Here is a 72,089-nt window from a genome sequence, read left to right as displayed (position 1 = left end):
GTTCGTGACTTCACTTTATCCTGGGGAGCCCACCCCAGTACACGGCTTACAATTTGGCATAGTCGGCAGGATACAGCGACCATTATGGACAGGAACATGGCGGGATGACAGATAACAACCCGTTAGCACATCTGGAGAATCCCAAGCTCGGTGCGCTTGAGCAGAGGTGGTTGGCTCACCTTTCTAAGTACCAATACCGCATCAAGTTCGGGTCAGGTAGTGAGAACGGCAATGCCGACGCACTCTCTCGAGTCCCTGTGGGGTTGTTGGCTCAGAGTGCCGATGAGGAGCTAGAGGACACTGAAACTCCTGACCTTGGTTGATTACCCATGTTCCAGGATGTGGAACATTCAAGTGGGGTGGCGTCCGGAATGCCAATGGTGCTGGGAAAGATGTTGGCTGATTGGGAGAGGGTCCAGAATGGCTGCCTGGACCTGTGGAAAGTGAAAGAATGGGTACAGACCAAGAACTGGCCTCGGCCATAAGAGCAGGCCCGTCTAACTTCAGAGGGCCAAAAGTTGTTGAGGCAGTGGAATAAGCTGACTGTTACCCAGGGCCTCCTGTGTCGGACCACATACTTGCAATCAGAGTTGCAGTACAGGCGACAGATTGTCATCTCCATGTCATTAGGACCGGAGGCTGCCCGGAAGCCCATGAGAGGGGTGCCCATTTTGGGAGCGATAAAACATTCAAGTGGCTCCAACGGCTGGTATACTGTCAAGATTTGGCAGACATGGTGGCCGAGGCATGTCTTAAGTAACATGTCTTAAGTCTTTGGCCCTCTGAAGTCAGACGGGCCTGCTCTTATGGCCGAGGCCAGTAAGAGTACTGAACAGCGAGCTTCTGTCCAGGCCATCCGGACCTCAGCACCCCTAGAGCTCCTTATGATCCATTACGTACAGATTGGGTACTCAGAACTCAGGTACTATACACCACACCCAGTACATTTCTTCATTACACAGCACACAATAGAGCAATAGTAAAATCTTACATCTATATCTCCTAGGAAACAAAACAAACAAGTCAGTTTATATTATTAGATTTGAATCTATAAACTTCACATTACACAGAAATAACTCCTTGTTTTCTATTATTAGTCACATACCTCAGTCCATATCACTAACTTTCATCTATCTCATGGTTTCATAACCTGCTAGAGAACAAAACCCTGAAGATTTGCTCTCTTCCCTCTTTACACTTTCCATTTTCCATCTGTTAATCCTAAAACCAACACCACATATCCATGCCTCTGTAAGCCGTGTACCGGGGTGGGCTCCCCAGGATACAGTGAAGTCATGAACGGGGAAAGCAACCCCAACACCAGCTTTTGCCAAAACAGAATTTTACTTAAATGTGGCAATAAACACAACCACAAATGCTGAGAACATACAATAAATTTACATACACCCAGCCCGAAGGCTGAGACCCTTGTGCTGCACAGCACGGCGCCCTCCGATGGGTGCAGGAGGAAAGAGCAGTAATTTACCTACTGGCGGGCACAACTAAACTGCCACACCTTACCTGTTATTACCCTAAAAGAACAAGAATCACTGTATGGGGGTGTGGTTTGGGCTAGCCTACGGTGCAGCACAACAGCTTACAATCTTACACAGATCTACAGTATTCACCATCCCTTAACTGGTCCTGTAGCATGTGCCTGAGTATTCCTCCTGAGCAAGAAAACGCCAGCCTAGCTTGAGTTCGTGAAAATTTTATCAGCTTCCCAATGTGAAATGTCGCTTTAAGTTATGAAGTCCTTGAAATGAACAGAAGTAACACTTGTGGCCTGACACAAACAGAAACCCTAACTAACTAACTAACTAACTAACTAACTACAGGCCTGGTCTCAGTCTCTAGGTGCCAACACTGTGATGAGGGGCGTCCACAATCAGGGCCAGTGCAAGGATTTTTGCCGCCCTAGGCAAGATAAAAATTGCCTGTGTGATTCCCTGTGTGAGATGGCAATTTTGGCAAAAAGAGGGAGAAGGCGCTCATAGGGTAGTAAGTCTTAGGTATCAGTTTTTAGAAGTATGCGGTGTCAATTGTTATGCTCACCTTCTGGTGTTGTGCATACATGGGCACAACACTCGTAAGTGTGAAGGTGTCGGTGCTGCCGGTATCTTCTCAGTCCTTGTTGGTGGAGTTGCCAGGTCTCCAAAGGAGTGATATGAAGTGCAATAGGATACTGTGTACTGAGATCGTACACAATGTGATACCTCTTGGTGCAAGACCAAGACCGTGATAGGGTGACTCTTTTTAAATAATAACCGTTTTAAAAAGAGTCACCCTATCACGGTCGTGGTCTTGCGCCAAGAGGTATCACATTGTGTATGATCTCAGTACACAGTATCCTATTGTACTGTGTGAGATGGGGAAACAGCTCTGCTTGCCTGAACACTGTTTGTGTGATTAAATTAAATGTTCTGGACTGACATTCTGCTGTTTGGCCAGAAGATGCCACTGTTTCCTAACACAACTACAGATTGCACATATATCTCCATATCTATGAGAGAGGTAAGGTTTTACACAAGGTCTGGAGAGGAAGAGAAAGGACAGAGCGGCCATCTTAGAGGGAGGTGAAGCTAAGGAGCTGTGTAAGCAGAGAGTCTGATTGCATCCAGGTATGAGAGCAACCCTCAGATATCAGAGCTGCAGCTGAGTGAAGCTGATCGTGTCCAAGACCTTGATCCTGTCCAGAGGAAGGAAGATTGCGGCCAGGAACGCTGATGAGAGCAGAGGAACAAAGCTACATATACTGTGGTACCACATGCTTGTTGGAGAGACGTTTGTTCTGTTCAGAGTCAACAGTGGATTCAAAGCAGACTCGGGTCGGTAAGATCGTGCATGCCCCTCATGACAGTGTTGGCGCCTAGAGACTGTTACCAGGCCTGTAGTTAGTTAGTTAGGGTTTCTGCTTGTGTCAGGCCACAAGTGTTACTCCTGTTCATTTCAAGGACTTCCTAACTTTAAGCGACATTTCACATTGGGAAGCTGATAAAATTTTCACGAACTCAAGCCAGGCTGGAGTTTTCTTGCTCAGGAGGAATACTCAGGCACATGCTACAGGACCAGTTATGGGAGGGGGAATACTGTAGATCTGTGTAAGATTGTAAGCTGTTGTGCTGCACCGCAGGCTAGCCCAAACCACACACCCATACAGTGATTCTTGTTCTTTTAGGGTAATAACAGGAAAGGTGTGGCCGATTTAGTTGTGCCCGCCAGTAGGTAAATTACTGCTCTTTCCTCCTGCATTCATCGGAGGGCGCCGTGCTGTATAGCATAAGGATCTCAGCCTTCAGGCTGGGCGTATGTAAATTTATTGTATGTTCTCAGCATTTGTGGTTGTGTTTATTGCCACATTTAAGTAAAATTCTGTTTTGGCAAAGGTGGTGTTGGGGTTGCTTTCCTCGTTCGTGACTTCACTTTATCCTGGGGAGCCCACCCCAGTACACGGCTTACAATTTGGCATAGTCGGCAGGATACAGCGACCATTATGGACAGGAACATGGCGGGATGACAGATAACAACCCGTTAGCACATCTGGAGAATCCCAAGCTCGGTGCGCTTGAGCAGAGGTGGTTGGCTCACCTTTCTAAGTACCAATACCGCATCAAGTTCGGGTCAGGTAGTGAGAACGGCAATGCCGACGCACTCTCTCGAGTCCCTGTGGGGTTGTTGGCTCAGAGTGCCGATGAGGAGCTAGAGGACACTGAAACTCCTGACCTTGGTTGATTACCCATGTTCCAGGATGTGGAACATTCAAGTGGGGTGGCGTCCGGAATGCCAATGGTGCTGGGAAAGATGTTGGCTGATTGGGAGAGGGTCCAGAATGGCTGCCTGGACCTGTGGAAAGTGAAAGAATGGGTACAGACCAAGAACTGGCCTCGGCCATAAGAGCAGGCCCGTCTAACTTCAGAGGGCCAAAAGTTGTTGAGGCAGTGGAATAAGCTGACTGTTACCCAGGGCCTCCTGTGTCGGACCACATACTTGCAATCAGAGTTGCAGTACAGGCGACAGATTGTCATCTCCATGTCATTAGGACCGGAGGCTGCCCGGAAGCCCATGAGAGGGGTGCCCATTTTGGGAGCGATAAAACATTCAAGTGGCTCCAACGGCTGGTATACTGTCAAGATTTGGCAGACATGGTGGCCGAGGCATGTCTTAAGTAACATGTCTTAAGTCTTTGGCCCTCTGAAGTCAGACGGGCCTGCTCTTATGGCCGAGGCCAGTAAGAGTACTGAACAGCGAGCTTCTGTCCAGGCCATCCGGACCTCAGCACCCCTAGAGCTCCTTATGATCCATTACGTACAGATTGGGTACTCAGAACTCAGGTACTATACACCACACCCAGTACATTTCTTCATTACACAGCACACAATAGAGCAATAGTAAAATCTTACATCTATATCTCCTAGGAAACAAAACAAACAAGTCAGTTTATATTATTAGATTTGAATCTATAAACTTCACATTACACAGAAATAACTCCTTGTTTTCTATTATTAGTCACATACCTCAGTCCATATCACTAACTTTCATCTATCTCATGGTTTCATAACCTGCTAGAGAACAAAACCCTGAAGATTTGCTCTCTTCCCTCTTTACACTTTCCATTTTCCATCTGTTAATCCTAAAACCAACACCACATATCCATGCCTCTGTAAGCCGTGTACCGGGGTGGGCTCCCCAGGATACAGTGAAGTCATGAACGGGGAAAGCAACCCCAACACCAGCTTTTGCCAAAACAGAATTTTACTTAAATGTGGCAATAAACACAACCACAAATGCTGAGAACATACAATAAATTTACATACACCCAGCCCGAAGGCTGAGACCCTTGTGCTGCACAGCACGGCGCCCTCCGATGGGTGCAGGAGGAAAGAGCAGTAATTTACCTACTGGCGGGCACAACTAAACTGCCACACCTTACCTGTTATTACCCTAAAAGAACAAGAATCACTGTATGGGGGTGTGGTTTGGGCTAGCCTACGGTGCAGCACAACAGCTTACAATCTTACACAGATCTACAGTATTCACCATCCCTTAACTGGTCCTGTAGCATGTGCCTGAGTATTCCTCCTGAGCAAGAAAACGCCAGCCTAGCTTGAGTTCGTGAAAATTTTATCAGCTTCCCAATGTGAAATGTCGCTTTAAGTTATGAAGTCCTTGAAATGAACAGAAGTAACACTTGTGGCCTGACACAAACAGAAACCCTAACTAACTAACTAACTAACTAACTAACTAACTACAGGCCTGGTCTCAGTCTCTAGGTGCCAACACTGTGATGAGGGGCGTCCACAATCAGGGCCAGTGCAAGGATTTTTGCCGCCCTAGGCAAGATAAAAATTGCCTGTGTGATTCCCTGTGTGAGATGGCAATTTTGGCAAAAAGAGGGAGAAGGTGCTCATAGGGTAGTAAGTCTTAGGTATCAGTTTTTAGAAGTATGCAGTGTCAATTGTTATGCTCACCTTCTGGTGTTGTGCATACATGGGCACAACACTCGTAAGTGCGAACGGTCGGTGCTGCCGGTATCTTCTCAGTCCTTGTTGGTGGAGTTGCCAGGTCTCCAAAGGAGTGATATTAAGTGCAATAGGATGCTATGTACTGAAATCGTACACAATGTGATACCTCTTGGTGCAAGACCAAGACTGTGATAGGGTGACTCTTTTTAAAACGGTTATTATTTAAAAAGAGTCACCCTATCACGGTCGTGGTCTTGCGCCAAGAGGTATCACATTGTGTATGATCTCAGTACACAGTATCCTATTGTACTGTGTGAGATGGGGAAACAGCTCTGCTTGCCTGAACACTGTTTGTGTGATTAAATTAAATGTTCTGGACTGACATTCTGCTGTTTGGCCAGAAGATGCCACTGTTTCCTAACACAGCTACAGACTGCACATATATCTCCATATCTATGAGAGAGGTAAGGTTTTACACAAGGTCTGGAGAGGAAGAGAAAGGACAGAGCGGCCATCTTAGAGGGAGGTGAAGCTAAGGAGCTGTGTAAGCAGAGAGTCTGATGGCATCCAGGTATGAGAGCAACCCTCAGATATCAGAGCTGCAGCTGAGTGAAGCTGATCGTGTCCAAGACCTTGATCCTGTCCAGAGGAAGGAAGACTGCTTGTTGGAGAGACGTTTGTTCTGTTCAGAGTCAACAGTGGATGCAAAGCAGACTCGGGTCGGTAAGATCGTGCATGCCCCTCATGACAGTGTTGGCGCCTAGAGACTGTTACCAGGCCTGTAGTTAGTTAGTTAGGGTTTCTGCTTGTGTCAGGCCACAAGTGTTACTCCTGTTCATTTCAAGGACTTCATAACTTAAAGCGACATTTCACATTGGGAAGCTGATAAAATTTTCACGAACTTAAGCCAGGCTGGAGTTTTCTCGCTCAGGAGGAATTCTCTGGCACATGCTACAGGACCAGTTATGGGAGGGGGAATACTGTAGATCTGTGTAAGATTGTAAGCTGTTGTGCTGCACCGCAGGCTAGCCCAAACCACACACCCATACAGTGATTCTTGTTCTTATAGGGTAATAACAGGAAAGGTGTGGCCGATTTAGTTGTGCCCGCCAGTAGGTAAATTACTGCTCTTTCCTCCTGCATTCATCGGAGGGCGCCGTGCTGTACAGCATAAGGATCTCAGCCTTCAGGCTGGGTGTATGTAAATTTATTGTATGTTCTCAGCATTTGTGGTTGTGTTTATTGCCACATTTAAGTAAAATTCTGTTTTGGCAAAAGCTGGTGTTGGGGTTGCTTTCCTCATTCGCGACTTCACTGTATCCTGGGGAGCCCACCCCGGTACATGGCTTACAACTTGGCATAGTCGGCAGGATACAGCGACCATTATGGACAGGATCATGGCGGGATGATGGATAACAACCCGTTAGCACATCTGGAGAATCCCAAGCTCGGTGCGCTTGAGCAGAGGTGGTTGGCTCGCCTTTCTAAGTACCAATACCACATCAAGTTCCGGTCAGGTAGGGAGAACGGCAACGCCGACGCACTCTCTCGAGTCCCTGTGGGGTTGTTGGCTCAGAGTGCCGATGAGGAGCTAGAGGACACTGAAACTCCTGACCTTGGTTGATTACCCATGTTCCAGGACGTGGAACATTCAAGTGGGGTGGCGTCCGGAATGCCAATGGTGCTGGGAAAGATGTTGGCTGATTGGGAGAGGGTCCAGAATGGCTGCCTGGACCTGTGGAAAGTGAAAGAATGGGTACAGACCAAGAACTGGCCTCGGCCATAAGAGCAGGCCCGTCTGACTTCAGAGGGCCAAAAGTTGTTGAGGCAGTGGGATAAGCTGACTGTTACCCAGGGCCTCCTGTGTCGGACCACATACTTGCAATCAGAGTTGCAGTACAGGCGACAGATTGTCATCTCCATGTCATTAGGACCGGAGGCTGCCCGGAAGCCCATGAGAGGGGTGCCCATTTTGGGAGCGATAAAGCGTTCAAGTGGCTCCAACGGCTGGTATACTGTCAAGATTTGGCAGACATGGTGGCCGAGGCATGTCTTAAGTATCGGCCCTGTGGGCTGAGTAAGAGTACTGAACAGCGAGCTTCTGTCCAGGCCATCCGGACCTCAGCACCCCTAGAGCTCCTTATGATCCATTACGTACAGATTGGGTACTCAGAACTCAGGTACTATACACCACGCCCAGTACATTTCTTCATTACACAGCACACAATAGAGCAATAGTAAAATCTTACATCTATATCTCCTAAGAAACAAAACAAACAAGTCAGTTTATATTATTAGATTCGAATCTATAAACTTCACATTACACAGAAATAACTCCTTGTTTTCTATTACTAGTCACATAACTCAGTCCATATCACTAATTTTCATCTATCTCATGGTTTCATAACCTAATCTGGTATAACTACTGTGAGGGGGCACATATTTGGGCATAACTATTGTAAGGGGGCACATATATGGGCATAACTACTATGAGGGGGCACATAATCTGGCATAACTACTGTAAAGAGGCACATAACGGGCATAACTACTGTATGGGAGCACATAACTGGGCATAACTACTGTGAGGGGGCACATATATGGCCATAACCACTGTGAGGGGGCACATATTTGGCCATAACTACTGTGAGGGGGCACATATCTGGGCATTACTACTGTAAAGAGGCACATATCTGGGCATTACTACTGTGAGGGGGCACATATCTGGCCATAACCACTGTGATGGGGCACATATCTGGCCATAACTACTGTGAGGGGGCACATATCTGGCCATAACCACTGTGAGGGGCACATATCTGGCATATCCACTGTGAGGGGCACATATCTGGCATATCCACTGTGAGGGGGCACATATCTGGCCATACCTACTGTGAGGGGGCACATATCTGGGCATTACTACTGTGAGGGGGCACATATCTGGGCATTACTACTGTGAGGGGGCACATATATGACCATAACTACTGTGAGGTGGCACATATCTGGCCATAACTACTGTGAGGGGGCACATATCTAGGCATATCTACTGTGAGAGAGGCACATATCTGGTCATAACTACTGTGAGGGGGGAACATATCTTGTATAACTACTGTGAGGGGACACATATCTGGGCAAAACTACAGTGAGGGGGCACAAAAGTGGGCATAACTACTGTGACAGGAACAAAGGTGGGCATAACTGCTGTGAGGGGCCACAAGGAGGATACAACTATTGTGAGGGGGCCACAAGGTGGGCTTCATTACTATGAGTGGCCACAATGTGGGCATTAGTACTGTGTGGTAGCACTTAGGGGAAATGTCCTAGATTACCCTGCTATAAATTGGCATGGCTCTGTCTTACAGGCCAGCACAGCGCCTCCTGCTGGTAATTTCACAGGGGCAGTCACCATCCCTTCCTTATGTGATTATTCTTTTTTTTTCTCTTTCACCACATGTGTTCTTGATCACGTCAACGCCAGCGACACCCTGGATGAGGTAGGACCAGCTTTTATTAGTTAGGACTGGGTGAGTGTAGCCATGCATTGGGCTTAGTGTAAAAACAAATTTCCGCCTCTGTGTATAAATTGGGGGGGAGGGGGCCCAATCCAAAGTTTGCACCGGGGCCCATAACACTCTAGTTACGCCACTGTATCTGAGGGTTGCTCTCACACCTGGATGCCGTCAGACTCTCTGCTCACACTGCTCCTTAGCTTCACCTCCCTCTAAGATGGCCGCTCTGTCCTTTCTCTTCCTCTCCAGACCTTGTGTAAAACCCCACCTCTATCATGAATATGGAGATATATGTGCCGTCTGTAGCTATGTTAGGAAACAGCGGCATCTTGTGGCCAAACAGCAGAATGTCAGTCCAGAACATTTAATTTAATCACAAAAACAGTGTTCAGACAGGGAGAGCGGTTTCCCTATCTCACAGACCACCCCACTAGAGGTTGTAATTTTAGCAACCCTCCCCATACAAACTCATCCTGGGCATAACGCTGTGGGGGCACACCAGCATTGGGCCTCGTTCACCTTTGTAGAGTGACAGGCTCAGAAGCACTGGGGACGCCAGGCACATTTAATGGGAGAGGAGCTGTTGACCGCTCAACACTTTCCCTGGGTGGAAAACTTGCCACGGCTGGAGCCTCTGCGGGTACCAGGGCAGGGACAACCCACCATTCCTCCTCCACCTCCTCTAAGGGAATTTCTTCTGTACTCTGAGCAGGAGGAGGCATCTCTCTCCATCCCCAACGCCTCCCCCCACACCACAGTCCAACCTCTATCTTAATCAGTTTTTCAGCCATTCTGCCCACATACTCTCAAACCTCCACCTTCTATTTTATATGTCTTTTGTGCACCCTCTATTGTTTTTATTAGTTCGGTCTGTCTTGTTATGTGGCATCACTCTACACACCGAACTCAAACTAAAGCCCACTTTCAATCCCATTTACATAAACACATTTTTTCCCTCGTTTCTAAAGACGTCAGAACTATCAACAAAAACACCAGCACCAAACCGAACCTTACTAAAAAAGAAAAAAACGCTCTGAAAGAACTAAGCAGTAACGATAACATTACAATAAGGAGTGCGGACAAAGGAGGCGGGATCGTACTCCAAAAGAAATCTGACTATATCAAAGAAGCACACAGGATCCTGGAAGATACTTCCTACTACAAACCCCTCACCTATAACCCTCTCACCGAGGACATAAAAGAACTCGGAATACTATTAAAACAGGCTGAAGACAACCATGTACTAACCAAAAAAGATAAAGAATTCATCACCATTGATCATCCAACTACAGCAATATTTTATTACTTACCAAAAGTCCACAAAAGCATCGAAAACCCGCCAGGAAGACCCATCATATCAGGGATCAACTCCCTGACTAGTAACCTCTCACATTACGTCGACCTTTTTTTTACAGAAACATGTTACTAATCTCCGTTCTCACCTTAGAGATTCCGCCCAACTTATTTCCTTACTAAAGGACATCAAATGGAACTCCACGTACCGCTGGATGACACTAGACGTAGCATCCCTATACTCAAACATTCCACACAAAGCAGGTATCACCACATCTCAATATTATTTAGATATGGATAACCAACTCTCTCCGGAACACAAGACATTCATCACAGATGCCATCCGGTTTATCCTAACTCACAATATATTCAACTTTGAAAACTGTCTGTATAGACAGCAGAAGGGAACCGCTATGGGGACGCCTTTTCGCGCCGAGTTACGCAAACCTCTACATGGGACGCTTTGAAGAGCAATTAATCTACAACAATCACAACTGGAACGATATGATCATATTTTACAAACGATATATTGACAACCTTATCATAATCTGGGGAGGAAGCAATAAAGAGGCAGAAGCATTTATTTCACACCTCAACACTAACACCTGGAACCTCACCTTTACAGCCAACATCTCAACCACTTCAATAGAATATCTGGATCTACTCCTATTTCCCTGTAATGAAAATATCCAAACAAAAACCTTTTTCAAAAAAGTAGACGGAAACAACTATCTCGACTTCAGGAGCGTGCATTACAGAAAATGGAAGAACAACATACCATACAGCCAATTTAAACGCATAAGGAGAAACTGCTCTACCAAAGAGGACTTCATTACTCAAAGTAAGATCTTACGGAATAGATTCATGAACAAAGGATACCCGAGTAAGATCGTCGAGAATGCCTTCTCCCGGGCGAATACCTTAAGTCAAGACGAATGCCTGGCGACCAAAACTAAACCAAGAGAAACAGATACTCCTAATCCATACAAAACATCACTGATCACCACCTACAACACTAACCACGAAACCTTGAGGAAGATCCTGATGAAGCACTGGCACATATTAACTAACGATCCATACCTCAAACCCAATATACCACAGAGGCCACAGATCACATTCAGGAAAGCAAAGTCGCTGAAGAACATCCTGGCCCCAAGTAAACTAAAAAAGAAAAAAACAGCCTTGATCGGTACTATCAGTGGGACCCCTGCCCCTGTTGGCAGCTTCAGGTGCGGCCACACCCTATGCAAATGCTGTACCAACATTTCCAATAAAACCCGAACCTTTAGGAGCAACACTACTGGCGAGGACTTCCAAATCAAGAATTTCATTAATTGTGCAACATTGTATGTGATATACCTATTGGAGTGCGAATGCGGTTTACAGTACGTCGGCAGGACAATCCAGGCCCTAAGGGAACGTATTAATTAACACAGATCCAACATCACCAAGGGATACCTAAAACATAGCGTCTGCAGACACTACCTGGCCACCCACAACCAGGACCCCTCTAAATTATCAATCACCCCTATAGACCACATTGAAGCCCATTGTCCGGACAGATACAGGACCCTCCAAAGACGTGAAATGTTTTGGATATTCAAACTCCACACACTTGAACCCAATGGACTAAACGAAAGCATGGAGAACCAGTGTTTTTAAAATACTCACGCTCATACATTCCACCTCGCCCTTTCTCCAGGTCCACACTCTCCCACCTCTTCCAGAACACACCTGGATACCCAGTCTGATACCACGATCTACCTTCTCGATGGCATTCGGCCCCATATCCAGTATTTTCCCATCGGGACCCTCTATCCGGACATCCAGTCCACCTTGCACACTGCCACCATACACCAACCACACCTAACCATATGGTCTGCGTCCCTTTTCTGCCCCCCCACCCTTAATTATTATCAATCCATTTCCAGCTACTCCTGCAATTTCAGTTCCTCCCCCAATTCCATCACCATTCACTCCATCCACAGCCACACATTCCCCCCCCCCTCATTTATGTCCCCCACATCCCCAGACTCCCTTTCCAAACTCTGCAGTACAACCCCCAGCCACTCATCACTACATCTCCCCATTCCAATACTCAGAACTTTCTTACTATGATAGCTCTCATTGCCTTCATCTGCCAGCTCTCATTGCCATTTCACCTACGGCACAAACATCACAACACCAGTCACGGCTGCATCCGCTGTCCACTTACTATCACTAGCTACACAGCAGCGTATCCAACCATCGGGACGGCCCCTCCGCCACGCCCCTCTCGCCGCCCAGCTGCCCACGCTCCCCACGCTCCCACCCCTACCTACTAAACACATGTCGCACCGGCGAGCTGTGGGGACCGCCCCGTCCCTACAGGCCACAGACACACTTCAGCCGCGATACCTACCCCGTCCCCAGCACGGCACCCCAACCATCCATCCAATAGTCCGGACACCCCGGCCGCGCCCTCAGCAACACCCCTCGCTCCGCCCACGGCCCACATTCCAGCTCGCACCACCGGCAACAGAGACGCCCCAGCCACGCCTCCTTCATCCCATCACTGCACCGCAACCACATACCTATTCATTTAGGATTGGCCCTCCACCACGCCCCTTACTACACCCACTGCGCACAGTCCCGCCCCCAGCACCGGCACACACAGCCTCATCCACCAGCAGACATAACCGCCCACCCCTTTGACCGGGCCGCAGACACGCCCCGGCCACGCCCCCTTCCCCCGCCCTCATAACCCCTGGATTGAGCGCTCTTCTGCACACCGCGGGCTGCTCGTGCAGAAGCGCTACCACAGGAGGACACTCATCGGCCGCATCATTAAGGTAATTACTACCATCCCTACATGCCATATTATTCATCCTAGACATACAATCATTGCCTATTGCCACATGCCCGGATTTATGCTCAACACTACTTACTATTACATTCTCCACAAGAATCACTCAATTATGCCTTACTCAATTATGCCCCCCAGCAAACAGCACCCACCAGAATTACCAAATCCACTATCGGGCCCAGTTCAACCAGTGGACTAATATCCACCCATTAACCATTGAACATATACTGACTTACTAAACCTCATGCTGATGTTTTTTTTATAAAACGTCACCCAACTTAACATCACTTCATCATCATCTACCACAGCAGTGCGGACCGCCATACCCCCTAAAAGGGATCTCCAACAAGAGTGACCCCCATTAAGCCTACGGTGACAAGGATACAGGTACCAACAATGCACCACCCGTCTAAGTTACCTGTACACAGTATCTCTTGACGACTGATAGTTACTGTCTGTATATCCAAGGGATGACAGCACCCTCTGATAAAACTGTACATGCACATACTTATTCATTTTTTATTTACCTATCTTTATCATTATTATCCCTAATACTTTATATATATATATATATATTGTGGGGGGTTAGCTCTTCTCCGGGGGTGATTCACACAAATATCGTCGCCAGACACCAAGTTTCTGGTCCAAACATCACTTTATTTGGCTCCTCAGCAATCCAAACATAAAAGGTACAAAATAAACACCTGCCCGGCTGGGTTCTAACTAAACATATAATATCCTGACTCACCTAAAGTCACAGTTCACACCCTGTGAACACATGCGGCTTTGTCAGCCAATGTCCCACAGCCTCCTGGCTGTACAGAGCACAGTACGCCCACTGTCTCCAGTTCAGTATTTCTTGTGGGGGATTGGGGCTCAGTAGTCTGCCTGACTATGGCCCTGCGACCCTCCCAGGCGTCGCTGCGTCCCCCAACTCCAGGCTATCTCCCAGCCTTGTGGTCCCTCAGCCTTGCCCAGCTGAGACCACACAGACAGAGCCTCCAGGCCTCTGTCCACAGGTAACACACTACCCCCTTTCTGACACTCTGGGAGGTGCCTTATGCCAGGCTGATTACCTCCAGCTTGTCTCACCTGAGGTGGAACAGGGGTGTGGACCACATTATCCACCCCTTCCATGCCTCTAACCTGAGTGAGACCTGTCACTGTCTCACAATATATATATATTTTTATTATTATTATTTATTTTTTCTATGTATTTATCGGGTCAATCCCTGGCCTAATCCAGACCGAACAACCAAATTGAACTACGTATAACTACCTACTATCATGTACACATATACCTGCTCACACTTGTGAAATCTCTCACAACCCACACTCTTCCAATAGATAAAACATTTATACTCACTTTCTCATACACACAGACTTTCCACAATGACCATTACCATATATTTATTTATTATTATTATTATATACGTTCTATTTTATATACGCATATATACACTGCTCAAAAAAATAAAGGGAACACAAAAATAACACATCCTAGATCTGAATTAATTAAATATTCTTCTGAAATACTTTGTTCTTTACATAGTTGAATGTGCTGACAACAAAATCACACAAAAATAAAAAAATGGAAATCAAATTTTTCAACCCATAGAGGTCTGGATTTGGAGTCACACTCAAAATTAAAGTGGAAAAACACACTACAGGCTGATCCAACTTTGATGTAATGTCCTTAAAACAAGTCAAAATGAGGCTCAGTAGAGTGTGTGGCCTCTACGTGCCTGTATGACCTCCCTACAACGCCTGTGCATGCTCCTGATGAGGTGGCGGACGGTCTCCTGAGGGATCTCCTCCCAGACCTGGACTAAAGCATGTGCCAACTCCTGGACAGTCTGTGGTGCAACGTGACGTTGGTGGATAGAGCGAGACATGATGTCCCAGATGTGCTCAATTGGATTCAGGTCTGGGGAACGGGCGGGCCAGTCCATAGCATCAATGCTTTCGTCTTGCAGGAACTGCTGACACACTCCAGCCACATGAGGTTTAGCATTGTCTTGCATTAGGAGGAACCCAGGGCCAACCGCACCAGCATATGGTCTGAGGATCTCATCTCGGTACCTAATGGCAGTCAGGCTACCTCTGGCGAGCACATGGAGGGCTGTGCGGCCCTCCAAAGAAATGTCACCCCACACCATTACTGACCCAATGCCAAACTGGTCATGCTGGAGGATGTTGCAGGCAGCAGAACGTTCTCTACGGCGTCTCAAGACACTGTCACGTCTGTCACATGTGCTCAGTGTGAACCTGCTTTCATCTGTGAAGAGCACAGGGCGCCAGTGGCGAATTTGCCAATCTTGGTGTTCTCTGGCAAATGCCAAACATCCTGCACGGTGTTGGGCTGTAAGCACAACCCCCACCTGTGGACGTCGGGCCCTCATATCACCCTCATGGAGTCTGTTTCTGACCGTTTTAGCAGACACATGCACATTTGTGGCCTGCTGGAGGTCATTTTGCAGGGCTCTGGCAGTGCTCCTCCTGTTCCTCCTTGCACAAAGGCGGTCCTGCTGCTGGGTTGTTGCCCTCCTACGGCCTCCTCCACGTCTCCTGATCAGTGGCGTCGCCAGGGGGGGCCAGAGGGGGCCACGGCCCCCCCTACATCATGCTGTGCCCCCCATGTGCCCCCCCAACTAAAATGCCCCCCCCAAGGGAGCCGCCACCGCCGGGCACAGGGAGATAAGCGCTTCCATTGCGCTCATCTCCATAGTCATCTGCCTGTGCCAGCGGAGGTGCAGGGGAGGGAGAGGAGTGTCCCTTCCCCTTCCTCTGATAGGCTGCAGGCACTAGGCCGGCAGCCTATCAGAGGCCGGCGCAGGCGGGGCGATGACGTCATCGCGCCGCCTGAGCCTTACAGCGCGGGACACAGGAAGAGTCTGCATCGCATCGCTGACACTGAGGTAAGTATAATAAGTGTTTTTTTTTTTTTTTACAATAGTGTTACTGGCAACAGTGTTACTGTTATTACAATGGGGGGGCTTATTACAATGGGGGGGGGCTTATTACAATGAGGGGGGCTTATTACAATGGGGGGGCTTATTACAATGGGGGGGCTTAATACTGGCACATGATAATGGGGGACTTAATACTGGCACATGATGATGGGGGGACTTAATACTGGCACATGATGGGGGGGACTTAATATTGGCACATGATGGGGGGGACTTAATACTGGCACATGATGGGGGGAACTTAATACTGGCACATGATGATGGGGGGACTTAATACTGGCACATGATGGGGGGGCTTAATACTGGCAAGTGATGGGGGGCTTAATACTGGCAAGTGATGGGGGGGCTTAATACTGGCAAGTGATGGGGGGCTTAATACTGGCACGTAATGGGGGGCTTATTACTGGCACGTGATGGGGGGCTTATTACTGGCACATTGGGGGGCTTATTACTGGCACGTGATGGGGGCTCTTGTTACTGGCACGTGATGGGGGCTTATTACTGGCACATTGGGGGGCTCTTGTTACTGGCAGTAGCACATTATTGAGGGCACTTACTACTGGCACATTATTGGTGGGCACTATAGGGGCATCTACTGAGGCCACAAAGAAGAGGTGTTTTATATGGGGGGCTCTGTACAGTAGCATTTTATACTGGGACACATTATGGTGGGTACTATGGAGAAGGGGAGACAGAAGTACTATGGAGTCATCTACGGGGGGCACTAAGAAGGGGTATTTTATACTTGCAAATTATGGGGGACACTGAGGGCATCTACTGGGGCACGATATATGGGGCATTTTATACTGGTACATTATGGGGGGCACTAGCAGGGAGGGGGGAGAGGAGCACTATGGAGGCATTTACTAGGGCACTATATAGGGGTATTTTATACTGGCACATTATGGGGGACATTAGCTCAACTGGGGGCATAATGGGGTATGTTTTGCACATTATAAGGAGAATTATTTCTACTGGGGGGCATTATGGTGGGTTTTATTACTCCCCCATGGTATGACCCCCTAGTAGCAGCACCAGCCTCTCTCTGCTCTACTATCCCTCTGCCCCTTCTCCAAATCCTTATTATGAAATCATTCTCATTAGGATAAAACACAACATCAGCTCCGCCGAGCCCCCGGCCAAGTGTTGAAGTGGCGTCCGAGATCCCCAAGGGCCAAGCCAAGTAACTGTAAGTGTTCATGTGAAATATGTTTATTTTATATATGTACACTCCTGTGAGAGGCGGGGAGGGAGATCTGTGGATGACACTGTTATAGGGAGGGAGATCTGTGGATGACACTGTTATAGGGAGGGAGATCTGTGGATGACACTGTTATAGGGAGGGAGATCTGTGGATGACACTGTTATGGAGGGGGAAATGGGGATGACACTGTCATGGGGTGGATCTGTGGATGACACATATAGCATAAGATCCCCCCCATAGCAGTGTCATCCACAGATCCCCCTCTCTATAAAAGTGTCATCCACAGACAGCTGGACTTTTCTTCCCTGTTGCGGTTTTAGGTATTGGGTAAAGTATTGTAGCATTTCTAAGCGTACTTGTGTAAATGTATCATTGTTATAGCTGCCCCCCCTACTTTTGCCCTGGTCCCCAGTGTGCCCCCCCAAAATTTGAAAGCTAGAGACGCCACTGCTCCTGATGTACTGGCCTGTCTCCTGGTAGCGCCTCCATGCTCTGGACACTACGCTGACAGACACAGCAAACTTGCCACAGCTCGCATTGATGTGCCATCCTGGATAAGCTGCACTACCTGAGCCACTTGTGTGGGTTGTAGACTCCGTCTCATGCTACCACTAGAGTGAAAGCACCGCCAGCATTCAAAAGTGACCAAAACATAAGCATAGGAACTGAGAAGTGGTCTGTGGTCACCACATGCAGAACCACTCCTTTATTGGGGGTGTCTTGCTAATTGCCTATAATTTCCACCTGTTGTCTATCCCATTTGCACAACAGCATGTGAAATTGATTGTCATTCAGTGTTGCTTCCTAAGTGGACAGTTTGATTTCACAGAAGTGTGATTGACTTGGAGTTACATTGTGTTGTTTAAGTGTTCCCTTTATTTTTTTGAGCAGTGTATATACGTATGCATATATTTATTGTTTTAACCTAAACTTTTTACCCATGGATTCGTCCATTTGTACATATATTATATTATCGAATTTTGTGTTGTTCTTTTAGACTTGATAAAGGGGTCTGCGTACCCCGAAACGCGTCGTCTTTGCTAAACAAAAAATAAAAAATACTTTGTATCCTCAACTGGGTTGTGAATTGCGCCTTGTGTCCATCCGCTCACCGCATGAACCAAGTGCAGACGAGCTCCCCCTCATATACCACAATACGCACCAAAGCGGCGGCTTGGCTCCCGCCCATGGTCAACTTGGACGATATTCGGCTGCACCAACCCAGATCACCCCTACGATTTTAATTCTACCAGAATTGCACTACATTAAGTGCAACCAAACCAAGGTGAGTAGTAATCACTCACCCTCGCCAGGAGCAGATAACAACATATCTTGTCCACCACCACCTATGAGCGCCTTCTCCCCTTTTTCTTTGGCCATTGAATCATTGTTATGTGGCAGGCCTTACAAATTTTAGAGGGAAAGAAACCTAAAAATCACTTCAAAGTAATAATGACATTATCATCCGCCCGGCAGACAAGGGCGGGGGCCTTGTCATATTAGATTATTCACAATATTTTAATGAATCTATGAAACTCTTAGGGGACAAAAAAAAACTATCAACCACTTAAATTTAATCCTATTCTACAATACAAACAAGAATTGAACAAATTAACACAAAAAGGGAAGAAATCAGTGTGGTTTACTATAAGTACAGTGACTAAGTCACACCACACAAAAACAAAAGTTTTAGATTTTAGAAAAACTGACTTTTCTAAAATTAGATTGGTGGTATATGAGTCCCTATCAGATTGGAACAGTTTCAATGGAGGAAATGGGACTACTTAAAAGTGGCACTATTGAAGGCAACAGATAATTGCATTAGGCTAGTCAGTAAAAGCAAAAAAGGAAGAGACCACTGTGGTACTCAGCAGAAGTGGCCAAAATCATTAAAAACAAAAAGATAGTATTTAGTAATTATAAAAAAAAAAAAAATTAGGATGACAGGCAAATTTATAAGATTAGGCAGAGAGAGGCCAAACAAGTTATAAGAGCTTCTACAGCACAGGCAGAAGAGAAATTAGCTCAGTCAGTGAAAAAAGGCGATATGACATTCTTCAGATACATAAATGAAAAAAGGAAACTAAAACAAGGAATTAAATCAAAAACAAAAGAAGGAAGGTATATGGAAGAAGATAAAGAACTAGCTGACTGCCTCAATGAATAGTTTTGTTCAGTTTTTACAAAGGAAAATGAAGGAAAAGGACCTCAGTTAGGAAGGAAGACTAATGAATCTTTTGATGCATGTGTCTTTACAGAGGAAGAGGTTCTAAGTCAGCTGTCTAAAATTAATACAAATAAGTCACAGGGGCCTGATGGGATACACCCAAAGCTATTAAAAGAGCTTAGCGGTGAACTAGCAAAACCATTAACAGATTTATTTAACCAATCACTGGTAACAGGAGTCGTCCCAGAAGATTGGAAATGAGCAAATGTTGCGCCCATTCACAAGAAAGGTAGTAGGGAGGAATCGGGCAACTATAGGCCAGAAAGCCTGACATCAATAGTAGGGAAATTTATGGAAACCATACTTAAGGAGAGGATTGGTCTTATTACCAGTGGAGTACCTCAGGGATCTGTTCTGGGACCCATATTGTTTAATATCTTTATCTGCGAAATTGCAGGCCTTGATGGTAAGGTGTGTCTTTTTGCTGATGACACAAAGATTTTTAACAGGGTTGATGCTCCTGGAGGGATACACCAAATGGAAAAGGATTTAGGAAAACTAGAGGAATGGTCAAAAATCTGGCAACTAAAATTTAATGTTGATAAGTGCAAGATAATGCAGCTGGGGTGCAAAAACCCAAAAGCAGAATATAAAATCAGTAATATAACCTCAGTATCTGAGGAAAGGGATTTAGGGGTCATTATTTCAGAAGACTTAAAGGTAGGCAGACAATATCATAGAGCAGCAGGAAATGCTAGCAGAATGCTTGGGTGTACAGGGAGAGGCATTAACAGTAGAAAGAGGGAGGTGCTCATGCCGCTCTACAGAGCACTAGTGAGACCTCATTTGGAGTATTGTGCGCAGTACTGGAGACCATATCTCCAGAAGGATATTGATACTTTGGAGAGAGTTCAGAGAAGAGCTACTAAACTGGTACATGGATTGCAGGATAAAAGTTACCAGGAAAGATTAAAGGACCTTAACATGTATAGCTTGGAAGAAAGACGAGACAGGGGGGATATGATAGAAACTTTTAAATACATAAAGGGAGTCAACAAGGTAAAAGAGGAGAGAATATTTAAAAGAAGAAAAAATGCTACAAGAGGACATAGTTTTAAATTAGAGGGGCAAAGGTTTAAAAGTAATATCAGGAAGTATTACTTTACTGAGAAAGTAGTGGATGCATGGAATAGCCTTCCTGCAGAAGTGGTAGCTGCAAATACAGTGAAGGAGTTTAAGCATGCATGGGATAGGCATAAGGCCATCCTTCATATAAGATAGGGCCATGGGCTATTCATAGTATTTAGTATATTGGGCAGACTAGATGGGCCAAATGGTTCTTATCTGCCGACACATTCTATGTTTCTATGTTTCTAGATAGGCCAAATGGTTCTTATCTGCCGACACATTCTATGTTTCTATGTTAAACGGTGACTACTGTTAACCTGATGAAGGGGACACTTTGAGCCCCGAAACGCGTTGTTCTATTTTATTTTATTTATGCAATTAAAAAAGATTCACCTATAAGAGACGGATTGGATCCTATGTGTTTTGCGCCTGATCAGAAACCTTGTTCTCTATGTTAAACGAGGCATTATTACCAAGGAGGAAGCAGAGTTCATTAACATTCAATCTCCCCGTATAGCCATCTTTTACTACTTGCCTAAATAAATAAAAGTACCACTGACCCACCAGGAAGGCCTATAATATCAGGTATAGGTATAGGTAGTTTGACATCTAACTTATCCAAATATGTTGATGTAATCTTACAGAAGTATGTTCAAAAACTTCCAGCTTACTTAAAGGACACACAGCACATCTTGGAAATTTTGGAAAGTAGAGAATGGAAACCAGGATACATCCTGGGCACTCTGGATGTTTCCTCCCTCTATACTATAATTGAGAATGAAGAGGGGAAGGCAGCGACTGAATATTTTTTAAAGAAGGATAGTACATTACCATTGGGACAAATTGAGTTAATCGGGGAGTGCATCTTATTTATTTTAAATCATAATTATTTTAAATTTGAGGACTCATTTTTCCTGCAGACGTGGGGTACCGCTATGGGGACCAGATTCGCACTGAGTTTTGCTAATTTGTATATGGGGAGGTGGGAGGAGCTTACCATCTTTCCCAATGGCCGGCTCGGTGCGAATCTGGTCCTCTGGCATCGTTTTATTGATGATATCATTTTTATTTGGGAAGATGGGATAGGTTTACTTAAAAAGTTTTTGCAAGAAATGAATAAAAATGAATTTTATTTACAATTTACTCCAGTTTTCAGCACAGATACATTTTTTAGATTTAACTATTATCATTTAGAATAATCAAATCCTTACTCAGACTTATTCCAAACCTACGGACAGTAATAGCTACATCTCATTGGAGAGCTGCCATCTACCAATCTGGCTGACTAATGTTCCGCGTAGCCAATTTATCAGACTGAGACGTAATTGACATCACAAGATTAGTTTGATAAAGAGGCAAATATGCTACAGAACAAATTTGAGGAAAAAGGATACAGGACAAGTGAATTGGAGAAAATAAAATCAGAAACAGCACTAATCGACAGGAAGTCTCTTATACACAAAAAAAAGGATAACAAAAAAGACCCACTAGAGAAGGAAAATGATTCCGCCTTTAAAATTTCCATAACGCAATATAGCGAGAGAGAGACCCTTTTTTTTAAAATTGTCACTGGGATACCCTGAAACAAGATAAGATAATAGGGGGAAAATACCACAATGTCCTTGCTTTACATTTAAGAAGGCAAAAAATCTGGGGAATATAATAGCCCCTTCTGTCAAAACAACAACAAAAAAGAGTAATAAACAAACAATACATAACACCAAGAATAATAGACCAACAATATACAACATCAAGTCTGGTTTCTTTCCCTGTAAAATTTGTAAGGCCTGCCACATAACAAGACAGACCGAACCAATAAAAACAATAGAGGGTGCACAAAAGACATATAAAATAGAAGGTCATCTCACTTGCCACACTAGCGGTGTGATTTATTTTATAAAATGTCCCTGTGCTAAATTATATGTAGGCAGAACAAAAAGAACCTTACAGACCAGAATAAGGGAACATATGGGTAATATCAATAAAAATAAAAAAAATCGACGGCCATCCACTCTCTCGCCATTTTGCAGACAAACATAGAGGGAACTTTGGGGGGGTCAATATTCGGAGCATTAGAACATATCAGACCTGACCAAAGAGGTGGAGACTACATTAGATTAATGTCAAGGAATGAAACAAAATAGATCTTTAACCTGGACAGTCTTGCACCAGGGGGACTTAATCAAGAAATTGAATTATTTGCTTTCTCCTAGTATTTATTATCAGAAAAACTATATAATAATCAACAAATTAACAAAATAAAAAATAAAAATCCATTAAGATATAAAATAATTTATAAACGGACTTAGCTAATGAATTTCAATATACTCTCCTTGTCATATGTTTAAAACATCAGCAAATAGAATCGTAAATTTGGTCTAATAAATACAGAGGACATTTAGTACGTCGGTAGTCTGCAATTTAGAGAATGACTGGAGAACTGGTAACCATGGGAACGGACGCCTATTTATTCTCAGAGAAAATAACCAACGACCATCCCTGAGGGAGAAATTCGTTAATTTCGAAACGCGTTGGCAGTTTTTTGGTTCGAGAAGGCATTCATCCTTAGTGTGACCGGCCGGGACTGCGCGCGCTTGTAGAGGAAACCTGAAGATACGAATACTCCAGCAACACTCCAGCAGCACTACTGAGAACCACAGCGGGGATCCCGTGCACCGGTCCAGTACAGGCAAGTTACTATCTCTTGCAGTATCAACCTGCAAACCTATTGTCTACCAGGTTGATTATTTTGGATTAGGAGTGTACTTTGATTCAGCGAACAGTGGTGTGCACTTAGTTGGGGGTATGATTTCATTCGATGCAGCATTATTTACGGGACTCAATACTTGACACTGTTCACTCAGCGCGGTCTACATATTCTTTTGTTTTATCAATATATTTATTTAGGGTTTAGGCAATTTATCCCTCTTGTAGACCAGCAGCGACACACTCACACGAGTGTTACTCAGTGCTAGAACATTATAACTCTATTGTTCCACTTGAATGAGGTAGCGCGGGTATCCATTGATTTTAATTATGCATTCAACTTTTTGGTTTTAAACATTGTAGCACATGTAGATCACTCTGTAAAGATTACATTTAATATTTTTTTGTCAAGGTGCAATAAAATACACTTTTTAAATTTTGTAATACAAAAAAAAACCATAAAAAAATTCAGTGGGGAGATAATATTGCTTATAGGTACTGTCTTTTTTTTTTTTTTAAAGCCTCAGATGCTGCATGGGAGCGCTACTATGATTGACAACTACTCTCTGGCACCTTAAGCAGAAATCTCTACTCTCAGCTATATAACGTCTAAAACAGTGTGATCCCCGAGTATCATTGTGATCTGTAAACCTTGTTATATAACAGCCCAGGTCCTTTGATAGTATCTGCAAATCAGGCAGACAGAGTTATAGCAACATAACCTCCTGCTATGTAACACCCCTTGAAATAAACACAGGGACACAGTCAATTATTTTCCTGTATTGTGGTCAACCACAGCTATTACTAAACTTAAAACAATGAAATTTAATAAGAAACTTTTAATTAAAAACAGCATAGCTTGGAACCGCTATGCCAATCACTAGACTCCTGATGGGAAGGTCCACTTTTGAAGCTGCTCACACCACTAGAATCTCAGAAACCGCCAGCTATGACTTAAAGGGAACCTGTCACCAGGATTTTGTGTATAAAGCTGAGGACATGGGTTGCTAGATGGCCGCTAGCACATCCGTAATACCCAGTCCCCATAGCTCTGTGTGCTTTTATTGTGTAAAAAAAACGATTTGATACATATGCAAATTACCCTGAGATGAGTCAGGGACAGGACTCATCTCAGGTAAATTTGCATATGTATCACACAGAGCTATGGGGACTGGGTATTGCGGATGTGCTACCGGCCATCTAGCAACCCATGTCCTTAGCTCTATACACAAAATCCTGGTGACAGGTTCCCTTTAAAATAGTTATCCGGCGTTGGAGCCAACAACTACTATGGTCCTAACCTGGGCCCTTCAACAACAAAAAACACTACTCAGGGGTTTGGTCCAGTGACTGCTGCTGCCAATCACAGGCATCAGTGGTCACATTGGCTTGAACGATATGTCACACTTGTGTTGTATTGTTCAAGACTGCTAAGGCCTGTTATTGGCTGAAGCGGTCATGGGACCAAGCTACCTTTTGGTCCTGTGGGGGCTGGAAGTGGCTAGGAAAGAAGCAGTGACAGGACTGTGAACAGGAGAGTACAGTTTTTGAATGTCAGGTGGCCCAGCCACCCAGGTTAGATACGGGTTGTCAGCCCTAAGGCTGGACCAACCCTTTAACTTACAAAGAAAACAAATCATGACTTCTATCATAATAAAGAACGTCTACACCAGGGATCAGCACTCCATCTGTGGTGAAACTACAACTCCCAGCATACACAATTGCTTGTCTGTTCTTAGATCTCCCATAGAAGTGAATGGAGCAGGCTGGTAGTTGTAGTTTCACAACAGCTGGAGTGCCAGAGGTTGCTGATCCCTGCTCTACACTAAGACTGCAGGAGGAGTGAGCTAAAAAAGACTTGAAGGGGAACTGCTTAAGGCCTTTGATGTAATATTATGTCTGGATGTGGGAAGGGACTGCCTCATGGTGACAACTGCTTTTTGAATAGAAGCCGGCACAGTGATCAATAGTTATGACTTTTCTAACCACTAGCGTTCAGCTCTTATTACCAGGGAGGCCACATCTGGCCTTGCATTTCTCCTGTGGCAGACACTGCTTGGGGAACAGTAGATTAGGATTTTAAAATGCTCAGAAGTAATTGCACCGACCTCTTCTGCTTGAAAATGAAATATATATATATATATATACAGTATATACAGTACAGACCAAAAGTTTGGACACACCTTCTCATTCAAAGAGTTTTCTTTATTTTAATGACTATGAAGGCATCAAAACTATGAATTAACACATGTGGAATTATATACATAACAAACAAGTGTGAAACAACTGAAAATATGTAATATTCTAGGTTCTTCAAAGTAGCCACCTTTTGCTTTGATTACTGCTTTGCACACTCTTGGCATTCTCTTGATGAGCTTCAAGAGGTAGTCACCTGAAATGGTCTTTCAACAGTCTTGAAGGAGTTCCCAGAGATGCTTAGCACTTGTTGGCCCTTTTGCCTTCACTCTGCGGTCCAGCTCACCCCAAACCATCTCGATTGGGTTCAGGTCCGATGACTGTGGAGGCCAGGTCATCTGGCGCAGCACCCCATCACTCTCCTTCATGGTCAAATAGCCCTTACTTTCAAAGTTTTCCCAATTTTGTGGCTGATTGACTGACCTTCATTTCTTAAAGTAATGATGGCCACTCGTTTTTCTTTACTTAGCTGCTTTTTTCTTGCCATAATACAAATTCTAACAGTCTATTCAGTAGGACTATCAGCTGTGTATCCCCCTGACTTCTCCTCAACGCAACTGATGGTCCCAACCCCATTTATAAGGCAAGAAATCCCACTTATTAAACCTGACAGGGCACACCTGTGAAGTGAAAACCATTTCAGGGGACTACCTCTTGAAGCTCATCAAAAGAATGCCAAGAGTGTGCAAAGCAGTAATCAAAGCAAAAGGTGTCTACTTTGAAGAACCTAGAATATGACATATTTTCAGTTGTTTCACACTTGTTTGTTATGTATATAATTCCACATGTGTTAATTCATAGTTTTGATGCCTTCAGTGTGAATCTACAATTTTCATAGTCATGAAAATAAAGAAAACTCTTTGAATGAGAAGGTGTGTCCAAACTTTTGGTCTGTACTGTATATATATATATATACAGTATATATATATACAGTTGCAAGAAAAAGTATGTGAACCCTTTGGAATGATATGGATTTCTGCACAAATTGGTCATAGAATGTGATCTGATCTTCATCTAAGTCACAACAATAGACAATCACAGTCTGCTTAAACGAATAACACACAAAGAATTAAATGTTACCATGTTTTTATTGAACACACATTGTAAACATTCACAGTGCAGGTGGAAAAAGTATGTGATCCCCTGGATTTGATAACTGATTGAACCTCCTTTGGCAGCAATAACTTCAACCAAACGTTTCCTGTAGTTGCAGATCAGACGTGCACAACAGTCAGGAGTAATTCTTGACCATTCCTCTTTACAGAACTGTTTCAGTTCAGCAATATTCTTGGGATGTCTGGTGTGAATCGCTTTCTTGAGGTCATGCCACAGCATCTCAATCGGGTTGAGGTCAGGACTCTGACTGGGCCACTTCAGAAGGCGTATTTTCTTCTGTTTAAGCCATTCTGTTGTTGATTTAGTTCTATACTTTGGGTCGTTATCCTGTTGCAACACCCATCTTCTGTTGAGCTTCAGCTGGTGGACAGATGGCCTTAAGTTCTCCTGCAAAATGTCTTGATAAACTTTGGAATTCATTTTTCCTTCCATGATAGCAATCCATCCAGGCCCTGACGCAGCAAAGCAGCCCCAAACCATGATGCCCCCACCACCATACTTCACAGTTGGGATGATGTTTTGATGTTGGTGTGCTGTGCCTCTTTTTCTCCACACATAGTGTTGTGTGTTTCTTCCAACAACTCCACTTTGATTTCATCTGTCCACAGAATATTTTGCCAGTACTGCTGTGGAACATCCAGGTGCTCTTGTGCAAACTGTAAACGTGCAGCAATGTTTTTTTTGGACAGCAGTGGCTTCCTCTGTGGTACCCTCACATGAAATCCATTCTTGTTTAGTGTTTTACATATCGTAGATTCGCTAACAGGGATGTTAGCATATGCCAGAGACTTTTGTAAGTCTTTAGCTGACACTTTAGGATTCTTCTTCACCTCATTGAGCAGTCTGGGCTGTGCTCTTACAGTCATCTTTACAGGACGGCCACCACTCCTAGGGAGAGTAGCAGCAGTGCTGAACTTTCTCCATTAATAGACAATTTGTCTTACCATGGACTGATAAACAGCAAGGCTTTTGAAGATACTTTTATAACCCTTTCCAGCTTTATGCAAGTCAACAATTCTTAATCGTAGGTCTTCTGAGAGCTCTTTTGTGCGAGGCATCATTCACATCAGGCAATGCTTCTTGTGAAAAGCAAACCCAGAACTGGTGTGTGTTTTTTATAGGGCAGGGCAGCTGTAACCAACACCTCCAATCTCATCTCATTGATTGGACTCCAGTTGGCTGACACCTCACTCCAATTAGCTCTTGGAGATGTCATTAGTCTAGGGGTTCACATACTTTTTCCACCTGCACTCTGAATGTTTACATGGTGTGTTCAATTAAAACATGGTAACATTTAATTCTTTGTGTGTTATTAGTTTAAGCAGACTGTGATTGTCTATTGTTGTGACTTAGATGAAGATCAGATCACATTTTATGACCAATTTGTGCAGAAATCCATATCATTTCAAAGGGTTCACATACTTTTTCTTGCAACTGTATATATATATATATATATATATATAAACACACTCACCTAAAGAATTATTAGGAACACCTGTTCTATTTCTCATTAATGAAATTATCTAGTCAACCAATCACATGGCAGTTGCTTCAATGCATTTAGGGGTGTGGTCCTGGTCAACACAATCTCCTGAACTCCAAACTGAATGTCAGAATGGGAAAGAAAGGTGATTTAAGCAATTTTTAGCGTGGCATGGTTGTTGGTGCCAGACGGGCCGGTCTGAGTATTTCACAATCTGCTCAGTTACTGGGATTTTCACGCACAACCATTTCTAGGGTTTACAAAGAATGGCGTGAAAAGGGAAAAACATCCAGTATGCGGCAGTCCTGTGGGCAAAAATGCCTTGTGGATGCTAGAGGTCAGAGGAGAATGGGCCGACTGATTCAAGCTGATAGAAGAGCAACGTTGACTGAAATAACCACTCGTTACAACCGAGGTATTCAGCAAAGCATTTGTGAAGCCACAACATGCACAACCTTGAGGCGGATGGGCTACAACCGCAGAAGACCCCACCGGGTACCACTCATCTCCACTACAAATAGGAAAAAGAGGCTACAATTTGCACGAGCTCACCAAAATTGGACTGTTGAAGACTGGAAAAATATTGCCTGGTCTGATGAGTCTCGATTTCTGTTGAGACATTCAAATGGTAGAGTCTGAATTGGGTGTAAACAGAATGAGAACATGTATCCATCCTCTGATGGCTACTTCCAGCAGGATAATGCACCATGTCACAAAGCTCGAATAATTTCAAATTGGTTTCTTAAACATGACAATGAGTTCACTGTACTAAAATGGCCACCACAGTCACCGGATCTCAACCCAATAGAGCATATTTGGGATGTGGTGGAACGGGAGCTTCGTGCCCTGGATGTGCATCCCTCAAATCTCCAGCAACTGCAAGATGCTATCCTATCAATATGGGCCAACATTTCTAAAGAATGCTATCAGCACCTTGTTGAATCAATGCCTTATTCTTGGCCGAGTGGGAATATAACCACATCAAGCCAAGGCTGGGGACGGATCTGGCCCTGTGGCACCGTTACATAGATGATGTGATCTTCATCTGGAAACAAAGTAAAGAAGAATTGGAAAAATTCCTAGAAATAATTAGTATTAATAACTTAAATTTGGTCTTTACCTCAAACATACAGGAGAGCACCGAATTCTTGGATTTACTAATCACAAAATCTGGTAATAAATACATATGTGAGACGTTTCGCAAACCCACAGCTAGAAATAGCTATATTGATTTTTCTAGCTGTCACCTGCCAAAATGGCTGACAAATGTTTCCTCTGGTCAGTTCCATAGGATAAAGCGGAACTGCACAGAGGGACACACTTTTGAGATAGAGGCCATTGAGATGAAAAGACAATTTATTGAAAAGGAATATCCTGAAAACTTAGTGGAGGAGTCACTGAATCAAATTAGGAAACTAGATAGAAGAGAGTTTTTTGAGAAGGAAGTCAACAAAGATAAAAATGAGAAAGGTAAAACACAAAACAAAGAAGAAGCTATTAGGGTTGTTCTTCCATTAAATGAGAACTATAGGAAGATTCAGAAAATTATTAAAACCCATTGGCACCACGTGCTGAATCACAAAATTGTGGGACATCTACTTCCGACTGTTCCGACGATTACCTTCACTAGGGCACCTAATCTAGGTATTGAGGTGGCCCCTACTGTAAAACCTTGGAAACAGAACAAGTTGAGTCTTTCAAGAACCTGGCTGAGTCTGAAGGGTTTTTATAAATGTGGAAGGTGCATGGGTTGTAGAATGAATAAGAAACCCCGCCTGACGACGACTGTCCCCTCGACTCAGAATGATTTTAATTGGGAGATAGAAGATTGTCTTACATGTGACTCCAGTGGAGTTATCTACCTTCTCCAGTGTCCTTGCAATAGACAATATATCGGACGCACTAAGAGACCATTCAAAAAAAGAGTGGCCGAGCATATTGCTAACATCAGGAAGGGGTACGATAAACATTCCCTATCAAAACATTATAAAGACGTACACAACCAGGATCCATCCAGTTTGATGTTTGTGGCACTGGAGAAGGTGGAGAAACACTGGAGAGGCAGTGATTTTATTAGACAGATGTCTAGGATAGAATCCAGACTGTCACGAGGGTATCAAGAGCCACGTCTGACTCCGTTATACCCGGGGTCAGGAGGTCGCAGCGGGTGGCTGCGCGCTCTATATCTAAAGATCACGTTGTTTCTTAGTGATTGTTTTCTGTGTTTGCCTTGCTATCCTTTTTGTCTCAATCAGGGATCCGTAGCTTCTCCTCCTCAGCTGTTTCTTGTCTGCCACTCCCAACCTCCTTATATTCTCCCCTCACACTTCTCTAGTTGCCAGTTATAGAGCTTCCTGCCTGGACATCTATACTGACCCACTGGAGTTGCGTATCCTGGTTGTCGTTCCAGAGTGCTACCCTCCGGATCCCTGTTGGGCTTCTTGTTGTCTCCTGTTGTCGCCCACCTGGGATTATATGTTGAGTTTGTATTGTCTGTCCTTCCCTTGGTGTTTTCCTTTAGAGCTAGTGGTGCGGACTAGTGTTCCCACCGCCCTGTTCACTATCTAGGGCTCAGCTTAGGGAAAGCCAGGGCTTTAGGCACGTGATCGGCGTACGGGTGAGGAACCCGTCTAGGGACGTCAGGGCAGCCAGGTGCCAGCCGCTAGGTGAGTCAGGGGTCACCACCTTCCCTCTCACTTGGGCAGGGCCTTCCTTGTTCCCTCCCTCTGTGTCACGTATGTGATATTATAACTGGCCTTTACTTTTTGAGAAAAAAATAAAATAAAAATTTTTTGGTAGTTTTTTTTTCTCTACTTAGAATCCAATATGGATCCTATTGCTGCCTTGGCAAAACAGCTTCAAGGCCTGTCTTTGGAGGTGGCAGGATTGAGGTCGTCTGTCCTCCAACAACAGCAGCAAATGCAGCAGACCGCACCCCCAGCGGTTGCTATGGGTAACCAGGTTGTTACAGAACCCAAGGTTGTTCTTCCTGACAGATTTTCTGGGGGAAGGGACAAATTTGCGACGTTCCGTGAGGCCTGCAAATTATACTTTAAGTTGCGCCCTTACTCCTCAGGTAATGTCATTTCCCTGCTTCAGGGGGACCCACAATCCTGGGCGTTCTCGTTACCCCCTGGTTCCCAGGCTCTCCGGTCAGTGGAGGGATTTTTTGGGGCTTTGGGTCTCATATATGATGACCCTGACCGAGTCGCCCTGGCTGAGTCGAAGTTACGGAGACTCCTACAGGGAGATCGGTCAGCAGAGGAATATTGCTCAGAGTTCCGTAGGTGGGCTACGGATACTCAGTGGAACGACCCGGCTCTCAGGAGTCAGTTCTGCTCTGGGTTATCTGAAAGGGTTAAGGATGCACTGGCGCTGTATGAGACCCCCCTTTCCCTTGATGCTGTTATGTCCCTCTCTATCAGAATAGATAGGCGTCTTAGGGAGAGATCGAAAATTCCTGAGCAATTGGTTACCTCTCCCAAACAACAATTAGTCTGTACTGACTTAGATGAGCCTATGCAGCTAGGCGGAACTTCTCGTCAGGTCCGTCCTCCTGAGGTTCGCCGTAGGGGGGGGCTTGTTTTTTCTGTGGGGGGAAGGGTCATTTCATTAATGTCTGTCCCTCCTTTCTCAAAAACAAAAGACCGTCGGAAAACTACTAACCCCAGGCTGTGCGGAGGATGTCAGCCGGGGGGTATACGTTTCCTCCATACGAACATCTCAATTTGTGTTACCAGCGGTTATTGTTTTTGGTGTTAAGACGGAGTCTATTTCTTTTTTTCTAGACAGTGGAGCAGGGGTAAATTTGATAGATGCCCATTTTGCCCGCACTATGGGTTTGTCTCTCTGTACGCTGCAGAGACCTATTCCCGTATTCGCTATAGATTCGGCTCCTCTGTCTCAGAGAAACCTCACCCACATTGTTCATAATTTACACCTTCGGGTAGGGGACCACCATAATGAGTGTCTTTCATGTTACGTTCTGGAGGGCCTTCCCTCTCCTGTGGTATTGGGTCTTCCCTGGTTGGTAGCGCACAATCCAGTGGTGGATTGGCAGGCCAGGGAGATATTGGAGTGGAGTGAGCATTGCAGAGAGAATTGCTTAAATAACAATTGCTTAATCGCCTCCATAGCTTCCCTACCTACATTTATTTCGGACTTTGAGGACGTTTTTTCTGAAAAGGGTTGTCAGAAGCTACCACCTCATCGTCCTTATGATTGCCCGGTTAACCTGATTCCCGGTGCAAAATTACCCAAGTCCAGGTTGTATAATCTTTCGGGTCCCGAGAGACAAGCCATGAAAGATTATATCTCCGAGAGTCTGGCTAAGGGACACATCAGACCCTCTTCTTCACCCGTGGCTGCAGGGTTTTTCTTTGTTAAAAAGAAAGATGGGGGCCTGAGTCCTTGCCTAGATTTCCGATAAACCAGATAACCATCCGAGACCCATACCCTCTTCCTCTCATTCCTGACCTTTTTAATCAGATTGCGGGTGCTAGGTGGTTCTCCAAACTTGATCTTAGGGGGGCCTACAATCTGATTCGTATCAGGGAAGGGGATGAGTGGAAGACAGCTTTTAACACCCCTGAGGGGCATTATGAAAATCTAGTTATGCCTTTCGGTCTGACCAATGCCCCCGCTGTCTTCCAACATTTCGTTAATGATATTTTTAGTCATCTCATCGGCAGGTTTGTAGTCATATACCTAGATGATATCTTAATTTATTCGGCTGATCTGAAAACACATGAGGTGCATGTCAGGCAAGTACTGCAGGTCCTACGGACGAATAAATTATATGCGAAAATTGAAAAATGTGTCTTCGCCGTTCAGGAAATACAGTTCCTGGGATATCTATTATCTGCTTCAGGTTTCCGTATGGATCCTGGGAAGGTCCAGGCAATTTTAGATTGGGATCTTCCTGAGAACCTTAAAGCCCTACAACGGTTTTTGGGTTTCTCAAATTTCTATAGAAAGTTCATTAAAAATTATTCAGTGATCGTTAAACCCCTTACCGACATGACTAGGAAGGGGACTGATTTTTCCAAATGGTCTGACGCCGCTAAAAATGCATTTTCCTCTCTAAAAGAGAGGTTTACCTCGGCACCTGTTCTAATTCAACCTGATGTCTCCCAGCCTTTTATTGTTGAGGTAGATGCGTCAGAGGTGGGAGTGGGGGCTGTATTGTCTCAGGGTCCGTCTCCTGGCAAATGGCGCCCTTGCGCTTTCTTTTCCAAAAAATTATCTTCTGCAGAGAAGAACTATGATGTTGGAAATAGGGAACTGTTGGCGATTAAACTGGCGCTTGAAGAGTGGCGTCACTTCTTAGAGGGAGCAATCCACCCCGTCACGGTGATTACGGATCACAAAAACCTTCTGTACCTAGAATCGGCTAAGCGTCTCACCCCTATACAAGCTAGGTGGTCGCTATTCTTTACCAGATTTAACTTTGTAATCACCTATCGTCCTGGGGCAAAAAATACCAAGGCAGACGCGTTATCTCGTAGTTTCCCTGGAGGGGGTAATGTTAGTGATCCGGTACCTATTTTACAAAGAGGAGTGGTTGTCTCTGCTGTACACTCTGTTCTAGAGGGAAAGGTGTTAGAGGCCCAGGGGGACGCCCCGGCCTCTTGCCCCTCAGAGAAATTGTTTGTACCGTTAAACCTGCGTCTTGAATTATTAAAAGAACATCATAATTCGGCACTTGCTGGGCACCCGGGTAGTAAAGCAACCTTGGAGCTATTATCTCGTCGTTTTTGGTGGCCAAGGTTGCGTCATGATGTAATGGATTTCGTGTCTACTTGCTCTACTTGTGCACGCGCGAAAGTCTCTCATACACGTCCAGCAGGGTCTTTATTGCCGCTTTTTATCCCCAATAGGCCATGGACACATCTGTCAATGGATTTCATCACTGACTTACCGTTATCTGTGGGTAAAACAGTTATTTTGGTAGTAGTAGACAGGTTTAGTAAAATGGTACACTTTATTGCGCTACCCGCACTTCCTAATGCTAAAACTCTTGCTCAGGTGTTTATCAGTGAAAACGTGAAGCTTCACGGGGTCCCTTCCGATGTGGTTTCGGATCAGGGAACCCAGTTTATTTCTAAGTTTTGGAAAGCTTTTTGTTCCCGTTTGGGGGTACACTTGTCCTTTTCCTCAGCTTTCCATCCTCAGTCGAATGGACAGACTGAGCGTACCAACCAAAACCTAGAAACATATTTAAGGTGTTTTGTGTCTGAAAACCAAGAGTTGTGGTCATCATATTTACCGTTAGCTGAGTTTGCCATAAATAATCATTATCAGGAGTCCACTGGCAAGTCACCATTCCTTGGTGCATACGGTTTTCATCCCCAATTTTGTACTTTCAAAGAGGGGGGGTCTTCTGGGGTTCCCGAAGAGGAAAGGTTTTCTTCATCTCTTTCATCGGTATGGCAGAAGGTGCAAGTTAACTTGAAAAAGATGAGTGGTAAATATAAATGCATGGCCGATAAGAAACGGTCGCCAGGTCCGGACCTAGGGGTGAATGACTATGTGTGGTTGTCTACTAGAAATATTAAGTTGAAGGTTCCCTCTTGGAAACTGGGCCCTAGGTTCATTGGTCCTTATAAAATAGTAGCCGTCATTAACCCTGTGGCTTTTCGCCTGGAGCTACCTCAGACTTTTAAGATCCATAACGTCTTCCATAAATCGTTACTCAAGAAGTATGTTCCACCTCTAGAACCATCACCGCTGCCACCTCCTCCTGTTATTGTGGATGGTAATCTGGAGTTTCAAATAGCCAGAATTGTTGATTCTCGTCGGGTCCGCCGCTCTCTTCAGTATCTGGTGCATTGGAGGGGTTACGGTACCGAGGAAAGAATGTGGGTTCCAGCGTCAGAGGTAAACGCCAACAGGTTAATTCAGGCTTTCCATGCCTCTCATCCTGAGAGACCTGGTCCTGAGTGTCCGGAGGCCCCTCGTGAAAGGGGGGGTACTGTCACGAGGGTATCAAGAGCCACGTCTGACTCCGTTATACCCGGGGTCAGGAGGTCGCAGCGGGTGGCTGCGCGCTCTATATCTAAAGATCACGTTGTTTCTTAGTGATTGTTTTCTGTGTTTGCCTTGCTATCCTTTTTGTCCCAATCAGGGATCCGTAGCTTCTCCTCCTCAGCTGTTTCTTGTCTGCCACTCCCAACCTCCTTATATTCTCCCCTCACACTTCTCTAGTTGCCAGTTATAGAGCTTCCTGCCTGGACATCTATACTGACCCACTGGAGTTGCGTATCCTGGTTGTCGTTCCAGAGTGCTACCCTCCGGATCCCTGTTGGGCTTCTTGTTGTCTCCTGTTGTCGCCCACCTGGGATTATATGTTGAGTTTGTATTGTCTGTCCTTCCCTTGGTGTTTTCCTTTAGAGCTAGTGGTGCGGACTAGTGTTCCCACCGCCCTGTTCACTATCTAGGGCTCAGCTTAGGGAAAGCCAGGGCTTTAGGCACGTGATCGGCGTACGGGTGAGGAACCCGTCTAGGGACGTCAGGGCAGCCAGGTGCCAGCCGCTAGGTGAGTCAGGGGTCACCACCTTCCCTCTCACTTGGGCAGGGCCTTCCTTGTTCCCTCCCTCTGTGTCACGTATGTGATAGTCACGCCGACCGTGATACAGACGCATTTATGAATTTGGATCTCTACAACCGAAAGGTCTTAACTCGGAGTTGGAGATTTTTGGATTCATGTAGGTTGGGTGTCTTGTGGCCGACAGCACGTCTCATGCTAGGCCATTATAAATGTTGGGGAGTATTTATAGTTTTATATCCGGATTTTAATCTAAATAATTTGTTTAATAATATTTTATCATTAAAATGTGATTTTATAAGTGTTAGCAATTAGATATTAAGTTTATACTTCATACATCAGTATATCACACCAATTGGGACATCTGGGCAAAAAAACGCATGTGTCCCCAAAAAAACGCATGGAAACTGCAAGTAGAAAAAAAATATATAATAATTTCAATGCTATATAGAATTATCCCCTGATTATGTGGGAGGATTTCCTGACCAATTGGGAACACCATGAACAGCAGGTGTTTGAGAGTTGGGAAGTAATTAAGGAATGGATAAAAATGGAGGCCAGGCAGGCAGACACTTGACCACTGAGGAAGGGAGAGCGAATCTACCTGAAACGCGTATGGTGAAACAAGTGATGTACCTGTATTGAGAAGCCTCCGATAAAACTGTATGGCCATACAGAGAAAGAATTTTTTTTTTACTGTAAAGGAACAACTACTTTTATCGTCGAAAAGCTGCACCGAAGGAAATTGCGGAACATAGTGTCAACTCCCGAGATCTTTGGAACTCCCGCGAAATTTGAACCAGCTTGTTGGAAGGAGCGATCAAATAAGCCGGCAGACATTTAAAGCTCCACTCAAGCAACAGGGAGACAGCAGACACCAGACGGTAAGCCAAATACTAATTTAAAGTTTACCTCGACTTTAAAAGGAAATACCATAAGAGACTTTTTATTCCAACATTGTAGGGATTTGCTCTGGTAGGCAGGGTAAGCGGATGCAATACAGAGGCAAAACCACGGTTTGAAAAGCAAAAGTCAATGTTTATTCACACAAAAAGGCAGAAAAGAAACACAATACTTGGCAGGGCCCTGGTGTTAATTCACAGAGAAAAAGTCAACAAAACTCAAAAACACGTCACCTGGCAGTCCACAGCAGGCTTTAGGGCGCCTGGCTTCCAGCTGGCAGCTCTCATGCAGCTCTCAGCCTTGCAGTATGGCAGAACTCCTCAGCTCCCAAAACACAGAGCTCCACTATCACCTGGGGGTTCATTCCACACCCAGCTGAGCTGCTGGCTGGGCTTTAAAACCCCAGCCCAAAACCTGGCCTGAACGTGGGGAACAGCCACCCACCCTGCTTTTTGGCTGCTCCAGATAAGAACCGGCCCGGATTGGCTTTACAGCCACACTAAGTAAACAGTGTCAGCGAGCACTAGCTGCCGCTGACACACAAAATTACAGATTCTTATCTCACCGAGGCCAGGAACCTCGGTGACACGTACCTTCCGTCAATGATGGACCCCTGCGCCTTCCTACATACCTCACCCCTTTGTTCAACCCTTAGGGGGTGAACACACGCCAGACAGTGTTCTCGGGACAGGGCTACATCCAACAAGCCACGAGGATGTCTGCCATATAGCAATTCGAAGAGCGGGAACCCAGTAGAGGCCTGGGCACCTCTCGCACTGCGAACATGAGATAGGGCAGAAGAAGGTCCCAATCCTTTCCATCTTTGGTCACCACCCTTTTTAACATAGTTTTTAGAGTTTTGTTAAACCTTTCAACCAGTCTGTCTGTTTAATACTCAGCAACTTGCAGAGTTTCCTCATGACCTTGGACATAAAAGGGGTCCCCTGGTCAGTCAGAACCTCTTTAGGTAGCTCCACTCCGGAGAACATCTCCATTAGCTTCTTAGCTCTAAGTTTTGCCGATGTATGTCGCAGTGGCACTGCCTCCGGGTACCGAGTAGCGTAATCAAGGACAACCAAAATGTGTGGGTGTCCCCTAGTGGACTTCGGTACAGGATCTACCAAGTCCATAGCGATTCGCTCAAACGGTACATCGATGATCGGGAGAGGTACAAAGGGACTGCGAAAAAGGTGCTGGGGGCTAGTTGCCTGGCAGGTCGGGCAAGACTTACAGAACTCGTCCACCTCTTTAAACACACTGAACCAGTAAAACCATTGTAGTATCCGGTCCTGTGTTTTCTGCATTCCCAGATGACCCCCGAGAACATGCTGGTGGTCTAACTCTAACATGAGTTTGCGATAAGCCTGGGGCACCACCAACTGTTCAACGGATTCACCTCGCAGCTGATTTACCCGATACAACATATCCTGATGAACCACAAAACGGGGGAACACTGACTCTGCCCCTGGTTGTTGTGGTTCACCATCTATTATTAGTACATTTTCCCAGGCTCGGGATAAGGTTGGATCCCGGTGTTGCGCGGTACCAATATTATCCCCGGAGACATTGAGGTCTGCCAGCTCAGGCCCCCTGCGGCAAGTCCTCCATGTCTCCCACCATTACACTCAGCAGGGATGTCCCCTCCTCTTCCACCGAAGTGGCGGTCACCCCTACTGCTGGCCCTTCTGACTCAGGTTCCCAGGGTTCTGGTCTCCCCCCTGAGCCGGGCCACTCTGCTAGGGTTACATCTGTCTCATGCGTATCAGTCACTCTCGGAACAGGCCACAGTGCCGTGAAACTCGGGAAGTCTCTCCCTACTATAAGTTCATAATGTAGGTTGGTTGCAACAGCCACCTCGTGGATACCATAGCAGTAGGATAGTCATTTAAGTCCCCATGTATACACATGACTCCGACCTTACGGCCGGTGTACTCAGCGGAGCGTACCAGGGAAGCCCTTACCAGGGTCACCAGACTTCCTGAGTCCAACAGAGCCTCCGCTGGAGTGTCTCCCACCTCCACCTGGCACAGGTGGTTCAGAGACTTCGGTTTTAATCTAGCCGGTTTGATAAATGACATACAACCGTGTGCAAACCAAAAATCACTGCGCTTGCCCGCTCCAAGCCACCAATTGAAGGGATTTGCTCTGGTAGGCAGGGTAAGCGGACGCAATACAGAGGCAAAACCACGGTTTGAAAAGCAAAAGTTAGTGTATATTCACACAAAAAGGCAGAAAAGAAACACAATACTTGGCAGGGCCCTGGTGTTAATTCACAGAGAAAAAGTTTACAGAACTCAAAAACACTTCACCTGGCAGTCCACAGCAGGCTTTAGTGCGCCTGGCTTCCAACTGGCAGCTCTCGTGCAGCTCTCAGCCTTGCAGTATGGCAGAACTCCTCAGCTCCCAAAACACAGATCTCCACTATCACCTGGGGGTTCATTCCACCCCCAGCCGAGCTGCTGGCTGGGCTTTAAAACCCCAGCCCAAAACCTGGCCTGGACGTGGGGAACAGCCACCCACCCTGCTCTTTGGCTGCTCCCAATAAGAACCGGCCTGGATTGGCTTTACAGCCACACTAAGTAAACAGTGTCAGCGAGCACTAGCTGCCCCTGACACACAAGAGCCCCCCCCCCCCTAAGGTGCCAGTAACAAGAGCCCCCCGTTCTTGTTACTGGCAAATTAGGGGGGGGGATTGTTACTGGCACATTAGGGGGGGCTCTTGTTACTGGCACATTGGGGGGCTCTTGTTACTGGCACATGATGAGGGGTCACATTTTACTGGCACATGATTGGGGGGCACTTATTACTGGCACATGATTGGGGGGCACTTATTACTGGCACATGATTGGGGGCACTTATTACTGGCACATGATTGGGGGCACTTATTACTGGTACATGATTGGGGGCACTTATTACTGCCCCTTCTCCAAATCCTTATTATGAAATCTTTCTCATTAGGATAAAACACAACATCAGCTCCACCGAGCCCCTGGCCAAAGTGTTGAAGTGGTGTCCGAGATCCCCAAGGGCCAAGCCAAGTAATTGTAAGTTTTCATGTGAAATATGTTTATTATACACATATAGCATACACTGTGCCACACAATATACAGTATACCTCTACACTGTGCCCCACAATATACAGTATACCTCTACACTGTGCCACACAATATACAGTATACCTCTACACTGTGCCACACAATATACAGTATACCTCTACACTGTGCCACACAATATACAGTATACCTCTACACTGTGTAGTCTGTTCTATAAGCACCATTGTTTTGTGGCGGCGGACAGAAAATAATCTGTAAGTGCCCCTCCCGAGATAAGTCTCTGGATCCGCCACTGTTCAGGTCTGGGCTCTGACTGGACCATTCCAAAACTTTAATCTTCTTCTGGTGAAGCCATTCCTTGTATGCTTTGGGTCGTTGTCATGCTGAAAGATGAAGTTCCTCTTCATGTTCAGCTTTCTAGCAGAAGCCTGAAGGTTTTGTGCCAATATTGACTGGTATTTGGAACTGTTCATAATTCCCTCTAGCTTAACTAAGGCCCCAGTTCCAGCTGAAGAAAAACAGCCCCTTGGCATGATGCTGCCACCACCATGCTTCACTGTGGGTATGGTGTTTCTTTTGGTGATGTGCAGTGTTGTTTTTAGGCCAAACAAATCTTTTGGGATTATGGCCAAAAAGTTCAACCTTGGTTTCATCAGACCGTAGCACCTTTTCCCACATGCTTTTGGGAGACTTTAGATGTGTTCTTGCAAAATGTAGCCTGGCTTGGATGTCTTCGTAAGAAAGGGCTTTCGTCTTGCCACTCTACCCCATAGCCCAGACATATAAAGAATAGGGGAGATTGTTGTCACATGTACCACACAGCCAGTACTTGCCAGATATTCCTGCAGCTCCTTTAATGTTGCTGTAGGCCTCTTGGTAGCAGGTAAAACCAGCCCTGGAAAAGGTTGCACACCAGCCCCACAGCATTGCGTCATTATTTACTTGTTTATAATAGGAGAAAGCATTCATTTTAAAACACGTGGGTAAACACGAATATGAACTTTGCCCCACGATAGCTCTTTTGTAGAACCCCCATTGTTCATATTATCACAGTGTTTTCCCAACCAGGATGCCTCCAACTGTTGCAAAACTACAACTCTCAGCATGCTCAGACAGTGTTTTACCACGCCCTTTGACCCGCCCTTTTTTTGTTGGCCACCTATTTAATGATTGCCACCCAATTATCCCCGGAAGAAGCCAGGTTTTTGACGAAACGGCGTTGGGTCAGGAGGTGGCTGAGAGATCGACACACCATTCAAGGTATGCTTATTCCTTCTAATCACCAAGTCTTTTTATCCTCATATTTTCCTCCATTGCAGTCTGTTTGGGGCTTATTGTCCAGAGGTGCCTTGGTGTTTTTCATCTTACATTTTTTCCCTGCTCTTTGGTGTGCTGACCACTCAGTCCCTCCTTGGGTCCTGTTCCTCATCTTTGTGTTCCACCTTTGTGCTGCCTTTTATTATTATGTATGTATTTATTATATATTATCAATAAAGCTTTTCGATTTTCACTTTGTGAAGATTATGGTTCAATTTTTTGGCGCTATTTAATGATTGTTGCATGCAACATTTTACTTGACCAGCTATTTTAGATATTCTACGGCAGTCCTGTTACAATCCCCCCTCCCCCCCAATGAGCCTTTCGACCAAATAATAAAAATATTTATAAAATCTCACCCATATGCTGCAAAAAAATAAATAAATCTGCAATGTAAAATCGATAATAAAGATCAACTACAAACATAAACATATTTCACATAAAAACTTACAATTACTTGGTTTGGCCCTTAGGGATCTCGGACACCACTTCAGCACTTGGCCGGGGGCTCGGCAGAGCTGATGTTGTGTTTTATCATAATGAGAAAGATTTCATAATAAGGATTTGGAGAAGGGGCAGAGGGATAGCAGAGCAGGGAGAGGCTGGTGCTGCTACTAAGGGGTCATACCATGGGGGAATAATAAAGCCCACCATAGTGCCCCCCCAGTAGTAATAATTCTACTTATAATGTGCAAAACATACCCCTTATGCCCCCAGTTGAGCTAATGTTCCCATAATGTGCCAATATAAAATACCCCTTCTCAGTGCCCCCGTAGATGACCCCCATTGTTCTCCCCCCCCTTCCCCATAGTACCCACCATAATGTGTCCTAGTATCAAATGCCCCTATACAGAGCCCCCCATATAAAATACCCCTTCTTTTTAGCCTCAGTAGATGCCCCTATAGTGCCCCCCAATAATCTGCCAGTAAGATGTGCCCCATAGATGCCCCCAATGATGTGCCAGTAGCCAGAGCCCCCCCCACCATCATGTGCCAGTAGCCAGAGCCCCCCCATATCATGTGCCAGTAGCCAGAGTGCCCCCCCTATCATGTGCCAGTAGCCCCCCTTATTATGTGCCAGTAGCCCCCCTTATGTGCCAGTAGCCTCCCCTTATGTGCCAGTAGCCCCCCTTATGTGCCAGTAGCCCCCCTTATGTGCCAGTAGTCCCCCTAATCATGTGCCAGTAGTCCCCCTTATCATGTGCCAGTAGTCCCCCTTATCATGTGCCAGTAGTCCCCCTTATGTGCCAATAGCCCCCTTATGTGCCAGTAGCCCCGCTTATCATGTGCCAGTAGCCCCCCCATCATGTGCCAGTAGTCCCCCTTTTGTGACAGTAGTCACCCTTATGTGCCAGTAGTCCCCCTTATGTGCCAATAGCCCCCTTATGTGCCAGTAGCCCCCCTTATGTGCTAGTAGCCCCCTTGATCATGTGCCAGTAGCCCCCCATCATGTGCCAGTAGCCCCCCTTATAATGTGCCAGTAGTCCACCTTATCATGTGCCAGTAGTCCCCCTTATCATGTGCCAGTAGCCCCCTTATCATGTGCCAGTAGTCCCCCTTATGTGCCAGCAGCCCCCCTTATGTGCCAATAGCCCCCTTATGTGCCAGTAGCCCCCCTTATCATGTGCCAGTAGCCCCCCATCATGTGCCAGTAGTCCCCCTTATGTGCCAGTAGCCCCCCTTATGTGCTAGTAGCCCCCTTGATCATGTGCCAGTAGCCCCCCCATCATGTGCCAGTAGTCCCCCTTATGTGCCAGTAGCCCCCCTTATGTGCCAGTAGCCCCCTTTATCATGTGCCAGCCCAGTAGTCCCCCTTATGTGCCAGTAGCCCCCCTTATGTGCTAGTAGCCCCCTTATCATGTGCCAGCCCAGTAGTCCCCCCTTATCATGTGCCAGCCCAGTAGTCCCCCCTTATCATGTGCCAGCCCAGTTGTCCCCCCTTACCATGTGCCAGCCCAGTAGTCCCCCCTTATCATGTGCCAGCCCAGTAGTCCCCCCTTATCATGTGCCAGCCCAGTAGTCCCCCCTTATCATGTGCCAGCCCAGTTGTCCCCCCTTACCATGTGCCAGCCCAGTAGTCCCCCCTTATCATGTGCCAGCCCAGTAGTCCCCCCTTATCATGTGCCAGCCCAGTATTGTACCTATATATAAAATAAAATAAAACACTTATACTTACCTCCAGCGATGCAATGCAGGCCTCTTCCAGCCTGTGTCCTTCGCTATACGGCTCAGACGGCATGATGACGTCATTGTGCCACCTGCACCGGCCTCTGATAGGCTGCCAGCACTAGGCCGGCAGCCTATCAGAGGAACAGGAGGGGACACACCTCTCCCTCCCCTGCCGCAGCACAGGCATCTGTATCGCCGTCCTGAGCGCTTCCACAATGGAGCGCTCATCTCCTGCTCTGCCCTGCCGCCGGCCGCGGCCGCCCCCACTTGTCACCAGGGCCGCGGCCTTGCGGCACTCAGGCCTGCCGGCCTAGCGGGAAATTTCCCGGTATCCCGGCAGGCCAGTCCAGCCCTGCTTGGTAGCCTCCCAGACCAGTTTTCTTCTCGTCTTTTCATCAATTTTGGAGGGACGTCCAGTTCTCGGTAATGTCACCGTTGTGCCATATTTTCTCCACTTGATGATGTCTTCACTGTGTTCCATGGTATATCTAATACCTTGGCAATTCTTTTGTACCCTTCTCCTGACTGATACCTTTATACAATGAGATCCCTCTGATGCTTTGGAAGCTCTCTGTGGACCATGGCTTTTGCTGTGGGATGCGACTAAGAAAATTTCAGGGAAGACCAACTAGAGCAGCTGAACTTTATTTGGGGTTAATCAGAGGCACTTTAGGCTACTTTCACACTAGCGTTCGGGGCTCCGCTTGTGAGTTCCGTTTGAAGGCTCTCACAAGCGGCCCCGAACGGATCCGTACTGCCCCAATGCATTCTGAGTGGATGCGGATCCGCTCAGAATGCATCAGTTTGGCACCATTTGGCCTCCGCTCCGCTCAGCAGGCGGACACCCGAATGCAGCTTGCAGCGTTTTTGTGTCCGCCTGGCCGTGCGGAGCCAAACGGATCCGTCCAGACTTACAATGCAAGTCAATGGGGACGGATCCGTTTGACATTGACACAATATGGTGCAATTTCAAACGGATCCGTCCCCCATTGACTTTCAATGTAAAGTCAGGATTATACCATCAGATCGGAGTTTTCTCCAATCCGATGGTATATTTTAACTTGAAGCGTCTCCATCACCATGGGAACGCCTCTATGTTAGAATATACCATCGTAAAAACTCAAATCCGACAGTATATTCTAACACAGAGGCGTTCCCATGGTGATGGGGACGCTTCAAGTTAGAATATACTGAGAACTGTGTACATGACTGCCCCCTGCTGCCTGGCAGGTGCTGCCAGGCAGCAGGGGGCAGACCCCCCCCCCCCTCCTGTATTTAACTTATTGGTGGCCAGTGCGGGCCCCCCCTCCCTCCCCAGTATTAATTGTAAGCAGTGCGGCCCCCCTCCCTCTATATTCATCGGTGGCCAGTGTGGATATTAAATATGACCAGTGCGGTCTCCCCCTCCCTCCCTCCCCAGTATTAAATATGAGCAGTGCGGTCTCCCCCTCCCTCCCCAGTATTAAATATGAGCAGTGCGGCCTCCCCCTCCCTCTATTCATTGGTGGCCAGTGCGGATTCAAAGTATTGTGATCAGTGCGGCCTCTCCTCTCGACCCCCCCCCCCCCCCCATCATTGGTGGCAGCGGAGAGTACCAATCGGAGTCCCAGTTTAAATCGCTGGGGCTCCGATCGGTTACCATGGCAGCCAAGACGCTATTGCAGTCTATAGGCAATGCGCCGCACAGACCTGTCACTTTACCAGTAGGAGGAGCTCCCGGCCGGTCACATAGATCGCAGCTCTTCAGGTAAGTATAATGATTCTATTTGTTGCTAAGTAACCATGGCAGCCAAGACTGCAATAGCGTCTTGGCTGCCATGGTAACCGATCGGAGCCCCAGCGATTTAAACTGGGACTCCGATCGGTACTCTCCGCTGCCACCAATGATGGGGGGGGGGGGGGGGGGAGAGGCCGCACTGATCACAATACTTTGAATCCGCACTGGCCACCAATGAATAGAGGGAGGGGGAGACCGCACTGCTCATATTTAATACTGGGGAGGGAGGGAGGGGGAGACCGCACTGGTCATATTTAATATCCGCACTGGCCACCGATGAATATAGAGGGAGGGGGGCCGCACTGGTTACAATTAATACTGGGGAGGGGGGGCCGCACTGGCCACCAATAAGTTAAATACAGGAGGGGGGGGTCTGCCCCCTGCTGCCTGGCAGCATCTGCCAGGCAGCAGGGGGCAGTCATGTACACAGTTCTCAGTATATTCTAACTTGAAGCGTCCCCATCACCATGGGAACGCTTCTGTGTTTAGAATATACTGTCGGATCTGAGTTTTCCGAAGTGAAAAATCAGATCTGAAATAAACAGTTATGCAAACGGATCCGTTCTGAACGGATGCAAGCGTTTGCATTATAGGAGCGGATCCGTCTGATGAAACAGACGGACCCGCTCCGAACGCTAGTGTGAAAGTAGCCTTAAATGATGGCAGGTGTATGCTGACTCCTATTTAACATGATTTTGAATGTGATTGCTTAATTCTGAACACAGCTACATCCCCAGTTATAAGAGGGTGTGCACACTTATGCAACCACATTATTTTAGCTTTTTTTGTTTTCTTCCCTCCACCTAAAAGATTTTAGTTTGTTTTTCAAATGAGTGGTACAGTTTATAGTTCACATTAAAAGGTGGGAAAAGTTCTGAAATGATTTATCTTTGTCTCATTTTTTTACATCACAGAAACCCGACATTTTAACAGGGGTGTGTAGACTTTTTATATCCACTGTATATATAAGAATGTTATAATATAATAAATCTGCCCAGCCTGGTGTAAATATATCAAAAATGTACACTTATCTTATTGCTTCCCCCATTTTGAGGCTGCCCGATCCCCTGCTGTTCTCCTCTTCCTGCTGCAATGATGTCATTCCGACACAGGGACAAGTGACCACTGCAGGCAATCATTGGCCACCACAGTCACATGTCTCAATTCATAGAAACAAACAAAAATAACATTTAACAGAAAGTTGTATAACTTTTTATTACAAAATGAATAAACTTTATTTACATAAACCATATACCTGTTTGAGAAAACCCAGCAAAATAGCTTCCATGTTAATTGAAAACAGATAGAATTAGCTGTTGCAGTGCATTTTGGGAGTTATACAGTTGGAAGAGTTGAATGGAAAAGTGGTAAAGGCTGATTATTAACCATATAAACCATCCAGATGAAACAACAATGACCAGCCTTAGGCTACATTCACACGTCAGTATTTTTCTATATCCCGATTTTCGGTCCGTTTTTTGCGGATCCGTTGTTCCTGAAAATGTTTCCGTATGTCATCCGTATGTCATGCGTTTTTTGCGGATCCGCAAAAAACGGAAACATGTATAAATTTCAATAAGCAAATAAAGTTGTTTGGATTTCTTTGAAAAAAAAAAAAAAAGTGAATAAAAGTTTATAAAATAAAAATGTAATTTCCTGGAACGGAATCCGCATAAAACGGATGACATACGTAATGACATCCGAATGTCTTCCGTTTTTTGCAGATCCATTGACTTTGTATTGTACCAGGATCCGATTTTTGCGGAAAAGAATAGGACAAGTTTTATATTTAATCGGACATGCGGAACGGAACAACGGAAACGGACAGCACACATTGTGTTGTCCGATTATTTCCAGGACCCATTGAAAATGAATGGGTCCAGAACTGGTCGTGATCTGTTCTGCAAAAAACGGAACAGATCAGGAAAGAAAAAACGGACGCGTGAATGGACCCTCAATGTGAAACATAGAAACATAGAATGTGTCGGCAGATAAGAACCATTTGGCCCATCCAGTCTGCCCAATATACTGAATACTATGAATAGTCCTTGGCCCTATCTTATATGAAGGATGGCCTTATGCCTATCCCATGCATGCTTAAACTCCTTCACTGTATTTGCAGCTACCACTTCTGCAGGAAGGCTATTCCATGCATCCACTACTCTCTCAGTAAAGTAATACTTCCTGATATTACTTTTACACCTTTGCCCCTCTAATTTAAAATTATGTCCTCTAGGTTCATTGATGAACCTATTACGATGGCACCTGTGAAGTGGTAAGATATATTAGGCAGCAAGTGAAGAGTCAGTTATCCTATTAGGATATGTCAGGATCCTGGAGCCTCAAAAAAACATATACTTTTAATGGCTTCTAGGTATAACATTTTAAAGGCATAAAGAGTTGCCATGCATTAGGTGAGACCAGTTCAAATGCTCGGTTGAATGTAAACAAAAGTTGTAGTCAACCTGAAACTAAGATAACCCAAATGAAAAATTGAGTTGTCAAGCTGGGTAGCAGCACTAAATCTTTGCCATAAGGAAGGAAAACCTAGCTAGCTACATGTTTCCCTCTAGCGCAGCCTTTAAAGAGCATCTGTTATCATGATCAACCCTATTTCACCAGGCATATTGCCTTTTAGGGTTGATCATGGTGACTAAAGTGAGTCCTTTCTCTCTGCAATCAGTATTACCCATGCAGAGAAATTCTTACTTTTAGTTTTAGGTAAATGAAGAGCTTGGAGCAGCAAGGGGCTGGACCAGCCAGCTGGAGCACCACTTCACCTCCGCCTCTTCCTGTGGGATTGCCTGGCCCTGAACTCTCAGGCATGCTCGGGCGCAGTGAAGATCTCAGAATGGTCATCCCCACTCTGAGATCTTCACTGCACATGTGCTGATGGTATTGCTGCTGGCGCAAGCATAACATTTCAGGACCAGGCATCAGAGCAGGCATCAGAGAGGATGCCTGGCCCTGCCAATCTCACTGGGAGGGGGCAGTGGCAATAGGAAGAGACAGAGGTAATGTGGTGCTTCGAGGGACTAGGCCTCCAAGCACCTCATTTACATAATACTAAAAGTAATTATTTCCCTACATTTGTAACACCGATTGCAGGAAGAAAGGACTCATTTTAGGCTTAATACGGTTGATCATGGTGACAGGTGCCATTTAAGTAAATAGGGTAACCTATAGCCATATACTATAGGTTGGAAAACTATTTCAAACATCCTCTCACTCAAGTCTGAACTAGAACACTTTGGATCCAGATTTTCAATTCTGTTTTACTCCTTATATATTGACCCTCTTTTTTGAGAGGACCTGTGTTTCTTTGAAACATTAGCTAAGGAACCATTTTTTCACACTGGGAATAACCTTAATACAATAGTTTTTTTGTAGTTCTCGGCATGCTTTACAGTAATGATTATCCCAACCTGTTTCTCTAACTGCAACATAATTCAATCGCCACTTAAAATATTGTTTATATCTTGCATTGTCTTTGTCTAACTCCAACAGGAACAGTGCCAGCTCTTTAGGACTAGAGAAATCATCCACATGAATGAAGGAATCAGGAGGGATGAAGCGTTCATAGTTTTTACGAGGAGCTCCAAGGACAACAGGAACGACCCCTAAATTGAAAGAATTACCCCACAGCTTCTCAGTAATATAATCCTTGTGGTCAGAGTTTTCAAATGCGAGATAAAACTTATATTGTGAAATGGTGCTAGAAAAGTCATCCCAGCTTAGCATCTGGTGACGCTTTCCATACACGTCAATGTGAATGTGTTTCTTCAGCTCCTCATAGTAAGAAGTACGCCTATTGCTTGGGTACCAATTACTAACCACCCAGGAAACTAACTTAGACTTGGATGGTATTGAAAACATCTGTGGTTCCTTCAGTGGTTTTAGAAAACCATAAGGAAGAAAAATGTCAGAGTCCTCTCGATAAGTCATTGTTAGGTTTATGATGTTATCTAACATATGAAGGTTTTTTGTGATAGTGGGAGGCTCCATGTTGAACCAAACCCAACGTTGGTAGTGTGGTCTTGTTCCCCGAGGTAGGTCTTTATTAGTCATGATGTCATAATGATGGATAATTACAGCATCTGCTCGGCTTAGCATCTTACGATCTGCTGTTAAGATGCACCCTGAAATGCCATACATTGACTGACATGTGTCCAAAGGAAATACCTCTCCAAAAGGCCAAGTCCAGACAACAATGAGAAGTTGGTTCTTGCCAACCTGTATAGGATAGCTTTCTCTTTCTTGGGTTATACTGAAGATGTACTTGGAGAGCCACAATAAAATGAAAAGGACCAACAAAAAAAGACAGGCAGAAGCCATCAGCTGCTTGCAGAGTCTGTTCATCTTCTGACCAGCTGTAAAACACAGTAAAAACAGATTGTTTATTAAATTTTTCTAAAATATGAAATTTGAATTGTCTTATTTTGGTGTACCTCAGGGTGCCTATTCAGGGAATTCTGAATTAGTAGAGTAGAAAGTGCCTACAATAGAGCACACCCTGCCCATGCATTACGCAGAAAACCAATTGATTTGAATGGGAACTATGCAAAGCCTCATTTCTCATGTGGTGGCACTGCAGGGAAATTGGACACTCAGTTCTCCTACAGGTTATAGATCGCCAGTGATTCTAGTTGTGCAAAACCCTGTTATCAGCTTTATCAGAAAACCCTTCTAATAAGATGAATGTAAAATGTGTTTTTATACTGCAGCCATACAGTTTAGCCATTTTTAGTATATGCTGACCCTGCGGCATAGCTGAGTGGCAGCTGGTGGAGCAAATGCTGTGGGTGCTGGGTGTTAGGGAGTACCAAGACACTTTGCCTTGATAATAGTATATTAAGATACAGGGCTATGGTAGTGAAGTGAATCTGGGCCCTGGGTGAAGAAAAGATTGGCTACCGGCTCACACTAATGCATTTAAACTGATGTTAGTAGAGATAAGCGATTTAATTCTACACAAATGTAATTCATTACAAACTTTCCTAAATCTTCGATTTTCAGCAAATCTGAAACTTATGGGATTCGTCCTCCAATCGACCACTTTCAATTCTGTCCAAATTTATACTGACCGAATCTAATCTGATGTTGAACAAATCTGAACAAAAACTAATTTCAGGGAATTTGCTCATGTCTATTTGATTTGATTTTTCACATGGCTTTGTTTTTATACCAATATTTATTTTTGTTCATTAATATTAAGTTATGAAAATCCAAACGTTAATATCTATTTCTCATTTGCATGCTAATTTCGATTTATAATAATCACATATTAGGGTTGTCCGCTGGATTAGGCTAACAGGATCTATAGCGTGATAAAGAGCTGCACCCTTACAACTCCATGTGAAAGTACCTTAATACCTTTTTTTTTTTTCTTTTTATACAATAGAAAAAAAACTGTCACTATAAATATACATTTCTTTTTCTTTTTCAGACGTGTTACTTTTATAGGAGAGACTACGATTGAATATACTATAGCGCTTATTGCACTGGAGAAGCAAGCTATAAAAACCACCTATGTGAGGTATGTGTCTGTCACTCGGAGGTGGGCTATTGACCTGCAATTGCATACCTGTTCATACAACACGTTTCTTCTTTGCCATAAAAATTAGCACAACCAATTCAACACTTTGGAAAATAAAACACTTGGCCCAGTAATACTATATATGTTATTTTTGACTATAAGGCCTCAAGCACAACTGTATGAAAAAAAAACATGGACCGCACGTCCCAGGGGAGGGCTGGCAGCCTTAGTCCTGGGGGGCAAATCCAGTCAAGTGGGCCATTTTTATTTTGCAGACTTTTATTTTCTTTTATACAGGAACACATTGCATTTTCTGCCCCCCAATGTGGCACGTGTAGCGCGCTATGCCAATTCTTTTGCCCGTCCATTTTTCAAAGCCCCCTTCATATTTAAAAATGCGGCACGCGTAGCGTGCTGTGCCAATTCTTTTGCCTGGCCATTTCTAAAAGCCCTGTAGGAATGGAAAAACTGCTGAGCCCCGCCTATTATTAAAAGCCCCTCCTACATATAATAGGACACGCCCAACAAACACTGTACAGCTGAAATTCTATAGTTGCGGCCTGTCTCTACACATCATACGGAGAGGGGAGGGCTGTCCTGGCTGCACTGCCTGCTTCACATTATACAATAAACAGCCGGCTACAGCCAGGAAGCTCCTCCGCTCTCCTCCCTCCCCAGATCCTGCTCAAGGCCTGTGGTTCCCCCCACCATCTGCCACCCGCCCATGGCCTGCTGCCCCCCTTGACCGTCATCACTCAGCTCTGAATCCTCCTTCTGAAAATGGCAGGGGGAGGAGCATCTCCTCTCCTACATAGCGCCACATACCTCTTACATCCAGTGATGTCACCGTTGTTGTAGACGTTCTCTTTCCTCATCTTCGCCATTCAGACCAGACCGCCATGATGATTTTTTTGCCATCTCCCGTCTCTGCAGAGATTGACAAACAGACATTAGTTTCCCACATTTCCATCATCTTCACATCTTCTGAACACCCTTTCCTGACACCCCCAATACTATACCGCAGAAACAGTCCCCATGGAAATACTACTACCACACAGATAGTGCCCCCAATACTATACTGCAGAAACAGTACCACTGGGAATACTACTACCACACAGATAGTGCCCCCTTCAACAATTATTGGCACACAGTGCTCTAAAAAATAACTGCCCAGACACTAATAGTATAAAGATAATGTCCCCCAAAAATAATTGTGCTAAGCTGATACTGTGCCAGGGTGCCCCCCAAAGTAACCGTGCTCCCCAAAACCCCACCAATAGAAATAATTGTCTGCCAGAGCACACTTAGTAGCAATAATGCCCCTATAGTGCCCATACTAGTAATCATGTTCCTCATAGCCCCCCAGTAGTAGTAAAGCTCCGCATAATACTCCCTAGTAGTAATAATTCTCCCTATAATATGACAGTACATGAAATACCCCCGCTTAGTGCCCACAGTTTAGCTAATGTCCCCATAATGTATGCCAGTATAAAATACCCCTATATAGTGCCCCAGTAAATGCCCTCATCGTGCTCCTCTTCCCCATAGTGTCCCCCATAATATGCCAGTAAAAAAATGCCCCTTCTTAGTGCCCCCAGCAGATGCTCCTATAGTGCTCCTCTCTATGGGCCAATAAAAAAGGCCCATTTAGAGCCCCCACTTTCCCATAGTGCCACCAAATAATGCCCCTATAGTGCCGACATATGCCCCATAGTGCCGCTCTCCCCTATAGTGCCCCCCATAGTGTGCCAATAAAAAGAAAAGCCGCTTTAGAGCCCCCAGATGCCCCCATAGTGCTCCTCTCCCTCATGGTGCCCCCCCATAATGTGCCAGTAAGAAATGCCCCCATAGTGCCCCCCCAAAATGGGCAAGAAATAAATGTCCCCAGATTGCCACCCCAAAAAAAATGGGGCTGTAAGAAATGCCAGATGCCCCCATATTGCCAGCTCCCCCCGCAAAGAAAAAAAAACAAAAAACACTAATACTTACCTTCATCAGCAGTGATGCGATGCAGACCTCTTCTGGCCTGTGTCCCTGCTGTGTGCTGCCCGGCTTAGGCAGCGCGATGATAATGACGTCATTGCGCTGCCTGAGCCGGCCTCTGATAGGCCTCCCTCCCCTGCCGCAGCACAGCCATCTGTATCGCTGTCCTGAGGACGGCGATACAGATGAATATGGAGATGAGCGCTTCCACAATGGAAGCGTTCATCTCCTATTGACCCCCCACCGCCGCCGCCGGAAACTAGAACCAGGGCCACGCCGCCTGTAGTGATCGGCGGTGCGGCCCTGAGGAGTTAAAAAATATATAATTATTATTTGTTAAAGACGGCCCAGTGCCCGTTTTTAACATGCTTTAGGGCGGCCTGGGGGGCAATTGCCTCCCTGCCCCCTGTCCCAGCCCGCCCCTGGCACGTCCCCATGATGTATATTGATCCATCGCTGCTAAACATGTAGTAAACATTAGTAAACATTCTTAGTATACATTTTTAGCAAAATGTGTAAGCCTACTTGCCAACTTCAAAGTAACTACTTTCAAATTGTTTCCTACACTATTGGGTGTGGCACCACAAGAGGGCAACCAAAATGGGCTCTTCCATTTTAGACATTGGCATATCCACAGAGGGTCCACCTCTGGGCAGCGCTTGCACAGTCCTCTGTTCCTTGGCTGTTTCCCATAAAAACGAATGGAGAGTGCCCTGTGTGTATGACTACCTCTTTATTCAAAGCGACCAAAGGCGAAAGGAGTGGGTCCAGAATGGTGGACCCGCTTCTTTCAGGCATTTATAGAATATCCCGTGGACTCCTCCTGGTCAAAAAGGTTGTCCAGCCTTAAAAAAAAGTTGCTGTTCTACCCAGAAACAACTCCACTCTTTTGCAGGGGCTGTGTCTGCATCATATATCTCATAATTCTCAAAATATCGTAAGTAATAATTCCATGTTCAAATCATCCAGGTTATATTTATACAATAACACAAGCATAAAACTCATCTAACATTAACCTCTTCTTGCACCATAAAGTAACTCTACATACGGTAGAGGTGAAGACTAGCTTCCTGCACTTCAATGTACAGTTACAACTCAAGGATAAAGCAGACACAGCAGTTGTGCGCATGCCATTGTCAGCAAGAGCTGGCTATCATCTATAGCTGCAATGGCCGCAATTGGAACTAGCTAGTCCTGATTAGGGATGAGCGAATCGACTTCGGATGAAGCATCCGAAGTCGATTGGCATAAAATTTCGTTTGAATATTGTACGGAGCAAGCACTCTGTACAGTATTAGAATGTATTGGCTCCAAAGTTATAACTTCAGAAATTAATTTATACTGTAAAAAAACATTTCCCGAACTCGGGTTCGGTTCCAAGTGGTACCTTGGAACCGAACCCGAGTTCGAGAAATGTTGTTTTTACAGTACAAATTAATTTCTGAAGTTATTGCGCGAAGTTTCGCGGGACTTTGCCAAGCAATAACTTCGGCTCATTGGAGCCAAAACATTCTAATACTGTACGAAGCTCCTGCTCCGTGCAGTATTAAAACAAAGTTTTATGCGAATCGACTTCGGATGTTTCATCCGAAGTCGATTCCCTCATCCCTAGTACCAATGAAACTACAAAACAGTTCGTTACGATAAAAACAAGGCCTGACACAGCTCTGTTGAGAAAAAATAAAAAAAGTAATGGCTCTGAAAAGAAAGTTGAAAAAATATGATTATTTTGTACAAAAGTGATTACGCATAAGAAAAAAGTGGAATAAAGGCTACATGCACACGGCCGTATGTGTTTTGCAGTCCGCAAATTGCGGATCCACAAAAAAAACTAATGACATCCGTATGCCATCCATTTTTTTTGCGCATCCATTGTAATAATGCCTAAAACGGACAATAATAGGACATGTTTTATTTTTTTTGCGGGGCTATGGAACGGACATACTGATGCGGAGAACACACAGTGTGCTGTCCGCATTTTTTGCGGACCCATTGAAATGAATGGGTCCGCATCCTATCCACAAAAAAAACGGAACAGAGACGGAAATAAACAACATTCGTGTGCATGTAGCCAAAAAGTGATCAAAAAGTCTTATGAACCCCAAAATGGTACCAATAAAAACTGCAGCTCATCCTGCAAAAAGCAAACCCTCACATAGCTACGTTGATTTAAAAATTAAAAAGTTGCATCACAAAAACAAATAATAATTTTTTTTTAAATTGTGTATTTATTGTGCAAAAGCAGTAACATAAAAAAAAACTATATAAGGGCTGATGCACACGACCGTAGTTTCTGCGCATAAATTTGCGACTCTTTTCTGCTCTGCACTATGCTCGCCAGTTTTCAGAAAGTGGGCGTGTTTTCTTATGTAAATAAATCTCTAGACAGATTTACTATTGGGACTATTTAAAAATTCGCAAAAAAGTCGCAAAAAAATGCGCAATTTCACTCCAGTGAGGACCATGCTTATCTTATGAGACTTTTTAATAGAATATGCGACTTTTTTGTAAAGACGTGCGACTTTTTCATAAAGATGTGCGACTTTTGTAAAGCTGCTTACTGACGGATAAACTGCTACCGTCAAACCACATTTATTACAGTCTTAACGGGCCGATCATAAATCTGACTTGGCTAAAACTGACTTTAGCCATATGTGAAAGTGGAGTGAGCTGTCAGAGTGATGATAAATCTGGCCCAAGGCCTTGTACAACGACATATTCAGGAAAAAATTAAAAAACATTTGCGATGATGAAAAAAACAAAAAGGATGGAGTTGTCCTAAAGGCCTATAATTCAGCCAAAATATGCTCTCACTTGTAGCTAGATCATTGGGCCAGATTTATCATTAGCTCAGGTCAGAATAATGGAGTGAAAAAGTCCCCAAAAAAGTCCCAAACGCTAAAACTGCGCACAAATTTGCGACTTTTTTCTGCTCTGCTCTATGCTTGCCAGTTTCCTGAAAGTGGGCGTGTTTTCTTATGTAAATGAATCTCTAGACAGATTTACTATTGGGACTATTTAAAAAGTCGCAAAAAAGTCGCAATTTCACTCCAGTGAGGACCATGCTTATCTTATGAGACTTTTTAACCACCTCCGGACCGCTGTACGCACAGACGCGTCCTGGAGGTGGTTGATTTATTCCTCCTGGACGCGCCGGCGCGTCCTCTCGCGAGACGCGAGATTTCCTGTGAACGCGCGCACACAGGCGCGCGCGCTCACAGGAACGGAAGGTAAGAGAGTTGATCTCCAGCCTGCCAGCGGCGATCGTTCGCTGGCAGGCTGGAGATGTGTTTTTTTTAACCCCTAACAGGTATATTAGACGCTGTTTTGATAACAGCGTCTAATATACCTGCTACCTGGTCCTCTGGTGGTCCCCTTTGTTTGGATCGACCACCAGAGGACACAGGTAGCTCAGTAAAGTAGCACCAAGCACCACTACACTACACTACACCCCCCCCCCCCGGTCACTTATTAACCCCTTATTAGCCCCTGATCACCCCTGATCACCCCATATAGACTCCCTGATCACCCCCCTGTCATTGATTACCCCCCTGTCATTGATCACCCCCCTGTAAAGCTCCATTCAGACGTCCGCATGATTTTTACGGATCCACTGATAGATGGATCGGATCCGCAAAACGCATCCGGACGTCTGAATGAAGCCTTACAGGGGCGTGATCAATGACTGTGGTGATCACCCCATATAGACTCCCTGATCACCCCCCTGTCATTGATTACCCCCCTGTCATTGATCACCCCCCTGTAAAGTTCCATTCAGACGTCCGCATGATTTTTACGGATCCACTGATAGATGGATCGGATCCGCAAAACGCATCCGGACGTCTGAATGAAGCCTTACAGGGGCATGATCAATGACTGTGGTGATCACCCCATATAGACTCCCTGATCACCCCCCTGTCATTGATTACCCCCCTGTCATTGATTACCCCCCTGTAAAGCTCCATTCAGATGTCCGCATGATTTTTACGGATGCACTGATAGATGGATCGGATCCGCAAAACGCATCCGGACGTCTGAATGAAGCCTTACAGGGGCATGATCAATGACTGTGGTGATCACCCCATATAGACTCCCTGATCACCCCCCTGTCATTGATTACACCCCTGTCATTGATCACCCCCCTGTAAAGCTCCATTCAGATGTCCGCATGATTTTTACGGATGCACTGATAGATGGATCGGATCCGCAAAACGCATACGGACGTCTGAATGAAGCCTTACAGGGGCATGATCAATGACTGTGGTTATCACCCCATATAGACTCCCTGATCACCCCCCTGTCATTGATTACACCCCTGTCATTGATCAACCCCCTGTAAAGCTCCATTCAGATGTCCGCATGATTTTTACGGATGCACTGATAGATGGATCGGATCCGCAAAACGCATCCGGACGTCTGAATGAAGCCTTACAGGGGCGTGATCAATGACTGTGGTGATCACCCCATATAGACTCCCTGATCACCCCCCTGTCATTGATCAACCCCCTGTAAAGCTCCATTCAGATGTCCGCATGATTTTTACGGATGCACTGATAGATGGATCGGATCCGCAAAACGCATCCGGACGTCTGAATGAAGCCTTACAGGGGCGTGATCAATGACTGTGGTGATCACCCCATATAGACTCCCTGATCACCCCCCTGTCATTGATTACCCCCCTGTAAAGCTCCATTCAGACGTCCGCATGATTTTTACGGATCCACTGATAGATGGATCGGATCCGCAAAACGCATCCGGACGTCTGAATGAAGCCTTACAGGGGCATGATCAATGACTGTGGTGATCACCCCATATAGACTCCCTGATCACCCCCCTGTCATTGATTACCCCCCTGTAGAGCTCCATTCAGATGTCCGCATGATTTTTACGGATCCACTGATAGATGGATCGGATCCGCAAAACGCATCCGGACGTCTGAATGAAGCCTTACACGGGCGTGATCAATGACTGTGGTTATCACCCCATATAGACTCCCTGATCACCCCCCTGTCATTGATCACCCCCCTGTCATTGATCACCCCCCTGTCATTGATCACCCCCCCCTGTCATTTATCACCCCCCTTGTCATTTATCACCCCTCTGTAAGGCTCCATTCAGACATTTTTTTTGGCCCAAGTTAGCGGAATTATTATTTTTTTTTCTTACAAAGTCTCATATTCCACTAACTTGTGTCAAAAAATAAAATCTCACATGAACTCACCATGCCCCTCACGGAATCAAAATGCGTAAATTTTTTTAGACATTTATATTCCAGACTTCTTCTCACGCTTTAGGGCCCCTAGAATGCCAGGGCAGTATAAATACCCCACATGTGACCCCATTTCGGAAAGAAGACACCCCCAGGTATTCCGTGAGGGGCATATTGAGTCCATGAAAGATTGAAATTTTTGTCCCAAGTTAGCGGAACGGGAGACTTTGTGAGAAAAAAATGTAAAATATCAATTTCCGCTAACTTGTGCCAAAAAAAAAAAATTTCTATGAACTCGCCATGCCCCTCATTGAATACCTTGGGGTGTCTTCTTTCCAAAATGGGGTCACATGTGGGGTATTTATACTGCCCTGGCATTCTAGGGGCCCCAAAGCGTGAGAAGAAGTCTGGTATCCAAATGTCTAAAAATGCCCTCCTAAAAGGAATTTGGGCACCATTGTGCATCTAGGCTGCAAAAAAGTGTCATACATCTGGTATCGCCGTACTCAGGAGAAGTTGGGGAATGTGTTTTGGGGTGTCATTTTACATATACCCATGCTGGGTGAGAGAAATATCTTGGTCAAATGCCAACTTTGTATAAAAAAATTGGAAAAGTTGTCTTTTGTCAAGATATTTCTCTCACCCAGCAAGGGTATATGTAAAATGACACCCCAAAACACATTCCCCAACTTCTCCTGAATACGGCGATACCACATGTGTGACACTTTTTTGCAGCCTAGGTGGGCAAAGGGGCCCATATTCCAAAGAGCACCTTTAGGATTTCACAGGTCATTTACCTACTTACCACACATTAGGGCCCCTGGAAAATGCCAGGGCAGTATAACTACCCCACAAGTGACCCCATTTTGGAAAGAAGACACCCCAAGGTATTCCGTGAGGGGCATGGCGAGTTCCTAGAATTTTTTATTTTTTGTCACAAGTTAGTGGAAAATGCAGATTTTTTTTTCTTTTTTTTTTTTTTCATACAAAGTCTCATATTCCACTAACTTGTGACAAAAAATAAAAACTTCCATAAACTCACTATGCCCATCAGCGAATACCTTGGGGTCTCTTCTTTCCAAAATGGGGTCACTTGTGGGGTAGTTATACTGCCCTGGCATTCTAGGGGCCCAAATGTGTGGTAAGGAGTTTGAAATCAAATTCTGTAAAAAATGACCTGTGAAATCCGAAAGGTGCTCTTTGGAATATGGGCCCCTTTGCCCACCTAGGCTGCAAAAAAGTGTCACACATCTGGTATCTCCGTACTCAGGAGAAGTTGGGGAATGTGTTTTGGGGTGTCATTTTACATATACCCATGCTGGGTGAGAGAAATATCTTGGCAAAAGACAACTTTTCCCATTTTTTTATACAAAGTTGGCATTTGACCAAGATATTTATCTCACCCAGCATGGGTATATGTAAAAAGACACCCCAAAACACATTCCTCAACTTCTCCTGAGTACGGAGATACCAGATGTGTGACACTTTTTTGCAGCCTAGGTGGGCAAAGGGGCCCATATTCCAAAGAGCACCTTTCGGATTTCACAGGTCATTTTTTAGAGAATTTGATTTCAAACTCCTTACCACACATTTGGGCCCCTAGAATGCCAGGGCAGTATAACTACCCCACAAGTGACCCCATTTTGGAAAGAAAAGACCCCAAGGTATTCGCTGATGGGCATAGTGAGTTCATGGAAGTTTTTATTTTTTGTCACAAGTTAGTGGAATATGAGACTTTGTATGAAAAAAAAAAAAAAAAAAAATCATCATTTTCCACTAACTTGTGACAAAAAATAAAATATTCTAGGAACTTGCCATGCCCCTCACGGAATACCTTGGGGTGTCTTCTTTCCAAAATGGGGTCACTTGTGGGGTAGTTATACTGCCCTGGCATTCTAGGGGCCCAAATGTGTGGTAAGGAGTTTGAAATCAAATTCTCTAAAAATGACCTGTGAAATCCGAAAGGTGCTCTTTGGAATATGGGCCCCTTTGCCCACCTAGGCTGCAAAAAAGTGTCACACATCTGGTATCTCCGTACTCAGGAGAAGTTGGGGAATGTGTTTTGGGGTGTCATTTTACATATACCCATGCTGGGTGAGAGAAATATCTTGGCAAAAGACAACTTTTCCAATTTTTTTATACAAAGTTGGCATTTGACCAAGATATTTCTCTCACCCAGCATGGGTATATATAAAATGACACCCCAAAACACATTCCCCACCTTCTCCTGAGTACGGAGATACCAGATGTGTGACACTTTTTTGCAGCCTAGGTGGGCAAAGGGGCCCATATTCCAAAGAGCACCTTTCGGATTTCACAGGTCATTTTTTACAGAATTTGATTTCAAACTCCTTACCACACATTTGGGCCCCTAGAATGCCAGGGCAGTATAACCACCCCACAAGTGACCCCATTTTGGAAAGAAGAGACCCCAAGGTATTTCGTGATGGGCATAGTGAGTTCATAGAAGTTTTTATTTTTTGTCACAAGTTAGTGGAATATGAGACTTTGTAAGAAAAGGAAAAAAAAAATAAAAATCATCATTTTCCACTAACTTGTGACAAAAAATAAAAAGTTCTATGAACTCACTATGCCCATCAGCGAATACCTTAGGGCAGTGATGGCTAACCTTGGCACTCCAGCTGTGGTAAAACTACAACTCCCAAGATGCCCCCTTGCTTGGTTGCTCTCAGAACTCTATAGAAATAAATAGAGCATGCTGGGAGTCGTAGTTTTACCACAGCTGAAGTGCCAAGGTTAGCCATCACTGCCTTAGGGTGTGTACTTTCCGAAATGGGGTCATTTGTGGGGTGTTTGTACTGTCTGGGCATTGTAGAACCTCAGGAAACATGACAGGTGCTCAGAAAGTCAGATCTGCTTCAAAAAGCGGAAATTCACATTTTTGTACCATAGTTTGTAAACGCTATAACTTTTACCCAAACCATTTTTTTTTTACCCAAACATTTTTTTTTTATCAAAGACATGTAGAACAATAAATTTAGAGCAAAATTTATATATGGATGTCGTTTTTTTTGCAAAATTTTACAACTGAAAGTGAAAAATGTCATTTTTTTGCAAAAAAAATCGTTAAATTTCGATTAATAACAAAAAAAGTAAAAATGTCAGCAGCAATGAAATACCACCAAATGAAAGCTCTATTAGTGAGAAGAAAAGGAGGTAAAATTCATTTGGGTGGTAAGTTGCATGACCGAGCAATAAACGGTGAAAGTAGTGTAGGTCAGAAGTGTAAAAAGTGGCCTGGTCTTTCAGGGTGTTTAAGCACTGGGGGCTGAGGTGGTTAATAGAACATGCGACTTTTTCATAAAGATGTGCGACTTTTGTAAAGCTGCTTACTGACGGATAAACTGCTACCGTCAAACCACATTTATTACAGTCTTAAAGGGCCGATCATAAATCTGACTTGGCTAAAACTGACTTTAGCCATATGTGAAAGTGGAGTGAGCTGTCAGAGTAATGATAAATCTGGCCCATAGAGTGTAATAATAATCCATGAAATACTGCACATCTAATGTGTAGCCATTAAAATAGATTATTTCCGGGATTATTTGAAGCTTCCCCAATTCACCTCCCCCATTGCTTCTGACACATGAAACATACACTGCCTCTTGACTGCTGTTTTTTTTACCCAAATAAAATGGATCATCTATCTGCTCATGGCTACTTCGTAGACATTTTTTCAAAGCTGTCAAAAAAGGTGTGAAATCTGTCTATGTCTGTAAGGCCTCATGCCCACCACCATATTGTGAATCTGTGTCCCATTTACATTTTTTGCGGCTTGCACATGGACTTAAGAATTTCTATGGGTCCACCCAAAAACTAAAAAAACGGATGTCATCCGTGTGCGGTCTGCATCCATGTGTCCTTTCCGCAAAGAGATGGAACATGTCCTATTCATCACCTGCAAATGCAACCAGAGATCCACTGAAGTCAATGGGTCAGCAAAAAACGGATACAGTCGTGTGCAAGAGGCCTTAAATTCATCATAAACATGGCGCACACCAAGTACTAAATTTTTGGCTGCATTTTGCATAGTAAATCTACCCCACTGGGTCTGGTGCAATCTGCAAAAAAATGCAGATACAAAATACGGTCGTGTGTATAAGGCTTATGGCCCCACGGCACAGTTGTCATTTTGTCATGATGCAGATTGCATCTCTTTTCCCAATAGAAGTCAATGGGAAAATAGGTTTCTGAGACAGACCTGGGACTTTCAAAATTGTGATGACTGCGCCTTATAATTGTGCGGTCGACCACATGTAAAACATGTCCTGCTGCTTGCGACTGCTGACCGCATGGGGTATACAGTTGATTAGCCGATGGCGGGATATGTTTAACATATTTTTCCATGTGTCACTATTTGACGTTAATCAGAATGCTAAAAAAAAAAAACAAGTTTATAACGCCAGTATTTAGGCACATTAGCTACCTTAACAACTTTTTGAAAAAGTACAATGATCGAAAATATGATTCCATCAATACGATCCTATTTCAAACACATGCTGGGAGATTCCTGTCTGTGGAGCATAAAGTTTGACTACCCACCAGTCAAGAAAAGATCTTTGCCTGTATTGTAATGCCTCCAGTAGCTAAACCTATATAAAGCAAGGTACGTACCTGTCTGTGACATAAGAAACCTTTGAATCCACTGCGCAGTCCTGAAATTCTGTGTTTTCCTCTACAGTTTTAAAGAGGAGGTACAATGTCTTTGCGCTTTCTTATAGAGTTTCACAACGTGTGTGAAGACAAGTGGAGATAGATATTTCACATTGCGAGGAAGGAAATACTGTATGTTGCAAAACCAGGCAGAGAATTAGAACGGGCATGCCAACGGATGCTCTAATATAGTCTAATATATAAAGCGGAGTGTGTTTTGGATCTGATCAATGGTCAGTAAAGTTGATGAGATGGTCCAAATGATAGAAGTAGGTTTACAGGCCTGGAGAGAAATGACACTGACCACTCAGGTGGGAGTCAAAGCATATCTCTGGTTTATTGCAGCACAGCAGACAGTTATATATTAACAGGAAATGTAGAACAGGAAAATGCGGGGAGGCAGTGTGGCGTATGTCTTTAGTATGTGCTATAAGCTATGTATTTTCTGTCACATCTGTGTGCGAGAGGAGGTTCACCCCCCCCTTCCAGGTGGGTGAAGCTGCTTGCTTGAGCTGTCTCGAGGCACATAATAAAGCAGAAAACAAGATTCTTTGTTATAGGTGTTGGCTGGGTACCTGACCGCCATTTTAACTACAGTATAGTCTTCAACAAGCAAGTATCCATTTTGTCTCAATATTCCATAACAGTCCCCCCTTGGAGACTTCATTGTAGACTTTCCCTTGCCTAGCGAATCCCCTTGGCATACCATTCGTATCCTCTTCACCCGCAGTGGCGACAACCCACCCCTTCTAGGTAGGCTCCCGGTTGCTCGGACTTGTGGTAATACCCTGGGATTCATCTCACCCTATCTCAACCAGGCATCATAGTGAGGAGGGGGAGCTGTGTTGAACGATGTTTCCTTCTGTTCTTCCTCATCACCATACATGAGCATGATGGGTTGTTCATCAGTTTTCTTCATTCTGTTTTTAAAAGGCGGGTCACACAAGTAAGAACAAGCTTAATTACTATATATATATCACCAATAGTATTAGAGCTACCTGTAATATTGCTTGGACAATTCCCATGAGCCAACCCCCAATATCTTTAAACCAGTTGGCGGGGTTAAGGAAGGAGAAGGTATCAGACCACCATGTATCTTTATCAGCTTTATGTGCGTCCAGCCATTTATCCCATAGATCTGCCATTTTCTCTAGACCCACTTTAACTTGCAAATTACCCTGCGGGTCTATGTAATGGCAACAAGCGGGTCCCACAACCTGGCACATACCTCCATCTTTGGCTGTAACATAGTCTAGTACTAATGTGTGTTGGTTGGTGACAATGATCAACTGGTTCTGCACGATGTTCAAGGTATTCATAAGTCTCATCACTTCCCATATTTGATCATCTAGATAATCAGTTGCCACCACCAAATGATCCCACATCTGCACTATCATGGGATATATGAAAAGGCTACTAAGAATTTTATTGGAAATGCTCATATCTACAACATGTGGCTTACCGTTTGGTCTGGGTGTGTTATCTTTGGCCCTACGGTACAAGGTGTGTTTAGGAATAGCATTTATGTCAATTTCAGACTGTGGTACTATAAAGCTGGCAGGAGTAAGCCTGGCGATGGTGCACAGTCCTGTGACATTCTCGGATAACCATTTGTATGCTTTGTGTTCACAAACTAAGTATATGTCTTCTGGAACTGCCACTGCTGTGCTATTGAACAATTGGGTAATTAATTTGGCAAATTTTATCCCTTTTGCCAGCTCATATCCTTTTAACTGACCTTCGGTGTTGTTAGCTAATATACCTGTGATAATGTCCTGTACAGTACGGTGGATACAGGGTAGGTCTTTTCCATTCACAGCATCTACACCAATACACTGCACGTGGCTGTCTGTTTTTGAGTCATTGTAACCTGAGTGTATGTGTGGACTAAATGTCATACCTTTGGTTTGTACTTGGAGACAATAACAGTGTGCCCAGCTAGGAAAACATGTGACATTAGCCCAGTGTCCCTCTTGCCAAGGAGTAGAGCTATGATCTTCCGAGGGTCCTGATCTGCTTATCATGAGCCATGGGGCATCTGCCCACCCTGCGACAGGCAAGGACACTTCCCTATCCTTAGCTTTACTGGATTTAACTTGGTATATGGGTCAAAGTCATGATAAGTAGGTGGATCCCCATGGCTTATTGTTCTGGGGTCGTCAGGACGGCTTTTACTCTTTTACAATGTGAGGCGTGGATCCAGGTGGGTCTCCCTTCGAGTTTCACGGAAGTTGGGGTAGTCAACAGCACTTGGTAGGGTCCCTCGTATCCTGGTTCGAGGGTGCTTCTGATGTGTTTCTTGACTACCACCCACTCTCCAGGTTTAAGAGTGTGGCTTCCTTCTAGGGAGTCTGGATCTGGAATGGAAGAGAGAACTTGTGCATATATGTTAGACAATTGTTTGCTCAATGCTATCACATATTTTGCAACAGATTCATAATGCATTTGCAATTGCTGTGGAAAGTACTGTCCCATTCTTGGACCTGTCCCAAATAGGATCTCATATGGGGTCAGTTTGTGTGGGGGCCTAGGGGTGTGTCTAACTGAAAATAGTGCTACTGGCAGGCATTGATGTCCCATGGACTAAATTACACCTCTTGATCCTGCACCTGTTTATTAATAAAACTTAGCTTTTATTTATTTATTCTATCTAATATATTTCTAAAAAGTGCTTTTAAAAATTGCCAGCTAGTCTCAGCCTGCATTTCTAAATGTTGTTTCAGTTCCTGCTCTAATATTCTAGCTAGGACTGTGACATTGTTACCATTGCTGGCTGCGCGCTGCCAGTATAGTTTGTAGGTACAATGTATCTTTTACTAGTTATGGAGTCATCATGCTATTGCTTTGCTTGAGGCTATGCTGAATTAAAACATATGAGCAATGCTGCCCTCCAACATGTTTCGCCGAGTACCGGCGTCTTCAGGGGTTAGGGCAGAGTGTGAGCGTGCTCTCTGTTCGGCTCAATTTATCATCTCTGTTTGCATATCGTCATTAGAGCGCGTTATTGTTTTAGCCAATAGGGGTATACTCATCAGTGAACTTTCAATCCAATTGGTAGCGAATGCGATTACTAGCCTCGCCCTCTGCTGTCATCAGCTGTTCAACCTGACTCTGCTGGTTGGTTCCGATCAATACATGTAATCAGTGAGCGCCGCGCATGCTACAGAGACTTAGACTCTTCTCTCACCGTCCGTGTCATTGCGCATGTCATGGGAGTTAGAATTCTTCACTTCCATGTCTTTACCGCAAACCACGCATGCGTTGATACTTAGTTGCTTGTGCTAACAATCGTGCCAAAGCGCATGTCACTGGACTTAGTCTCCTTTTGCTAACATTCGTGCCAAGGCTCATGTCACTGGACTTAGTCTCGTTTTGCTAACATTCGTGCCAAGGCACATGTCACTGGACTTAGTCTCCTTTTGCTAACATTCGTGCCAAGGCGCATGTCACTGGACTTAGTCTCGTTTTGCTAACATTCGTGCCAAGGCGCATGTCACTGGACTTAGTCTCCTTTTACCATTTAGTTGCACTTGCTTGTTTGCGCATCCTATACATTCCGCGCCTGCGCCACCTCTTAGTGGAATTCCTTATTCTTCATGCTAATGCGCATGTCTCTGGACTTAGATCTCTTGCCCAGACTATTATGTCTATGCCTACCTTACAGCTGGTTTGATTTATTGAGTAAAACACTGCATCCTGACACCTTAAGGGAAAACTAAGTAGTTATTAGTAAAAATTGGGGATTACTCTCCCCACCAATCTCCCCTTATCTCTCTTTACTTGGGGTGAACAGCTACAGGAAGGACTATTGTGAATAACAATATGAGGTTATAGCAACTATAGGTTTTGGCAGGCTTTCTCTCCAATCAAACTACAACACAAATGCTTCTGGCTGAAGCCGGAAGAGTTTTTTCTACCGAGAGTCTACCTATCGACTCAAGCATTCAAAGGAATTAACAAAACGTACAAACGATACATTCATGCAGTCTGGGAAATAGCCAGTTTAGACACATATATCCAACAAAAAATAGTGTACAGATAGTGAACATTACACCTAATTCCCATCAAGAAGACAGTGACTTTATAAACGGGTGGGAAACACTCTTAACTGATAACTCTCTACGTATGCAGGCATACCTACTAGATTACGAACAAAAATCATTAGCAAAAATTACCACACAACTGGAAAAAGAGATCCAGGATATCCAGACATTTAGAACAAAAGTAGACTTTGTAGACTACGAATCTAGATTACAAAAAAACGTAGAGAGCCTTCAGGGGTAAATTAAAGAACGAAAACATAGGAAATACAATAGAGACAAAAAAGACTTTGACCTAGGCAATATATACCTGAAGAAACAGGGTGGACGTTTTCCATACAATACAAGGGGCAATTGGAGGGAATATACTGATATCTCAGAATCTGAGATATCAGAAGTGGAAACTAACTACACACAATCTAAGGCAAGTACAAAGAGGAAAGTAAAAAATAGACTACCCTATCCACCGAGAAAAAATCCTCCAAAAAATCCCCCCTCAAATCTGAATCCTAATACCAGTGAAAATTCTAAATGCATAAGGAATCAAGAACCATCATCAAGTATGGTAGCACAATATTCACAATTTCCACAATCATCTTCCTCTGCTACATCACTAGCAACAAACACAATTCAACCACCCCTAGCTATGACACCAGTGAGTGTTTTAGGAATGGGAGTACAGTTGAGAGACAGGGACTAATGGGGCTACAACCAAAAGATGTGAAGCAAAGAACAAATGAATTATGTCATGGAAACACTGAGGGAGCGATGCAGATTATTAATAAAACTAATATAGAACTAAGGCCTGAACATGTAAGTCTGATACACAAAGGTCTATCATTCACACCAGCCCCGCAGTTTAACTGTTTTCTATGGGTAAAGGACATAAATTAGTTCGCTAGAAAGCTAGCCTTACACAAAGAGTTTAAAACCAAAGAGTATGAAACAGAAACAATACAAAAACGTGAGAGAGCAGCCATTGAGACACTTGAACTCCGGATGAAGGAGAGCGAAGGAGAAATAGTCACCCCAAGCCCCCCCTTCAGTACACTGACTCCCAAATCCAAATTCACTCCACCATTTGGGAAGTATGCAAACATCCAAACCTTTGTGGATGTAGTAACGAGAGACCTACAAAAAATTTAAGTACGTAAAAACAATACATTCTGCAACCTAACTATAGAAGAACAAGCAGCAATGAAAGAGTTAGCAGAAAACGAGAACCTCATAATAAAGCCCTCGGACAAAAGGGGAAACATAGTTTTATTGGAAAAAGACTACTATGAAAAAATAGTAATGACACTGCTGAAAGAAAAAAGCATATACAAAAAGCTGAGTGCTGATCCAACTGAAAAAACTGTACTAGACTTAAAAAAACCACTAAAAAGTGCTAAAGATAGGAATCTGATTACCAAGGAAGAATTCAGCATACTTTTCAGACCACGTCCTACCATAGCTACATTTTATGCCATACCCAAAATACATAAACAAAGAGAACCTATTCCAGGTAGACCCATCGTTTCAGGTAACCAGAGTTTGTGTGAGGGTATTAGTTAATATGTAGAGCAAGTAATCTCCCCATTTGTTAAATCATTACCCTCATATCTTGCAGATGCAGGTAAATCCGCAAACATTTATAGCAAGTCTGGATGTTGAAGCTTTATATACTAGCATTCAGCACACCCTGGGTATACAGGCAGTTGAACATTACCTTAACACAAAAGGGGTACAATATCATGAGCACAATTGTTTTGTTTTAACACTTTTGGCATTTTTGTTGAAGCACAACTATTTTATTTTCAATGGAAAATATTATTTACAGACAACCAGTACCGCTTATGAGCACGATTTGTGCACCAAGTTTTGCTAACCTTTTTTTAGGGTGGTGGGAAGACCGTATAGTTTTCACGGACACTTACAGTAAATACACTTAACACATTTTATTTTGGGGTCGATATATCGATGATATATGGATTTTTTGGGAAGACACAGAAGCACTTTTTCACAAATTTTTTGCCATCTTGATAACAATCAAATTGGAATGACCTTTACAGCAGAAATACAGAAAAATACACTCAACTTCCTGGATCTCAAGATTCTATTGCAACCTGACGGCAGCATCCAAACAGAGATATACCGGAAACCAACATCCACCAATAATTTCTTGCATTGGCAAAGCTTCCATCCTGAACCCCTTAAAAAAGGAATTCCAGTGGGGCAGTATCTTGGAGCCAGGCGGAACTGCTCTACTGAGGAAGCATTTTGTAATGGTCGCGTACACACACACACAGGGGGTAGGGAAGTGACCACTGCGCTCCACCCTTACCCCTGGCCCTGCCTACTTGCCTCGCGAGTCCTAATGACAGGGGACAACTGGACGGCAATCCCTAGCTTGGACTAAGTGCAGGGATCACAGACAGACAAACAACAGAACGTGAACGGACCGAGTCAATACCAGGAAAGCTACAAAGTACAAATGGAGCAAGCAGAGAATTGTCAGGAGAAGCCGGGGTCATAAATACCAGGAGAGTCGTGTAGTACCAAAGGAGTCAGCAGAGGATCGTCAGGAGGAGGCCGGGGTCAGAATACCAGGAGAGCAGCAAAGTACACAAGGAGCAGGCAGAGGATCGTCAGGAATTCAGCAGGAGGTAAGTACGCCAGGAAAGACAAAACCACAGGTGGAACCTAAATTAACAGGCAACCTGTGGCCAGCAGGCTGCCTGTATTTATAGTGGGGAGTGAGGGTCATGTGACGTGGCCAGCGTCACATGACCGAAGGACCAACCAGTCGAGCACTGAGTGATCAGCTCGGCGCTCAAGGCTAGCGCCCTGGGAACGAGGTCAAACACAGATCCTCGCTCCCGAAGCTAAGCAGCAGGTCTGCGGCTAATGGGGGACCGAGTGCACCTTCGGAACCCCGTTACACATTTGAAAGAGAGTGTAGTACACTGTACTCACGCTTCCAAAACAGGGGATACTCAAAAAAGTGCTTACATAAAGCATACAAAAAAGCCAAAAAGAGGGGAAGACTAGAATTGCTGACGGGTAAGATCCAAAAAGGAGAAGATAAAACTATACACTGCATAGGAACATATCATACTGAGCATGACATAGGCAGATTTTGAGACGCCAATGGCATATTTTACAAGCAGACAGTGATATACAGCAAGTGATACCCCGATACCCTATAATAACCTATAGAAGGGGAAGAAAATATGAGAGAGATGCTAGTGCATAGTCACTATCAACCCCATAAAAAAAAATGATTGTTACAAAAACTTCTGAAAATCCAGTTGATGGGAGAAACTACGAAATAAGAGATTACATAAACTGTAAAACAAAAGGAGTAGTGTACATTATCAAATGTGACTGTCCCAGACTGTACGTAGGGAAAACTACTCAAGAACTAAGAAGACGGATCTCGAGACACTTGAGCAGTATCAATTCAGGAGAAGATACAAGCCTAGCCAGACATATGAGAGAAAAACATAAATGAAATAATACCAACTTTAAATTCTGGGGAGTGACTAAAATAAAATCAGGTCCACGTAAAGGAGATATTGACAGAATTCTCCAGCAAGAGGAGACAAAATGGACCTACCGTTTAAACAGTCTATCCCCAAGAGGCCTAAATGAAGGTTTCACCTACTGTATTCGTCCTTCCTGTAGCCTGACCCCCTTCTAAGAGAGAAAATGAAAATAAAAACGATTTAATAAACTGTAAAGAAAGAATTTATTATAATGATATAAAAATCAAGCGTAAACAGAGAAATTGTTCGGCGAAGACAATATAAACATGGTGGCCTAAAAGTAACTAATAGGCTAATCAATTCAACTAAAGGACATAATGATATAGGACAATTCAATAATACATGCGCGATCTTTAATCCTACTCTATCAGTGAGAAACACAAAGCCCCTAAAGAATACATCTAAATATAGATCACTATAATCTTATAGTGATGAAGACTAAGTCCCCTGACATGCGATTCAACTAGAGTAGTAGTACGAACAACTAAGTCTCAACGATAGTGACTTGTTAGTGAGAGATATTAAGCTCCATTATATGCATAGTGGTACTAATGTTAAGTGCCAGTAACTCAGCTGTAAGGTAGGCATATACATAATAATCTGTGCAAGAGATCTAAGTCCAGAGACATGCGCATTAGCATGAAGAATAAGGAATTCCACTAAGAGGTGGCGCAGGCGCGGAATGTATAGGATGCGCAAACAAGCAAGTGCAACTAAACGGTAAAACGAGACTAAGTCCAGTGACATGCAGGTTGGCACGAATGTTAGCAAAACGAGACTAAGTCCAGTGACATGCGCCTTGGCACGAATGTTAGCGAAACGAGACTAAGTCCAGTGACATGCGCCTTGGCACGAATGTTAGCGAAACGAGACTAAGTCCAGTGACATGCGCCTTGGCACGAATGTTAGCGAAATGAGACTAAGTCCAGTGACATGCACCTTGGCACGAATGTTAGCAAAACGAGACTAAGTCCAGTGACATGCGCCTTGGCACGAATGTTAGCGAAACGAGACTAAGTCCAGTGACATGCAGGTTGGCACAAATGCTAGCAAAAGGAGACTAAGTCCAGTGACATGCGCCTTGGCACAAATGTTAGCACAAGCAACTAAGTATCAACGCGTGCGCGGTTTGCGGTAAAGACATGGAAGTGAAGAATTCTAACTCCCATGACATGCGCAATGACACGGACGGTGAGAGAAGAGTCTAAGTCTCTGTAGCATGCGCGGCGCTCACTGATTACATGTATTGATCGGAACCAACCAGAAGAGTCAGGTTGAACAGCTGATGACAGCAGAGGGCGAGGCTAGTAATCGCTACCAATTGGATTGAAAGTTCACTGATGAGTATACCCCTATTGGCTAAGACAATAACGCGCTCTAATGACGATATGCAAACAGAGATGATAAATTGAGCCGAACAGAGAGCACGCTCACACTCTGCCCTAACCCCTGAAGACGCCGGTACTCGGCGAAACATGTCGGGGGGAGGGGGGAAGCGTTGCTCATATGTTTTAATTCAGCATAGCCTCAAGCAAAGCAATAGCATGATGACTCCATAACTAGTAAAAGATACATTGTACCTACAAACTATACTGGCAGCGCGCAGCCAGCAATGGTAACAATGTCACAGTCCTAGCTAGAATATTAGAGCAGGAACTGAAACAACATTTAGAAGTGCAGGCTGAAACTAGCTGGCAATTTTTAAAAGCACTTTTTAGAAATATATTAGATAGAATAAATAAATAAAAGCTAAGTTTTATTAATAAACAGGTGCAGGATCAAGAGGTGTAATTTAGTCCATGGGACATTAGTAGGTTTGATTTATTGAGTAAAACACTGCATCCTGACACCTTAAGGGAAAACTATGTAGTTACTGGCAGGCATTGTACCCAACTGAGCCCTGTCTCCCTAGTCATTTTTAGCATCTTGGACTTCAGTACCCCGTTCAGTCGTTTGACTTTGTCCCTGCTTTGGGGTCTGTAGGGCGTGTGATAGGCTAAGTGTGACCCTACCATCTTCCAGACTTCTTGGGTTAAGCTAGCAGTGAATGCTGGGCCTTGATCACTTTAAATAACCTCAGGTACTCCGAACCTACAAACAGTTTCCTACATTAGTTTCTTAGCAGTTGTTGTGGCTGTCTGATTTCAGACGGAGTAGGCTTCTGGCCACCCAGAGAACAAGTCTACCACTATTAGCACATATTGAAACCCTTGGCACATTGGCATCTGGATGTGGTCAATTTGAATCCATTGGAAAGGGTACTGGACTTTGGGGAGACAT

At 44.7% G+C, this 72,089-nt stretch overlaps 1 protein-coding gene across 2 annotated transcripts; it reads right to left on the bottom strand.

The window, feature by feature from the left end:
* Positions 1-48,153: 48,153 nt before the first annotated feature.
* Positions 48,154-62,541, bottom strand: LOC120980443 (3-galactosyl-N-acetylglucosaminide 4-alpha-L-fucosyltransferase FUT3-like). 2 transcript variants are annotated; one of them, XM_040409558.1, is made up of 3 exons: positions 62,201-62,541; positions 49,117-49,207; positions 48,154-49,083 (listed from the first exon to the last, which is right to left on the bottom strand). In XM_040409558.1, exons 1-3 carry the CDS (start codon positions 62,211-62,213, stop codon positions 48,168-48,170), a joined length of 1,020 nt encoding a protein of 339 aa, XP_040265492.1. In that variant the 5' UTR covers positions 62,214-62,541; the 3' UTR covers positions 48,154-48,167. The 2 variants fall into 2 exon arrangements, with proteins under 2 accessions (XP_040265492.1, XP_040265493.1); XM_040409559.1 differs by having other exon boundaries at positions 49,117-49,211; positions 62,221-62,541.
* Between the last annotated feature and the right edge of the window lie 9,548 nt (positions 62,542-72,089).

This window comes from Bufo bufo, chromosome 10, assembly GCF_905171765.1.
Source record: "Bufo bufo chromosome 10, aBufBuf1.1, whole genome shotgun sequence".
Taxonomy (NCBI): domain Eukaryota; kingdom Metazoa; phylum Chordata; class Amphibia; order Anura; family Bufonidae; genus Bufo; species Bufo bufo.
The sequence above is the reverse complement of the archived record's forward strand: the minus strand, read 5'-3'. Positions and strand labels throughout refer to the sequence as shown.

What these genes read in the sequence shown, in the direction of transcription:
- LOC120980443 (XM_040409558.1), bottom strand. An exon ending in ATTTTATTGTGGCTCTCCAA is followed by an intron (nt 49,084 to 49,116) that starts GTACATCTTCAG and finishes AGAAAGAGAAAG; the next exon opens with CTATCCTATACAGGTTGGCA.